Source organism: Delphinapterus leucas, chromosome X (genome assembly GCF_059928025.1).
Source record: "Delphinapterus leucas isolate spDelLeu-1000000601 "Yukka" chromosome X, BTC_Dleu_Yukka2, whole genome shotgun sequence".
Classification (NCBI taxonomy): domain Eukaryota; kingdom Metazoa; phylum Chordata; class Mammalia; order Artiodactyla; family Monodontidae; genus Delphinapterus; species Delphinapterus leucas.
The window spans coordinates 29,331,644-29,394,740 of record NC_143150.1 but is presented as its reverse complement, the minus strand read 5'-3'; the positions used below and the strand labels follow the sequence as shown (position 1 = coordinate 29,394,740).

Below are 63,097 nucleotides of genomic sequence, written 5' to 3'. Positions count from 1 at the left end.
CTGTTTCTGTTTTGTATATAGATTCATCTGTATTATTTTTAGATTCCATATATAAGTGATATCATATAGTATTTGTCTTTGATTTATTTCACTAAGCATAATACTCTCTAGGTCCATCCATGTTGCTGCAAATGGCAATATTTCCTTCTTTTTTATGGTTGAGTAATAATATTCCATTGTATATATATACCACATCTCTAAGCCAATCATCTGTTGATGGGCACTTGGATTGTTTCCATGTCTTGGCTTTTGTAAATAGTGCTGCTATGAACATTGGGGTGCGTGTATCTTTTTGAATTAGAGTTTTTGTTTTTTTACTGATATATACCCAGGAATGGAATTGCTGGATCACATAGTAGTTCTAATTTTAGTTTTTTAAGGAACCTCCATACTGTTTTCCATAGTGGCTGCATCAATTTACGTTGTCACCAACAGTGTACAAGGATTCCCTTTTCTCCACACCTTCTCCAGCATTTATTATTTGTAGACTTTTTGATGACAGCCATCCTGACTGGTGTGAGGTGTTATCTCATTGTGGTTTTGATTTGCATTTCTCTAATAATTAGTGATGTTGAGCATCTTTTTTTGTGCCTATTGGCCATCTGTATGTCTTCTTTGGAAAAATGTCTATTTAGGTGTTCTGCCCATGTTTTTGATTGGGTTGTTTGTTTTTTGGATATTGAGTTGTATGAGTTGTTTTTATATTTTGGATATTAACTCCTTGTCAGTTGCATTGTTTGAAAATATTTTCTCCCATTCTTTTAGTTTTGTTGATGGTTTCCTTTGCTGTGCATAAGCTTTTAAGTTTGATTAGGTCCCATTTGTTTATTTTTGCTTTTATTTCTTTTGCCTTGGGAGACTGAGCTAAGAAAATATTGCTACGATTTATGTCAAAGAATGTTTCACCTATGTACCTTTCTAGGAGTTTTATGGTGTCATGTCTTACATTTAGGTTTTTAAACCATTTTGAGTTTGTTTTTGTATATGGTGTGAGGGAGTGTTCTAATTTCACTGATTTACATGTAGCTGTCCAGCTTTCCCAACACCACTTGTTGAAGAGACTGTCCTTTCTCCATTGTGTATTCTTGCCTCTTTTGTCATAGATTAATTGACCTTAGGTGCATGGGTTATAGGTAGCTTTTAAATTTTAGCTTAATTTTTGCTGAGTTAGGGGCTGAGCGACATGGACAGAAGGGAAGAGACAGTTTCCTGCACTTCGAAGTAATAGGCCTTCATCATACCTCAGTTGTGGCTCCACACTTTTAAAGCCCTTTCAGGAAAGGGACAAAGGGAAGGCAATTCTGTTGGGGGCCTTGGTGTTGTTGGTGCTGGTGCAAAAGAAAACGTATTGCATCTTACAATTTACTGAGAGGTAACCAACACACATTTGATATCAAGAGTGGCAGCTACTGCCACTGTGATCTGTATTTCAAAGAAATGTCTCATTTTAGTTTTAGTCAACTAAGCTACTGAAAGATAAATAGATCCTAAACTTTCAAAATGTACTTCGTCTTATTTCCTAATTTTTTTTTTCTGCTGCTAAATTTTGGGGGAGGATGACTCAGAAAAATGGTCATTAATCTGCTAACTAGTTTTGTTAAGTGCTCAGTTACAAGGAAAATACTACCATCTGTCTTCGTTTCTTTTACAACAGCACACTCCTATTTTCCATGAAATGTTTTTATATTAAACAATAAAACTTTCATAATTTTAAGGCATAATCAAAAACTAATAATGCAGTAATTCCCACATAGATTGTTTTCCCACAATACCAAACCTTGGAGAAACGCCTAAGGAATTTCATTTGGATTTCTTATCTCCATGTGAAAATACAGCTGTATTACACTACTTTGATGTTATGCTATGTGGCTTTACTTTATTGAGGAGAATGTAGAATAGATGAGAGATCGATAAATGATGACATCTTTGTCTGATTTTATCTTGAAGAAAATTAGAGATAGTTAGTAGCCTGGTGGACATTCCAACTGAATGGTAAATAAGTGCCAATTCAAGTTTTTGGAAACTGATGCAATATTATCCTATACATATTTTTTAAAAGAAAATGAAGGTAGTGAATGGCTGTAATTGTTGAAGAAAATGCTGCTATTTTATTCTTTAGTTGAATGTGATCAATAACCAGCCTGAAGGGAAATATTTTGCTCTCCAAACACCCATCCCATTGCTCCATTCATCGTGGTACTCAGTCGGAAGTGTATTGCCAGAAGAGTTTTTAAAATTAGCACAACTCATTCATATATTCATTCACTAAACAATTAATGAACACCTACCATGTGTCAGACAGTAAAGCCCTCTGAGGAGGAAATGCTATGTAAATAAGAATAATAAATTAACAATGCAAGTGTTAATATTATTTATCTTTCAAGATGCAGCTCAAATTCAGTTTACTACTCCTTTCTCTGTGTTCTGTACCTTACAAATATTTTGTCGATGTTTGAGTACCTATCTACTGAGCTCTTTGAAAAGGTAGAGACCTTGGTTTATTCATTTTTGTATTCCACAGAACCTAACATAAGATTTGGTACAGATCAAACAGGTGGTCAGAAAACGATAGTTGAAATGAAGGAATTAACATAGTGTTGCATCATTTAGTATTCAGTTAAGAAGATAGTACTTGTCCAAAAACTGAATTTATTTCTTCAAAGTATATATTATAATGAAGTTGTCATCGTGTTATCCTAGAACTTGGATTATCATAAATCATAATGAGTCGATACATTGTTTGATTATATTTATTCTGATTATATTTCAAGGTGGTTTATCATCTAACAGGCTATTAAATAGAGCAGTTTCAAACTTTCAAAAGAAATGAAACCCGTCTAGTCTCTCAGTTTTTACTCCCTAGAAGCTTACACGGAACGTAGATGAAAGCGACTACCTTCCCTCGCATCCCAACCGTTTGTGACCGCATTACCCCATCTTTCCTTTTTCCCACCCTTTCGCCCTCCGGAAGGGGCCGAGCTCTCCCGGTACTTCCCAGTCTTCCTCCGCCCCTTGCGGAAGGAGCCGAAGGCGGAGTGGGGCGCCGAAGCGGCGCGGCCTAACGCTCGGGCCCCTCCGGGAAGAGCCGAACCGCACTCGGAAGAGGAGGGCGCCTTTGCCTTTGGCGCCTCGCCCCCGCGCGGTGCCCTCTGTCGGCGGCTTGGGGCAGCTGTGGCAGTGGTGGCGGCGGGAGGCGGTAGCCGCGTCGACGTCGACCAAGACTGGAGCGACGTTTAAAGAAGGAGCCGAGTCGCCGCGGAGTCCGGCTTCTGGTTGTTGGAGGACTCCCACCCTTCCGCGCGGCCCGACGACGAGAAGCTGCAGCGCCGGGAAGCAGGTGAGGAGCCGGCCGCGACCCGGGAGGGGGCGAGGGATCGCGCCTGCTTCCTCCGTCCCTGGGCCGCGCCTGCCTTCGCTTTCTCCTCACTTGAACCAGGAAGCGGCGGAGACGGAGGCTCCGCTCCTCCGGCCCTTTCTTTGTGTGGGCCCGGGAGCGAAGGAGGGGACGAACCGGGAGGGCCGCGGCGCGGTCCTCTCCGCCGTCAGGGGCCGAGGGTCTGCCGTCGCCCGGGGTAGGCCCGGAGCGTGGGGAGCCCACCGCGGAGAACCGCTCGGCGTTTTCCTCGCCCCTCTGCCTGCCTTTTTTGCGCCTCTTTTCCCCTCCTAGCCCTTTGATTTAGAGCTTTTCGGCCTGGCCCATCCTCCCCTTCCGTCCCCTTCCCAGGGCATAACAATGCCGCCTGCTTGGCCTCATCCCCTCCCAACACCCCACCCTCCGGTTCGCCACCTTCTACTTTCCCCGGCTCGCCTCGCCTTACTACCCCCGCCCTGACTGTGCTGGCTGGACCTCCATCTGTATTTGCGAGAAGCTGCTTTTCCGCGTGAATGGGGGTTAAAAACCTCGGTTGCAGCCGGCCGGGTGCGAATGGGAAGAGGGGGTGGAAGGAGGAAGATGGGGTTCAGCTGCCGCAGGGAGCCGCGTGTCGGTTGTTTCAGTCTCGCGGGTGGTGTTTCTCTTTCCCACCTTCACCTGCCTTCGGTCAAGGATTTGTCTCACAGGAATGAGGAACGGCTTTTCCACAGTCGGGTCGCAAATCTTGGTTGGGGTGGGTTCAGACCGATTTGTGCTGTTCCTGGGTCCACCTTAACAGGGAAGAGGAGGTAACCTAAACAACAAAATGAAACCAAGTCCCGGTGTCACCTGGACACGTACATTTAAATCATTCCCCCATTGGGAACACCCATGTGCAAACGACAAAAATAGTGGGACCGTATTCAGAAAACCTATCTATCCACTGAAAAGGGACTTGTGTCGAAATCCCCATATTTCGGTAGCCCAGGTTGCTGGCTCGCTGTCCAAAGGTCACCCTTTCTGATGAATGCCTTTATGGTAACCTGGAATTCCTTGGTACCGTTAACAAGCAATGCCTTATAACATGATGTTTTAAATCCTTGATTTCTAGACTTTTCTCCTATTTTTTGTTTTTAAGCTATTATTTTGAAAAATTTAGAAGATATTTGAGACGCCCTGTCTTCCACGTGTATATAACTTAAGAACTGTGACAGTGGTACTACTTTGGTAACTCTAAAGAGAAAGAATATTAGCAATAAAAAGTGTTTCTTTACCAAAAGTACTTATCAACTAATTTTCCCCCGCTTATCTATTTTATTTTATTTTATTATTTTTAAACATCTTTATTGGAGTATAATTGCTTTACAATGTTTAGTTTCTGCTGTACAGCAAAGTGAATCAGCTATACATATACATATATCCCCATATCTCCTCCCTTTTGCATCTCCCTCCCACCCTCCCTATCGCACCCCTCTAGGTGGTCACAAAGCACCGAGCTGATCTCCCTGTGCTATGTGGCTGCTTCCCACTAGCTATCTATTTTACATTTGGTAGTGTGTATATGTCCATGCCACTCTCTCACTTCATCCCAGCTTAACCTTCCCTCTCCCCGTGTCCTCAAGTCCATTCTCTACGTCTGTGTCTTTATTCCTGTCCTGCCCCTAGGTTCATCAGAACCATTTTTTTTTAAGATTCCATATATATGTGTTAGCATACAGTATTTGTTTTTCCCGTTCTGACTTACTTCACTCTGTATGACAGACTCTAGGTCCATCCACCTCATTACAAATAGCTCAATTTGTTTCTTTTTATGGCTGAGTAATATTCCATTGTATATATGTGCCACATCTTCTTAATCCATTCATCTGTCGATGGACACTTAGGTTGCTTCCACGTCCTGGCTATTGTAAATAGAGCTGCAGTGAACATTGTGGTACATGACTCTTTTTGAATTATGGTTTTCTCAGGTCAACTAATTTTTAATTATATATACATGTATTTATTTATCTATTTATTTATTTAAATTCCGTGTCATTGTTATTGGATATATCTTCTGCAAAGTGCCAAAAATTGTTTTGGGGGTGGTACACAGCAATACTATTTATTGACAGTCCCCCTCCCCTTTTTTTCTAGAGTGATGTCTGCTCTGTTCCAGTAAGTTTATATCTTAATTTTCACTAGTTCATTTGGTGTGAAGAAAGTTCTCATATCAATGCTCATAATTCTTTACCAACAAAATTCAATGTTTTGTGTTTTCATGCAAATGAGCTTTAAGAAATGGTAAACTTTTCTTTTCCTTTGTTTTATTTTTTCACAACAGCATCTGTTGACTTCATTTGGCACACTGTTTAACATTCCACCTCTGGAGATTGTAAGGGTAGGCAGGTGAGGGGAAGTGGGAAGTGGCAAGGGGAAGAAGAAAGAGGAGAGGGTAAGAAAGGTGTTTCATAGTTTATCCAGATGAGGCATCCCAATCAAAGTAAGAATAGAAAAATAATAGAGGTAATAATTGCCAGTGTTTATAAATACTGATTTAGTCACTGGCTGCAGGGAATAGCTGTTGAATATGTTCTTAAAGATAAGTTAAAATTTAGGAAGACTACATATTTTGGACTCAGTGTTGCACACACCAAGCTTTTCTGACATTCAAAACATTCATTTACAGGTGAAATAACTTTTATGTGTTCATGATGAAGATTTTTCTTAAAGTTTTAAGACAGTTAAAAATTAACTCTTAACTCTTCTTGAGAAAATCCAAAATTGGAACTAAGAAAATTAATTTTAGTCTTTAAAACTAGCTTAGTGGTGATGCATGAATCCAAGATTCAAAGGAAGAGATTAATGTTCAAATCTGTAGGTCAATTTAAAACTGGCTTGTCTCTTCTCAGGGGAAAGTCATGAGATTTGACATGTGGTCCAAAAACCAGCCTGTAAGAATAATTTATATAAAAACCAAAAAGTTATATCAAACTTTGGGTAAAACTCCAATAAACTAGTTAATGATGCTGTAGCTGAAATTCTGAATGATGAAGTGCTTTTGTCCTTCTTTCCTAATCTCCCATCCTCCCCCTCCCTTTCTCTTACAGGCATGGAGAGTAGAAAACTGATTTCTGCTACAGACATTCAATACTCTGGCAGTCTGCTGAACTCCTTGAATGAGCAACGCGGCCATGGACTCTTCTGTGATGTTACCGTTATTGTGGAAGACCGAAAATTCCGAGCCCACAGGAACATCCTTTCAGCTTCTAGTACTTACTTCCATCAGCTGTTCTCAGTTGCTGGGCAGGTTGTTGAACTGAGCTTTATAAGAGCAGAGATCTTTGCAGAAATTCTCAATTATATCTATAGTTCTAAAATTGTTCGTGTTAGATCAGATTTACTTGATGAGTTAATTAAATCAGGGCAGTTATTAGGAGTTAAATTTATAGCAGAGCTTGGTGTCCCATTGTCACAGGTTAAAAGCATCTCAGGTACAGCTCAGGATGGTAATGCAGAAACCTTACCTCCTGGTTCTAGTGACAAGAACCTTGAAATACAAAAATCAAAAGATGAAGCCCAAGAAAATGGGGCCACTATAATGCCAATTATAACAGAGTCTTTTTCCTTATCTGCTGAAGATTATGAGATGAAAAAGATCATTGTTACCGATTCAGATGATGACGACGATGACGTCATTTTCTGCTCTGAGATTCTGCCTGCAAAGGAGACTTTGCCAAGTACCAATACAGTGGCAGAGGTCCAGCCTAACCCAGGCTCTGTTGCTATTTCAGATGTTGCACCTTGTGCGAGCAATAGCTCTCCCCCTTTAACAAATATCACACCTACTCAGAAACTTCCTACTTCTGTGAATCAGGCAACTCTGAACCAAACACAAGGAAGTGAAAAATTATTGGTATCCTCGGCCCCAACACATCTGACTCCCAACATCATTTTATTAAATCAGACATCACTTACTACACCACCAAATGTCAGTTCTTCACTTCCAAATCATATGTCTCCTTCAATCAATGTACTTGTGCAGAATCAGCAGCCACCAAACAATGCTGTTTTAACAGGAAACAAGGCCAATGAAGAGGAGGAGGAGGAAATTATAGATGATGATGATGACACTATTAGCTCCAGTCCAGACTCGGCGGTCAGTAATACATCTTTGGTCCCACAGGCTGAGATCCCCCCAAATACTGCTTTTGATGGATCATTGATACAGAAGATGCAGATTCCTACGCTTCTGCAAGAGCCACTTTCTAATTCTTTAAAAATTTCAGATATAATTACTAGAAACACTAATGATCCAGGTTTAGGATCAAAACATCTAACGGAGGGTCAGAAGATTATTACTTTAGATACAGCTACTGAAATTGAAGGCTTGTCGACGGGTTGCAAGGTTTATGCAAATATTGGTGAAGATACTTACGATATAGTGATCCCTGTCAAAGATGACCCTGACGAAGGGGAGGCCAGACTTGAGAATGAGATACCAAAAACATCTAGCAGTGAGACGGCAAATAAACGTATGAAGGTAAAACATGATGATCACTATGAGTTAATAGTAGATGGAAGGGTCTATTATATCTGTATTGTATGCAAAAGGTCATATGTCTGTCTGACAAGCTTGCGGAGACATTTTAACATTCATTCTTGGGAGAAGAAGTATCCTTGCCGTTACTGTGAGAAGGTATTTCCTCTTGCAGAATATCGCACAAAGCATGAAATTCATCACACAGGGGAGAGAAGGTATCAGTGTTTGGCCTGTGGCAAGTCTTTCATCAACTATCAGTTTATGTCTTCACACATAAAGTCAGTTCATAGTCAAGATCCTTCTGGAGACTCAAAGCTTTATCGTTTACATCCATGCAGGTCTTTACAGATCAGACAATATGCATACCTTTCTGATAAGTCAGGCACCATGCCTGTCATGAAGGATGATGGTATTGGGTATAAGGTTGATGCTGGGAAAGAACCTCCAGTAGGGACCACATCTACTCCTCAGAACAAGCCAATGACCTGGGAAGATATTTTTATTCAGCAGGAAAATGATTCAATTTTTAAACAGAATGTAACAGATGGCAGTACTGAGTTTGAATTTATAATACCAGAATCTTATTGAACTCCTTTGAAATATCAGAAAGTTTTGGTTTGGATTAAGGGTCAGGGCTTTCAGAAGACCTGTAAAACAAAGGTGAAAACAAGTTGATTTGATCTGCCGTGTCATCTGAAGATAGTCTAGTTGGATTATTTGTTGATAATTTTTTAGAAGCAAATTATTCTGAAAGTTTGAATAGAGATTGAGACGTTTTTCCCCCCAAGTATCCATTTTTATAGTTAGCTTTCAGCACATTTAAAAGAGGCAAAAAGAAAAAAAAAGCTTGGAGAGATAGTTTCCTGAATAGAATTTGAAGCAGTCTGAATGTTCTTTGAAAATAACTGGAGTTATTAGCATACCCTAGTATATCTTGCAACTTTCCCCTTCCGTGTTAGCACTTTACTGATGAATTCTCAATTTTCTTATTATTGAGACTATAAATGTGTCGTGTCTTATATATGGCATAAAAAGTAAACAAGAACTTCTAAAGTTGTCCTGGAAATTTTCAGAATAAATCTCTGCTTGGTTGTGTATTCTGCTAACCCAAATGGATAGCAACCTCCTGCCCCTCATGAAAATGGCCGTGCAGACAAATCTCTCATTTGAACAATGAAGTAGTTTTAGCTAATTAGAATTAAACCTTGCTTTTATTGCCATAGTCTGGAAAAGACCTGTGGCTGGACTACTGTATATATACCTTTGCAGTGTGGTTTCCATGGGCAAAAATACTAAAGGAAAACAAATCTCTGTAGTGCAGACAGGAAGAGGTGAAATGTTCTGTCGCATTTGTTTTGAATTCTGCACTCTTATATGATAGCGACAGAGAATGGAAGTAAATGGAGATTTCCTTTTTGCTTGTTATGGTTAAAAATATTCCCATGACATTTTTCAAATTTTGAATCTGAAAGCCACCAAATTAATCTTTATGTATAAATCTTTATAAATGACAAATTTCACAAATGAGACGCCTATATATTTTGGGCGGGAGGCTACTGGCATATATTTTTAAATGTTCATATTACTTAGAATCTCTAATAGGAAGTTTTTATTTGACATAGTTGAGTCAGTGATCTAGTATTTTCCTTTCAGCAAGACCTTTTAGGTTTTTACTCCTTCTAAAATAAGTTCCATTCCATCTGCAAATTGCTGCAGTATTATAGCATTCAGAAGCTATACGTGGAAGTTAAATAGGCTTGTTGATTCCCATTTATCTTGAGAACAATAAATACCACCTTTCTCCCTTTTAAAATGACACATATTTAAACACTTAGAAAATAAAGTAAAAACTTATTGAAGTGCTAGTACTAAAAGGGAAGAAGGTTGGAACAAATATATAGCCTAGCATTTATAACAGGATTGACTTGTCGAACTTCTGTAAATGAATTTTTGCAAAGGAAAAGAATTAATAGATATTGAAAAAGATTGTTGTGCATAGTTATTAGTCATTTGTAACCTTGCTTAAGTATTTCTTAATTCAACATAGATATTTTCTTTCTCCTTAACCACGTATTTTTGAAAATAGTCTATTTCTTGACTTTGAACTTAAAGCTTTAATCATAATTTCTCATGTATACGTCATTCTTCTTACAGTAATCTAGACTTGAAGATAATGGTTTCAGTGTTTCTTAAGATGGTAGCTGAGGGTATCAGGCATCAGTATTTGCAGTAATATGAGAAGAAAGAAAAATAATATACTCCTTTGCTTTACCAAGGATTAGAATGATGTGCATCTTTCTGTTTTCTGTTCTGTGAGTTGAGACCTTAAGACCATTTTGTAAACTAATCCTGGGAAATTTTTAAATTACCTTACAACTTAAGAGTCTGATCTCTGGAATTGCAATATCTGTTTCCTTTCTTTGTAGGTACTGATAACATTACTCTTTGACTATAGGGTACACTCTGAAATCTTTTCAGTGGAAATTTGTTTGTTTCATTAACGCTGTTTTACCAGTTAGACATAATTCTTCTACAAGTGTGAATGATACTGATATCAGCAGAGCTTCCAGTCCTTTCAGACTAAACTGCTAGGTAAATTAGTTTGTCATAATAAAACTTGGTGGTTTCTACAAGGCCATTATGGCAAACCAGGAGTTAATTCTATAATGGAAAACTATCCATTCTTAATTATCTGGATATAATTATTTGCTGCTGCTGTGCTCTATGTAAATTCTGAGGGTGAAATTTCAACTTTGCCTACTGAAGCTATCTTCTAGAGTTTTTTGGGAGGAGGAAAACTGGAAAAATCACTTTAAATTGTATTTTTGCCAGAAGACTTTTACTTGCATGTATGTCAGGGTCTTCTGTTTTTCTACAAGTCTCTATATACAAAGTTCAGAATTCATGCAGAATACTCCTTTGGGATTAAAACCATTCACCCCCAGTATTTATGGGGTTGGAAATCTGTGGCAAGAGGCTGTTCAAAGCTTGTCATGGGGTGTTCCTATTTTATACTTAGTTTTCTGGCAATTGAACTTCCCTTTTTTTCCTTTCAAGTTGGCTTCAGATTTGCTCCTATGCTAAATTACCTATAAATATTCTGGATAGGAACTTTGAAATAGCAATTTGTTAAAAGAGATGACAAAATCAAAGTGCTCAAACTAAGCAAAGATTTTTTTTTTGTTTTTTTTGCGGTACGCGGGCCTCTCACTGTTGTGGCCTCTCCCGTTGGGGAGCAACAGGCTCCGGACGCGCAGGCTTAGCGGCCATGGCTCACGGGCCCAGCCGCTCCGCGGCATGTGGGATCTTCCCGGACCAGGGCACGAACCCGTGTCCCCTGCCTCGGCAGGCGGACTCTCAACCACTGCGCCACCAGGGAAGCCCCTAAGCAAAGATTTTTTAAATGTTGTAGCAATCTTGCAAGATTCACTTTAGAATAAATCTTAAATGATTATCATTTTGGTGGTAATGATCCCACACACACAACCGCTATGAGGAATTGATGCTGGGTTTTTCCCGTTGTACCAAAAAGATAAAACAAATGGTAAAAATGATGAAGGTATTTTGTATTGTCAAGGCGTGCATATTCTAAAGAATTAAATACTAATTCAGCAGCACTGGCTTTCTCATCTCTGTCAATCATATGAAACCTTGTTCATTTCCATCCAATACTGTAATGTTCATACTTGTTCACTCTTCTCTGTCATGACTTTAAGTTCTACTTTTCATTAACCGTTACCTGATATTAGTTCGTAGAGCTTCTTATGGCAAAAATAAAATGTTTTAATTCTGATTTTTAGTGCATTTTTTACAAGATGTTCTTTCAGAAATTATATAGCTTATGTTCTGTTTTTCAGTTTTTGTAGCAGGAGACTGGAACTGTATTTCTGATGACAGCATGACAGAATTTCTCATTAGGTTTTATATGTTGGTTAATCACATGCCCATTGTATCTTGAACCATAATAGTCAAAAGTGAGTCAGCTGCTGTCAGTTGCTTTAGAGTGTTTGTGATACTTCTGTTGGTTCCATGAAGACACATGTAAGTTGATAAGGAGGAGGATAGTTTTATTAATTTGAAACATCACAAAAGCAGTCTGGGTTTCCAACATGGCAGTGATACAGATTTTAAGCAACATCCAGTTATACAGGTTCTGGATTAATATTTTAATGTTTCATGCCCAGTTCAATACTTTAAAGCAGAATTAGGAATAAAGCAGTAAATATTACAAAATGCAGTCAAGGTACATTTTGGAAATATACAAATTCCTTCATTACAGCAAATGTTTTTGCAAAAGAGTAAAGCAGCAAATATTAACTTTTCTAAGGTAACATGCACTTTTTATAGTGCAATGTGATAAAAAAAAGAAGCTGCTCAAATAAGTGTTACAAAATCTATACTGTTTCAAGTTACTTTGTAAAGTAAGAAAAATACATAGAAATGAGTCATAGAATCTTAACACTTTAAGAAACGTGATAAATGTAGGATATACTATGTAATGGTGCCTTTAAAAAAATTAAATACCCATACACGTTCACTAAAGCAAAATGTAAAGTGTAAACAGCAAGAAATTTCACTGAGTATTACAAGTTGATATTTGTATAGTAAGTCAATTGGTTATTAGTCCCTTTTTGAAATCCAATAGAATTTTAATATGCTCAGAACTGTAGAAAATAATAGTAACTTTATATAACGCAAAAGGATTATAGTTGTTCAGATTTGAAATCCAGATGAGACATCAGTCGTGATGCCGAAAGTTAAACTGAATGTTTTGCAAACATTTACTGTGAACAATGAGCACACTGGTTGTACCTTGGTAACTCTTGATGGCTGGGTGTCTACAAGGTAGATGGGAGCACCAGCATTTGCCTGCTACCTCTAATCCATGAAGTTGGGAGGTAGCGAAATTGGCTGGAAATTTTTCCTGTATGTGTTCTGTGTTTGCAGAACTGTCTAATTAGGTACCCTCCTGTAGCCCTGTATTTTTATGTTGTACAAGTGTAGGATTATCAATCTTCCTTTAAATCAATCGATTCTCAGGTTAACGTAAGATCACAATGAAAGTGTTCATTCTGAAATGAAGGCATGGTGCCGAAGTGTTAAATTCATCAGATTGAGGTTTAAAGCTATGTATAATTAAAAGAACTGTACAAACACCTACCACAATGTGCCAGATGGATTTTAAATCTACGATAACACTTAAGAATTTGTCAAGTTGGCTACATTTGAGGTATTGCAGACAAAGCGGCATTGTAACACTTTCATAACCTTGAACGCTGTCATGATTGGTCTCAACAGAAAAAAGGACCAATAGAGCAGTGGCATTAAAATTCAGATGATTCTTTTGGGGTGGGGTGCAGGATACGTGCGGTTTGCTGGGATTGAAGCACAATATTTGAAGATAAACAGTCCCAAAGATTAGTAACAATCATAACACAACCCAAGAACCTAATCTAGCATTTTTGAACTCAATTTTAACCGTAAGATTTGTATCTCCTGCAGCAAATGCAACATGTAGTAGAACCGCTGTCTCCTAAGTTACCCGATGTATAACTGAGATCCACTTAAAACATCTCACATGTTCTGTGTATTTCAGTGCTTCTTGAACAATCAATCCTGTTCCCCACTACTCAAAGGACTATTGCACTTTTCCCTTTGGGAGGTACCAATCACAAAAGCTGAGCTGAATGATCACAATAGCCATTTTTACAATACAGAGAAGAAAGGAGTAAGAGACATGGGCAGCTTTTTTCAGCATCCAGACACAAGCAAACAAAATCTTAGAACTCTGCATTGGAACTACCGTGTAGCCCCATCATCTGGGAAATTTTCCTTAGGGACTGAGTTTAGTGGTAGGGAAAGACAGGGCCTATAAGCCAGGCGCTTCAACCAAGGTGCTAGGGTGGCGATCTGCCAACGGCCGGAGGACAACACTCCATTTACACAAAGTGAAGCAGATGGCAACCACACTTCTGCTGCACACAGAGGCGGGGCCATAGGGTAATGCAGGTCCAAACAAGACAAGCTGCTTGCTGGGATGGCTCTCCAGCCTTGCGCTGCCCTTCTTGGAAGTGCTGGGCTCAGTCTAGCCACCCCTGCTCTGCACTGATAACAAATAAGCTTCTTCCCTATCTTTCCTTAGCCTGGCAGGCCATTGCAAAACTTTATGCATAAGAATCACACTTTAAAGTTTGTACCCTACACACTTCCACTAAAGCAGAAATATAAAAGCCACAATAATCTCAATAGCCAGCAGACATTCCTCTTCAGGGGCTGTAAGGGGGTGGCTTTTCAAAAGGCGGATAGTAGGGTGGAGAGTATCGGGGTGGAGCACTCGAGGACCACATGTAGCTGGGCGAAGGAGAGGCAGACTGGGGCTCATCAGAAAGTCCAGAGGGTGGGGAGGATGGAAAGACACTGGAATGCTGTGTAATCAAAATAGAACAACATCAGTTTAGGCAGTGAGGTTGCGTTTCTCCAATGTCAGTCATTATTTTAAAATGAATATGGACCCAGTGTGTTTCTGTCTGGAACAACCAAGAGTTCCTAAACCTCGCAGGGTTAATGAGGGGCATGAAACTGAGCTGGTCCCACCTTCTCTCAGTCACTCAGGCTGCAGAGCTCACGCAGAGAGGCCTTGGAATCCTCCCCCACCCCTCCCTTTGGACCCCTCATTCAGTCAGTTACCGAACCCTGTTGCTCCTACTTCTGTGTCGTCTCTGGAATCCATCACTCCCTTTACCACGTTTATAACTCAAGCCTCCAACAACTACCCCCTGAGCCATGGCAACAGCATCCCAACTAGTCTTCAAAAAGGTAGTTTGGGCCTTAAGAATATTTGAGGTTAAGCCATTAATACCTGGGAAAGTCTTTGCTACAAAAATATATCATCACAGAGCCCATTTCACAGACCAAAACAAAACAAAACCAAAAAACTAAGGTCAGAGAGGTTAAATGGCTTTCTTGGATCTGGGGTCTTCTAACTTGAAGTCCAACAATTTCTATTTATTTCATCTTAACTGTGGCCCACCACCCCAAAGTGCAGGGTATGTTGGAGGGCAAAGAGGAACAAAGGCGTGGAGGTAAGAATCACAAAGATAAGAGTGAGGAGTGATCTACCAGGTTGCAGGGACACTGAGGACTCTTACTTTGTGCTGTCTAACTTTTGTAGTCTTTGGGAAGGGAGCAAGATATGGGTTAAAAAAAAATACCCAGTGAACTGGCGTGTTAGGAGTCATCTGCCACTTCTCTTTCCCTGGCCCATGTATACACCCTTGACCCTAATGATTTTCCTGCTCAAGGAGAGTTGGCCTGTTTTGTTCACTGCTCTCTCCCCCAGAACTCAGAACAGTGCTTGGCAAGTAGGAGGTACTCTAACTTCAGGAGCACAGAAGATGAACTTGGTATGATTTTCAAAAAAATAAAATCTATTTTCAAAGACTACGGTCACATCTTGTGGGTACTGTTGCCTTGCTCCAGTGGTGGAGCATGGCTGAGGCCTGAAGGCTGGAGGGGTCTATAGGGATGGCAAGAGGCAGGAGGCCAGTTTTAGGCTCTCAGGAAGAGCAAACGTAAGCCAACGGACGGGGCTGCAGAACTGCAATTTTCTGTTGTGCCTTAGCTCTAGGAGGAACTGCTATATTAAAAAAAAAAAAAAGACCCACTTAAATCAAAAAATTTCTCAAGAGTTCAAGTGCTGTCTGGGGAGGTCAATGCCTTTTCTTTGTTCAGCTGGCCGGAGTCTAAGTAGATCACGTCATTTTCAGGCCTAGAGCAATCTAGAGTCAGCCTTGCCATGAGGTATCTGGAGCCTGAGACCAGTTGGCTGATTCTCCTTATCACCAGTCCTGACCTCTGCACTCCTTAGAAAGCGTTGTCCTGCTTTCTAGGTCTTGCTTGAGACACTGAAATCTCCATCTCCCACCACATAATGTCAGGACTGAGAAGAGGCCGTAGCGGCCAACATCCCCTCCTTCCCCATCACATCCATCCTTTTGATCTGAGAGAAGGAATGACAGGGTCATAGAAAGCCTTTAAAGACAAAAGAACTTGAGGCAGTGGACTCGAGACAAGCCAGATTCCTTCCAAAAATCTCAAAATTTCTCCTCCCTCCAGGAGGAGATATGCTTTCTAAGACACTGGAATCGTGATTTCCTAGTTTTCCACTCCGCACTGCACAACTCTCTCCTCTCTCTCCCTCCTCTTCTGTTGCTTTCCTCAACTAAGAACGCTGTCCTCTTAAACCAGAGAGGAGAGCAAAAACCCACCAGGGACAAGATCTCTGTGGCCGGGGATGTGCCACTCTGCCCTTCTAAATCCCGTTCCAGGATAGTGAGAGCCAGGAGGCCAGTTCTCTGTGGCCCAGCCACAGAAGGGAGGGGCAAGTTTCTGAAGGTGGAGCTAAAGGCCATTCCGTCCTGAGAGGCAGTAAAAGGCTGCCGTGGGTAGCAGCTGCCGTGGGTGGCAGTTGTACACTTTGATAATAAGAGGGGGTGGTACAACGGCCTTGGGTTTTCACTTCTCAGTTTCATGTTTGGGAAAGTATTAAGGGGGAAGGGGGTGGGATGCTTCTCACTTCCCTTTGAGGATGCTGGGAGTCTTAGGGATAAACTCAAAGGGCTCCTGGCAGAGCTAGGGAGCTAACTGGCTGCAGTCCACACACACCCTTGGGATTTGTTGCGGGCGGGGGGGGGGGCGGGGGGCGGGTCGCCCACCGTACCAGTGCATAGTTTCCTAGCAACAGGCAGGCACCTTGGGAAAGATCTGGCTTTGTTGCAGCTGGAGAGCTGGCCCGGCGCATGGTTCCTGCCTAAGAGTCGACTTGACTAGGGACAGGCAGCTCAGAAGAACAGAGCTTTGAATCCTTTCGCACCACAAAGCATGAAAAGCATGAAAAGCATCTAAATAGCCTACTGCTGGGCCTGGTCAGCTAGAGCTTCCCGAGCTGCGGCTTAGAGGCTGGGGTGGCCTAGGGCGGTGGAGCTACAGAGGAGGGAGCGGGCTCTCTCTCCCGCCTTAGCCTGCCCCTCCCTGCCCCATGCAGACCCACACTCCGCAAGACCCTTGTGTGTTTCTGTCACGTGTGCTTCTCTCTTCAGAAGCACTGGGAGGCAGTGACTCCAAAAAGAGCCCCGGAACTGGCCGGGTGATAAAGGGTACCAGCAAAAGATGCTGTGTCCCAAGGGTGAAATCCAGGGTCTCTTGGTTCTTTGCATTCCCCCTCTGCTTCTGACCCAGAAAGCAAAGCCAGGGGAGACGGAGAGAAGAGTAGAGAAAAGGAAGAGGAAGAAAAAGGGAGGGATCAGAAACAAGAGAAAGGAGGAGAGGCAAGGAGAACCTCAGCAGGAAAGGGGAAATAAAAAGTTGAGTGGCGGCAGCAGCGGCGGCCTCCTAAGGCTCTCAGCAACCTACGCCATCTACCGCCTCCCCCCGGACTAGCGCGACTCTCTCATTCAAGGGGCCCGATTTATAATGGGTCCTGTTCAGTGGCTACGACGAAACCTAGAGTACCTTCATGTTATTTAATAAAGAGCATAAACAGAGGTGCTCGCATTTTGCAGAGGCTTTTGTTTTAAGCTAAACTTGGCGATTCACCAAATGGCTAGAGTGAAATAGCGGGTCTGGCCCAGTAGGCCAGACTGGGGAGTATGGCTGGAAGCCTTAAGGGATTTACCCCAAAGCTACACTGGGTTGAATTTCCCAGAAGTAGAAATGGATGCTTTATACCCTACAGGATATGGACTGCTTGGCCATAGAGAAATGAGTGCAAGGGGCAAGAGAAGTGAGCGCTGGGGAGGTGAGCAAGGAGGCACCAGCAGTCTTGGCTTCTAAGCTTGGACGCCTTGGAGTCCAACAATTGCAAGAGTCACAACATCCTCAGGGCCGCTGACCAGACCCACGTCCTCGCTCCCGTCTGACCACAAGAAATGTTTCCCAAGCTTCCTGACTGGACAGCTACCCAATAAGAGCATGACTTTGAGGGGTGAAAACAAAACCCTATAAATCTCCTCTTCCTTCTATCAGCCTTGGGATAAAAAGGAAAGAGAAGTCTTCAAAGGCAAAGTGACATAAATAGTCCTATTTGGAAATGAGCAGAATGGGGAAGTCATTCAGGAGAAAGTCTAGAAAGGTCAGTTTTCCTGCTATGATTTGGGCCCTTTTACAATCTGAGATGAGACTAAGGGAGCTCTGGCTTTTTTTTTTTTTTTGGGTAGGTCTGTGCTTCTGGTGGTTTTATTGTCAGAGGTGGTGTGCGTTTTGCTGACTACTTTCTATTTATCTGGGAACATAACAGATGTTCCTTCATCCTCTTGGCTTTCTTGGGGAAAGACTGGTATTTCCTCCTATGAAACAATAAGGGAATGGAACTTGGTGAACAAAAGAAAGCTCCACTCAAATACTAAAGTGAAATACTTTGTAAGTTCTAGAAGGAAACAAATCACTTAAAAACATACACCTTAAAACCCATAAATTTATAAAATCTCCAAAAAGGAAATACAAAAGACGGCTTGAACCTACAGAAAGAACCAGGAGAGGTATAAGAAGTGTCCCAGAAGTCCTTGGAGTGGGGAGCAATTTAATAACATAATAAGAGAAAGTAAAGGGAATTCCCTGGCGGTCCAGTGGTTAGGACTCTGCGCTTTCACTGCCAAGGGTACGGGTTCAATCCCTGGTCAGGGAACTAAGATTCCACAAGCCGCATGGCACAGCCAAATGGAAAAAAGAGAGAGAGGGAGAGTAAAGAGACCCTTTCTGAGTCATGATTAGGAAGCCCATAATTTAAACCAGTAGAATGTGTAAATATCCTAAAATTAACTGGGGAAAAGATCAGTGCTATACTCAGACTTATACCTTCTCCAAAGAATCCCTCAAGCCAGTCTCTGGCATCAGACAGACCTGGATACATATTCTTGTCCTCCACTTACCATCTCTGTGACTGTGGAGAGGTTACTTACTTCCTCCATGACTCAGTCATCTCAACTTAAAAATGGCAATGACAAGAGTTATTTCCCTCAAACGACAAAAATGAGATGATATCTGTAAAGCACTTAGCACAATGCTTGGTACATAGTAGGTGCTCATTGAATAGGAGCTGTCATTAAAAAGCAGAGGCTTCCACAAATCCCTGAAGTGCCTGCTTTGAGCCCACAGTGTAGGGTTGGGTTAGGTGGCTAGATTTGGATCCCTTCTCTGAGTTAGGTACCCTGTGTCTGGGTTTCCATAGCACTCTGGGTAATAGTCTACTTACTGTTTTGTCCCCACTGCTGTCCCCTAACCAGTCCCCTTCAGGTCCCTAGACTGGTCTCTTAATGCAGGGCCTATGTCTCATTCAATCTCTACACCCATAGCTCCTGGCACAGTTCCTGGCACATGGGAACACAGAGTCAACATTGACTGAACTGAAACCAACAGCCTGGGCCACCACTAGCGTTGGCAATCTTGTTTTCATGCCTGGGGTAGTGTTTGAATGAGGAATGATGGACAGAGAGATGGCTCCATCCCCTAAACAGGGGCTTCCTATCTCAGAGTTTGCAGCAGGCATCACCAAGGAGGTTATTGTTACTACTTCAGGGGTTCGTTATAAAGTGAAAAGTCCTTAAATCAATATAGTCAATATAATTTACTTCGATATAAAAAAATGGAAGCAGCCTCTTGGGAGCCATGCATGGCCCCTCTGTCCCAGGATGAGTTTTTATTATGGGCGTCCCCAAAGAATGGTGACCCTCTTGTGCTAGGTTCAACATCCCTGCATTCTTTTAAAGGATTCCTTTGCCTCTGTCACTACTACAATTATCTATGCCCTTTTAGAACATATTTGTGTTTTCCGGTCTATATTGCCTATTTGGGGAACAAGTTCCCTGAGTTGTCTACCTGTGAATACAGTAGGCTTTAAAACAAGTTCTAACATCTTTTCCCAAGCTTTAATGGATGCCTCCTTGTGCTGGTGCTATATTTTATGACAGCAAACAAATCCATCTTCACACTATAGATACGTATTCCTATTGCCATATAGAGTCCTAGACCTCCCTGTACAGTATGTAAACCAAACCAAAATACACTTTATTCAACTAAACAGGGGGTTTTTCAGTTTCAATTATTTTGTTAATCTGAAGTGGAAATTAGGTTGCCCAAGGGCTCTGTTTTTCTAAACTGGCTGGTTAATTGGGACCACCCCCAAACAGTCATGCTTTTATGTCCCCTTGGAGCATTCAGGGCTCTTGGTCAATAGAAGTAAATTCATTATGCGCTTCCCTCCTTTCAAAGGCATTTCCTTGGTCCCCAAATTTTGAATTAACCAGATTCGAGTGTAATCGCATCCTTCTGTGGTCCACGGTTTAGGGTCACTGTAAATGCCTAAAAGACTGTTTCGTTTGTTTTCCTGAAGTGTCTAGTTCAGTGCTCTGCATACAATGAATTCCTTTTAATTAAGTGCCTTTTGGGTTCTGTTCTTCTGTGCTTAGTCTTAGCTCAAAAGGAAAATGGTAAAGGGCAAATTTGGTAACACTTATTTCTGACCCACGTGATAACAAGGCAAAAAAAGGGGAGGAGGGTGTTATAAAAAATATTTTCTCTGTAGAGTCCCAGTTAGGAAGTCTAGAGAAAAAGAAGGGACTTCTTCCTCATTACAGATTTGATTCAAACCCGTGTGTGGCTCAGAATGCCCTTGTGCTAAGGAGGCAGGCCTCTCCCAGTGGCAGAGAAATGGAAAAGGCCACTGTTGGACAGGGGTCCGTGGTGACATACTCATGAGTACCTCGGTGTAGGTCAAGGCAACTTGGGACACCTGGATCCTATCTCCTCTCCCCTTTTCTTCCCTCATTCTGTTTCTTCTCCTCTTGTGTCTTTCCCACCCTCCCCATCTCTCCCATCATTGCCTGCCTATGCAGTCCTTAAGCTAGTCACTGGTACCCACAGGCTGCTAAAGGCCCTCAGGGATAGAGAGCCTGGCTATGTCATATATATTAGGAAGGGTCCATAATTAGGGAGAGAACGAGACAGCATGAGCGAGAGCAAGGGTAATGGAGAGTTCTTTTTCTCTCAAAACATACCTGAAAGTCATAAGCAGAATAAGGTGGCAGATGAGGAGGGCTATGGTAGTAGGTATTATAGGATGCCACTTGAGGACGAGCGTAGTAAGAAACAGTCGGATGGGCATTTTCAACAGAACAGTTCAGTGCTGGGAGAGCTGGGTTCTGCAGAAAAACATAAATTGGAAACAACATAAACGTTCATCACTAGGAGAATGGTTAAATAAACCATGGTACATTCGTACTACAGAATACTATGGAGCTACTGATAAACAATGATGTGCACCTATATTTAGTGACAGGGAAGTTGTCCAGGATATATTGTTAAATTAAAACAACAAAAACAAGCCATTGGCAAAACTATGGAGACAATAAAAAGATTAGTGGTTGCCAGGGGTTGGGGTTGGGGAGAGGAATGAATAGGCAGAGCCCAGAGTATTTTTAGGACAGTGAAAATACTGTTTGCCACCATAATGATGGATACATGTCATTATACATTTGTCCAAACCCATAGAATTACAACAGCAAGAGTGAACCCTGGGGCTTCCCTGGTGGCGCAGTGGTTAAGAATCCGCCTGTCAATGCAGGGGACACGGGTTCGAGCCCTGGTCTGGGAAGATGCCACATGCCACGGAGCAACTAAGCCCGTGCGCCACAACTACTGAGCCTGCGCTCTAGAGCCCTCGAGCCACAACTACTGAAGCCCACACGCCTAGAGCCCGTGCTCCACAACAAGAGAAGCCACCGCAATGAGAAGCCCACGCACCGCAATGAAGAGTAGCCCCCGCTTGCCGCAACTAGAGAAAGCCTGTGCGCAGCAACGAAGACCCAAGGCAGCCAAAAATAAATAAATAAATTTATTTATTTTTTAAAAAAAGAGTGAACCCTAAGGTAAACTATGAACTTTGGGTGATTCTGATGTGGCGATATAGCTTCATCCTTGGTAACAAATGCACCCCTCTGGTGGGGGCTGTGGGTAATGGGGGAGGCCATGCACGTGTGGGGAAGGGGTACATGGGAAATCTCTCTATCTTCCTCTCAATTTTGCTGTGAACCTAAAACTGCTCTAAAAAATAAAATCTTTTAAAAAAGCCACCATGTTACATTAATGTAGCATAATCCCAGTTTATGTAAAAAATAAAGACTCAATTATACACATGTGTGTTTGTCAATGAAATTAATCTGGAAAGATTCACAACAGACTGTTAACTATGGTTATCTCTGGGGAGGGCAGCAGTACTAGGAAGTAAATGGGGACTCTTCACTTTCAATTATATAGCCAAGGTTTTCACAATTAATATGTATTACTTGTGTCATTCCCCCACAACTTATTTTGAAAAATTCAAACCTGTTGAAATCATTTGTATGATTTTCAAAAACAAAAAAGAAAAAGAAGAAATTGAGACCCCAAATACAAAATGCCAAACGGACAAGGCTATTGCTATTGCTGTGACAGAAATGTGATCAATCACAAAGGGTTTATAAAAGTTGTAAGGATTCTTGCAGATTCCACCCCCACTTTTTGGGAAAACAAAGCAATGCAGAAAGAATTTAATACCATTTTTATAACATGGTGACATGTGTAGCCCTTCAAGGGTTAAAGCTAATCTTATCCAGGATGGGGCTGCAGATTTCAACAAGGCCAAAACACTGCTCAAGGAAGCCACCACCGCTCATTAGTTCCCAAGCAGGACTGTGCGCTGTACCTTATGAGTGCCACATGGGTCAAGGTGTGGGTAAATGTTCTTTCCATCATCCATGTCATTGACACCCCCTCCATTCATGTGGATAATCGACAGCTGTCTGTAAAATCTACATGTCTTGTTTCTGGTACGTATCTACTTTGCACTAACGGAGAGCAGAAGCTTCCTCTCAAGTGATGAAAATGTGTGGGCAGGCTTTGGCAATGTCACAGGCAACCATGGTGGGATGTTGGCAGAGGAAACTCCCTTATAGCAAGTTTCAACACAGTCTGTTGCTCTCTTCCTTGGAGTGGGTTACTGTTTACATCTCTAGGAGGTTTGAAGAGCTACAAGCCTCAGTCATTATGATGCTGCTCACAGACAACCAGAGAAATGTTTCTCAGCCTCTCTCTTGTGTGGGAGAGAACTTAGATCTTGACCATTCCAAGGGCTGGCTCGCGTTACAGAAGAGTGCTCAGAAATGCCCTTACCTCTCCACAAGGATTCCAAAAAGAAATGTCATCCCTGAGGAAGTCTGAGAAACCATGTTCCGTTGGCCTTGTGTCAGTTAAAAACACACCCTCCAGCTCTTGCAAAACGAAACCATTTCTTCTATGCAAATAAACTAAGCCTAACCATAGAGAAGCAATCATGCAATGTAAACTCTGTCTAGAAAAGGTTTTGTGCGTGCAGCGAGGCTGGGGGTCCAGGATAATCTTTGAAAGGAAGTTGATTATTATAGAGAAAGAAACACAGGCGGAAGATTAAATAAGCACAAGAAAGCCACAGAAGAGAAGTGTAGAGGACATAGAGAAAATGGACAGGGCACCAAGAGAGGTTGAGGGAGTGAAGGGGGGTGAAGTCAGGAGTCAGGCAGGGGAGAAGCAAAAGGGATGGCCCCAAATAATGGTCTGGTTATGGTTGTTTTTTTTTTTAATATTTACTTATTTTGGCTGCTCCTGGTCTTAGCTGCGGCATGCAGGATCCTTTGTTGCGGCATGCGGGATCTTTACTTGCGGCAAGTGGGCTTCTTAGTTGCAGCATGCATGTGGGATCTAGTTCCCTGACCAGGGATCGAACCCGGGCCCCCTGTATTGGGAGCATGGAGTCTTACCCACTAGACCACCAGGGAAGTCCCATGGTCTGGTTATGTTTTAAATCATTAATTCTGATTTTCCAATAAATCTGGGCTCCATCTCTACTTGTGTGTGCATATAGGAGTGTGTGTATTTCTGTACCAATAATTCTGGGGCTTAAGTTATGAGAGCCCCTTTTTTGACCAGTAGCATTCTGAGCTCCAGTGAAACAAACAGTTACTAGGTAGCACAGGAAATGGTCAAAGCTGTCTCTCCTGGACAACACTGAGTCTCTTCTGAGACAACAATTGCGGACTTTGGAGAGAAGGCCGCTTTGACTTCTCCTCACTTTACTCTAAACCAGAGACATCAAGTAGGAGAAAATGGCAAGATATCATCACCTTTTAAAGATTCACCTCAAATTCTTATATCTTTGGGCAGCAAGCACTTTGGTCATCAAACATTTGTTCAAGACCCTTTTCACCAAGCCCCTCTGGTCAGGGAAAGAAGACGTCTTTTTTCCTTTCAGGTTCCCACAACTCTGGAAACGATGCTCTGAGCTGATCTCTTTGAAGGCTGCCAGCTCACAGCTTTGGGCTCCTGGCCTCCCTCCTCAGGAATGCCCTTCATCAGCCAGCACCCTTGGGCCTCCCTGCAGCCCCCAAGGCATTCTACTCAAGGCGGAGGCAAGCCAAGAGTCACCAAGCACATTTGGACCCAGGCCGAGGATTTTATGTAGGCCTACCTGGTTGATGTTCCAGGATTTTCCACACCATGCCTCATTTTAATAAAGTGATCGAAACAATGGTTCCTCCTTGGTGCTCCCATCTTATAACTCCCGCTTGTTCTCTCCCGTCATGAATCAAATCTCCTGCCCCTGCTCTTTGCCTTATCTTTCGTTTTCCCCACTGGCCCTTGATTGGGTTCCCAGGCCTGGCATTTGATGACGCTCAGGTCTTCCCTCGCTCTCCTCCTTTCCTCTCCGAGAAGCTCCCAACAGGTGGAAACAACTTGCTTTTAATTTTTTTAATGAAAGCAACTAAACAAAGGAGGTAATATCTGTTAAAACACTTGTAAAACCAGAAAGGGTTCCACTCCCAGCTCTGCTATTTAGCCCTGGGCAGGTAACTTGACCTCTGTTGGCCTGTTTCCTCATCTGTTAATGGGGGGAATAATATTTACTTCACGAGGTACTAGTGGTGGTGAGAAGCGGAGAAAGAGGAGAGTAAGGGGAACATTACTGGCACCTCTCAGGACAGACTGTCAACAAACCCCTATTCCCCTAGAGATCAAGGTCACAGTGAAATTAACAGTGCAGACTGTACACCTGAAACTAATACGCTATTGTAAGTCAACTATACTTCAACAATTAAAAAGAGTTCAGAAATAAACCTAAACATCAATGGTCACCTGAGTTTTGACAAGAGTCCTTGCAGGAGCCCCACAGAGCCTACCAAGTGGCCGCCAGCCACTCCATTTGTACATCAGGGCGCTTGGCTGCCCATGTCCGAGAGCTCGAGGGATAATTCAGAAGCCTTATCACTCACCCTGATGTCCCATCTCAACTCGCCAACCCCAACCAGAAGCTTCGTTTCCAGCCAGAGCGGCTCAGATTCTACACAAAGCCTCTGCTTTCACCTGCCCCCTGGGGAAAGTCTCCAAGAACAAAGGGCATTCTTTTCTCCAAAGAAGCTCCAACCCAGAAACAGCTTTTCTGAAGCTTTCTCACCCCAATGCTCCATCAGGCCTGAACTTACAGGACAGCCTTCTCCCTCCAAGGGGCCCCCCTACCTTGAGGCTTCCCCCGAGCTTGGGCTTTCCCGAGTGGGAGGAGGGGCCCGGGAATGAGAAATGCGCGTATGAGAGAGGGAGGGGAAAAAAGAGAAGGACAGTCGGGGCTGGGCAGGAGCAGGGTCACCAGCGGGAACACTCAATACTTCCAGTTAGCCCGGTTCTACTGGGGACTTGGTGCCCAAGACTGCAGTTTTTTCTCTTCCCTGGTCCTACCGCACCTTTCACTTTCCATTACTCATCCTTTTGACAGTCCAGGGCCAAACTACAAACTGTCTTTCAGCTTCCTGTTCCTCAGTGACCCCCCAAATGGGACAGAAACAGCCAAAGCCCTAGGGGTTATCTGCCTCATTTCTGGGGTCAAAGGAAAACCCTTTTTAGGCACAAAATGATTTCCTAGACATGGGTGGGACATTTCTTTAAAGCAGCCATACTCAACCATGGCCACAGTTGGAGTCACCTGGGGGGCTTTTAAAAAAGTATTGATGCCTGGGCTTCAATTTAGACCAATCAAATTGGCATCTCTGGAGGAGCAGTCCCGGCAGTCTGAATTTTTAGAGCACCTCAGGTATTTCCATTCTAATCTGAAGCCAGGTTGAGAACCATAGCTCTAAAGCTATTATCTCCATTATTAGAGATCAAGGTTTATTAAATAAGCAAATAAATGCTTTGAAATGCTTTAAAAGCAAAAGAAGGAAGGACCCCACTATTATGGAGCACCTACTGGGCGCTGAGTCCTGGGGTGCCTTTTCAGACATACACACGAATATGGAAAAGAGTTGAAAGGGAGCACAGGGGACCCAGGGAGACTGAGTGAGGTTAAGGTTGAGGACAAGAACTGACCAGCAGTTTAGCCTAGGGCTGGGCCTTCACATGCAGAAAGAGTCCGGAGGCTCTTTCTGGAGAAACTCCAGGAGGAAATTCCTGGGGAGGGGGAGACGAGCAGTACTCTTACCTGTAGCTAAAAACGTCTCTGCTTCCAGCTCTCCCAAAGTCTGTTAATGGAAATACCACCCAAAAAGGTTTCTACTAAAAGTGTGTGTGTGTGTGGAGGGAGTGGGGGGCGGTAATTAAAGGCTATGTTTACATAACTAGCATGAGCTCCACCCGCCCCCAGAATGTGCCTCAAAAACACAGGCAGGGCTTCCCTGGTGGTGCAGTGGTTGAGAGTCCGCCTGCCGATGCAGGAAACACGGGTTCGTGCCCGGTCCGGGAGGATCCCACATGCCGCGGAGCGGCTGGGCCCGTGAGCCATGGCTGCTGAGCCTGCGCATCCGGAGCCTGTGCTCCACGACAGGAGAGGCCACAGCAGTGAGAGGCCCGCGTACCACACACAAAAATAAAACAAACAAACAAACAAACAAAAACACAGGCAACTCATGTTAACAAGAAATGTCTGCAGGCTGATGGCATCACCTGGCTCCTTCGACCTGAGCTGTTTGAAACCAGCTACATTTTTTTTTTTTGGCCCCACTGCATGGCATGTGGGACCTTAGCTCCCCGCCCAGGGATCGAACCCGGGCCCCCTGCAGTGGACACACAGAGTCCTAACCACTGGACCGCCAGGGAAGTCCCAAAGGCAGCTACATTCTTGAACCAACGGTTTCTGTTCCTCCCTTCAAAGCGTGGGTCCCCATTGCCCCCAACCGTCTTGCCTCGCCCCAGCCCTGACAGGAGGAGGGGCCTCTGTGGGATGGGAAGTCACTTCCTTCCTTACCATGTCCTTAAAGCCCCCCAGGACAGCGGCAGTGATGATGCCCAGGAAGAGGCCGACGATGTTGAGGATGGTGGCGGACCAGAGCAGGTGGTAGAGGTGGATGATATCCTGGCAGCTGCTGACGTCAATGTACTCATAGTAGCCACCGGTGATCTCCACCCGGCTGGACGGGGAGAAGCACATCCAGTCAGTCTCCAGGGAGCAGGCTGTCCCTCTAGGGCTTTGGCTACCATGCGGCTCAGTGAAAAGACAGATGGGCAGGTGGGGAGCTATCGTAAGGGACATCGTAGCCAACAATGCACTCGGGGAGCAAGATACGATAATCAATCAAAGTGTGACTACCGTTTATCCCCAAAACCCTCCTACCTGCCAGAGAAACACTTGTTACCATCAGCTAAGGCTAATCCTAGATGGCAATTATTGACACCTGCTATGTGCCCGGCAAGGGGCTAAGCATTTTACAGACATGAATTCATTACATCTGTGCCAATATGGCGGCTTCTAGTCAACAGGTGACTATTAAAATTAAGTAAAAAATTCAGTTCTTCAGTCTCACCAGGCACATGTTAAGTGCTCAGCAGCCACAATTTTAAGGGCCACACTAGTGGCTGGTTACTGTACTGGACAGAGCAGATTACAGCATTTCCATCATCACAGAAAGTTCTATTAGGCTGCGCTGCAAATCCTTACAATATTGTGTGAGGTAAGTACTACCACCATTCCCGTTTCACAGATGAAGAAACTGAAGCACAGAGAGGTTAGGAATTTCCTCAAGTCGTAAGCGGTAGAGCTGGGATCTGAATTCAGGCTTCAAAGATTTCAGTGTTTCCTCTCCCAAAACAAAACACCAACAAACAAAAAACAACATCCCAATAAAGTACTAAAGCTGAGTTCCTGCACAAAATCTGAATATCACCTCCTCAGAGAGGCCTTCCCTGACCACTCTGTCCAAAGACATCCCCACCCCCACCCAGCCTGGTCACTCTCTAGCCCACTACTTGCCATGAACTGAATTGTGTTCCCTTCCAAAATTCATATATTGAAGCCCTAACTCCCAAGGTGACTGTATTTGGAGAAGGGCTCTTAGGAGGTAATTAAGGTTAGATGAGATCGTAAGGGTGGGGCCCTAATCTGATAGGATTGGTGGCTTTACAAAAAGAGGAAGAGAGAACTCTCCACAGGCATGCACACACTGAGGAAAGACCACGTGAGGACACAACAAGAAGGTGGCCATCAGCAAGCCAGGAAGAGAGCCCTCACCAGAACCTGACAATGCTGGTGCCTGATCTCGGACTTCCAGCCTCCAGAATTATGAGAAAATAAAGATTTGTTGTTTAAGCCAACCAGTCTATGGTATTTTGTTATGGCAGCCCAAGCTAATTTCCCTTCCCTAAATCCTCTGCAGCACTTACTCCTTACTAATGTGTGTGCTTCATTACTGTCTGTCTCCCTAACTTGAATGTGAGCTCCATGAGGGTAGGGACTTGGTTTGTTTTGTTCATTGCTGTGCTGGACACATAGTTGCTGCTACATAAATACTGGTTAAATTAATTAAATGGAAGCTCCTGTCTTCCTGGATGTTGCAAACTAGTTTACAACTTGGCCACTGGAATCAATAATGAATCTTAAACACTGTGATTCTTACAATTAAACTTAGAACCAAACCCCCTGGCATCAGGATAGTTATGTGTGACACCCCTGCTATAAGAATATAGAAAATGAAAAAGAAAAAAAAATTAAACGTTAACCTCCAAAATGAATCAGGGAGAGATTATTCACAGAAGACTTTTAAACTTTACAGATGAATTATCTTAGAATTCTTTAAAACCAGTGCTTCTTTAAGGAATTGAAATCAGTGTGGTTACAGGACAGCCTGCGTCAAAATCTGTGTTTGTGTGTCTATGTGCCTGCCTATGTCACTGTGTTATTTGTGTGTGCCTGTGGGAGTCTCTGTGTGTCTGTGTGTGTGTGCATGCATCTTTGAGAAAGAGATGGTTAAACATGCAGATTCTGAGGCCCAGCCACAGTCCTACTAAATCTGGCAGAATCTCTTGGGGTGAGGCTCTGGAATCTGTGTTAATGAGCTCATTGATATTTGAGACCCGCTGTTTTAAATAGTAAGCTTCCATAGTGAAATTTTAATGGTGTTTCAATTCATCAGAATTTGAGCTAGATTTCAGGTTTTTCGGGAACATAGCTGGACACCACCTGGAAGCATACATTGAGTGTCTCCTATTAGCTGGCATGGTACTCGAGCCTGGGGACGGGGCAGGGAGGATACACAGATTACTTACTGCTCAAAAAGGCACCGCTGTACAAGGACTCTCCCCTGAAAAAGGCAGGCCTGTGTATAAGGGCGAGTGTGGGGTTGTAGGGGTGCAGGGGAGGCTTGAGAATCAGCTTCTGACTTCTCCCCAGGTATCTTTGCTTATGTCCTAAAACACTGAGGGTGGGCTGGTAGCACATACAGATGGGTGGTACAGCAGAGCAGACTCTGGAATCAGACTGCATTTGAACCCTGGCTCTGTCACTTATTTGCTGTCTGACCTTGAGCAACTTTCTTAACTTCTCTGAGACCAGGGGATTTCATGAGCGAATGCACGGAAGCAGTACTCTAGCACATTGTAAGGGCCCCCCCCCAAAACATGTAGCTGTGTTTTTTCCCTTTTAAGAGCCAGCCTCTGGCAAAATGACTCAAACCTTTGAATCGTGTTCTTAAAGGCAGCGACGCTTTAAAAGCACAGACCACAACATGGGGCTAGGTTAGTAGTTCATTTAAAAGTATCCACTAATTGTGGAGAATATATGTTTGGTTTCAGATTGAGTGGGTTCAGCAGCTACTAAAATGATTTTTAAACTGAACCGTGAAGCAAAAGAACATTAATACTAGATCGGATTCAGGGTTTAGCTAATTAATGTGGTTTGTTTCTGTTAGAGATTCACGATTCCATTTGGTTCAGTCTCTGGGCAGAGCTTTGCCTGATATTCCATCGTTTGGATTCTCACTTGTCCCACCCTCAAGCCTCCATGACTGCAGCGCCCTCCTGCCGGACCCCATCACTGCCTGGTTCAGCTTCCTAACACATTTGTAAAACTAAGTCATTCATTTAATCAAAAGCCTTCCCTGGCTCCCCATTACCTTCAGGAAAAAGTATCCCAATTCCTCAGTCTGCCATAATCCAACTCCAAAATGGAATCCACATTCCAGCCAGGCTGGAATCCTCAGAAGCACCAAACTGGCCATGCTGGGTACTTATTCCAGACCTTTGCTCAGGTTTCTCCCCCTGCGTGGGAGGTACTGCCCTCTGTTCTCTGCCTGTCCTGATCTCTCCCGCTGCGCAAAGCTTCAACACACACTTCTCATTCTTCAAGGACTCCAGCACCTATTCATTAGCTTTGTACCTGGACTCCCACAGCCTCAGTCTGTTCTTCTCAGTTTGGCACGTTGCATATGTCAATAATTCAGCTATTCATTTCATCTGATATTTACCGAGAGCCTACCCAGTGCTGAGTACCGTGCTGGGTGCTAAAACTACAACCAAGGCCAAGGTGGACACGATGGCTCCGTCTAAATTCTAACCTCTGGAGGGCAAGGTCATCTCTTACACTTCTTTTGTGTCTCCCTCACTGCCTCCTAGCTGGGTGGTAGAAATGTTATGGGTCATCAATAGATACTTGGTGAATGAGTCACTGAGTTCAAAGACGGATCATTGCATTGATCATAAGATTGATTACCCAGTGCGGGCTTTTACCCCCTTGCTCCCAACTTGCTGGGTGTGACTGGAGAAACAGATAACCTCTCTGTGTTTCAGTCCCCATTCAACAGAGTAGGAGGCAACAGATCTTGGATAAAGCCAAAGGGCATCCTTCTGCTCTTCGATAAGGGCCTGGAACTATTCACCAACTGTTGGTGGACAGGCAGCGGCTATGGGCAGCCTCTGTGCATCTTTCTCTCACTGCGTGTATTCTGTGTATCAGTCTAAATTCCCCTCCCCATAATCCCCCTGGTAAATTGAGTTCCTTAAGGGCAAAATGTTATTTTAAGGATATCTATCCTTCTAGAACAGTCCCTGGCACACAGTAGGAGCTCAGTAAAAGTTTGGCAAAGGGAGGAATGGATGAAAGTGAGCTATCATCTTTCATTTTATTCATCGTCAGCTGCGGCAGTTCACAAACCACGCCCATTTCCTTTCGCGTCCTTTAGGTTACACACCGAAAACCAGTGATATTGACTTGACCTCTCCAAAGCTGAGTGAAGGCTGAAAGGCAGCTGCTGCAGAGCTGCGTCCTAGAGAAACCACCTTCCTGCACAGGGTGAAATGGAATCGTCTATGTTTGGTATTAAAACCTCGCTGCCCCTGACGTCAAAGAAGGTCTGTGGCTTCGAGGGGACAGCAGAAGCTCTGTTTCCGTAGTGCTGGACAAATGACTGCCTGATGTTTTTGTTCCCACTTGTTTTTTTCTTGGCCTCCTTTCCAGGAAATGGACTAGAGGAGCTGGTAATTGATTAAAAATAGGCTTCGTGTGAGGAAAAAAAAATACGCATTCGGCAAAATTAAAGTCTCGGAGCCTCAGAATGCTTGCAGCTAGCTATATTTAGGCCTGGAGATTAGGTCTCCTTCGAGCTGGCTGGAAAAAGTCTCAGGTCAAAGAAAATCTTTTCCTTCTATTGTAGGATCATCACCTCTTAAGTCTCGCGCCTTGCTTTCTGACCGCATGGGACTGTTTCCTGATGAAAAGCTCAGTAAGTGCTTTTCTAGTGGCTTTGCCCTTGGAATCTCAACGCTACAGACCTGGGCAAGGCCTCGATCGCCGCCTGAGGCTGGTCCCCAGGCATCAGGTAGGTGAACAGCGTTTCCAGCTCAAAGGTCGTTAGGGGCAGTGTCCCCATGAACCCTCTTAGTTGTCTGGTCCAATAGTTTATTTTCCTGGGGAAAAGGGTGTTCCTTTTTGATCCTTTTTAACACATGTCACTCCCTTGTCATCAGGTTTTTCATTCAAGCCTGATCCTGTGCCGGGGCCTGAGGATAAAGATAAGATGAAGTTGTGTTTGCTGCCTTTAGGGAGCCCAGAGTTTAGCAGAGCTCCTCATAAAATTCCTTTAGGGCCTTGAAGACGATCCTGGCACGACTTGCTATAAGAAAGTCAGTTATTATGAAGTTCAGATTGACAGGAAGATAAATTGGGCTTGAGTCTCCACTTAAAAAAAATTCACCTAAGGGCTCAGCTAAATGGAATTTAAGGTAGGATTTAGTTTATTCAGACCTTTTTCAGAAACACACCTAATTGTGGAGAGAAAGGTGTGCCCATAAGGAATCACTTCTCAGCCCTCTCAGCGGGCCTCCTCTCTCCTCCTGGGATCTCAGAACGGAAAGGGAAAGGAGACGAGAGAGGAGAGCTGGCCAGAGGACAGGGTGTCAAAAGGAGGGAGGGGGTAAAAACAGAGGGGAGGACTGAGCAGGGGGAGGGGGATGGACAAGGGGAGGCAAGAGGAAAGATAGCAAACTAACCCCAATTCCCCTAGGACCTATTTTACATTCCTTTGATCATTTTTGGAAGGATGGGCTCAGGAAGTACAATTATAGCCAGCTCTCCATCACCGCTAAGGAGGGAAGTCCTTTACAAGTGTTAGTTATTATTACAACATGAATAATTGAATCTCCCAGATAATCCCCAAACCTCATTTGAGTCTTTAAGTTTCTCCTCCCCCACCGCCAAACCTTTTAACAAAATGAGACCGAAATGAGACCGGTGCTAGCAAAGAAAGTAAAAGGGCTGGCGAGAGTCCCCCTTCTCCTCCCACCGCTCCACTGCCTCTGGTCTGTCAGGTCTTTAATCCTCAAACCAGAGACACTGGCCCCCCAAAACCATGAGTACGGAGTGTGAGTGAGGAGGGGCGCATCCAGCTGACCTCTTTGGACCTAGCTCCATCCGGGCCCCTTCTGCCAACTCCTCCCTCCCTTCCACCCTCCCCCTCCTCAGCACCCCTGCACCGATAGCTGAAAGAAAATACGTGCATGGCAGGCACTGGCTGACACACCCCACGTACAGGGCCATTTACTTATGTTCTGCATCACCTGCTCACGCATTCCTGTCTATTCCACCTTCTAAATTGCTCTTAAAAGTACTCCTTGCTTTCCACCATCCCCAAACCAACTTAATCTAGACTCCGTTCCCTTTGGCCTGGACTCTTGCAGTGGCCCCCTAGTAGCCTCCAATCTCTAACCACTCAAATCCATCTTGCACGCTATACCCTTCAATGGCTCCCAGTTGCTCACAGGGTCAAGTCCAGAGGCATTCCTATGGCCAGTGAGCCCTCCATGATCTGATCTGTGACCAGCGCTCTGCCCTCACCTCCCCCACAACTTCTGGGAAGACCCTCCTCACCTCCACCCCACTTGGGTTTGTTTCCTAACTCCCTCCTTATCCTTTAAATCTCAGCTCCCACATACCCTCCTCCTTGACACGCCCCCCTTTGCCCCCAGTGACTCTGACTTCCAGTCATTTGCATAGAGAGGGTCTCCAGTACATCCCCAGATCCGCACTGCACTTCTCACACTAGACTGCAATCAATGGCTCACAGGTCGGTCATCCCTGCTAGTCTGCGAGTTTCTCCGCAGGACTCTCTGTATTCCTGGCACCTAAATATGTCTTGAAAGAGAATAAATGATGTTTTAACAATTGAAGGGCAGAGCGCCAGAGTGGTTGTAGCAGAACTAGCACCAAAATCTAAGTTCTGTGGGGGCAAGGAATTTTGTTTTGTTTGCTGCTGAATCTCTAGCGTCTGGAACAGAGTCAGGCTATTTGTTGAATGTTGTTGAACTTGGACTTAGACAGAACTGCGTGTGAACCCTACCTCTACCATTTTCGAACTCTGTGTCACCTTGAACTAGCTGTCTGTTTCCTCTGAGCCTCAGTCTTATCATCTGTAAAATGGGGATAATAATTCTACATACATCATAGGTAAGAATTAAATGAGATCAGATACTTGACAGCACCTAGCATAATGCCTGGCACAGAGAAGGCAGGTAATGCATGTCAGCTGAAATCCTTTGAAGACCAATGTCTTCTACTTCTCTGATCCCTACCGTGTGCCCTTCCCCCACCCTAGCCCTGCTCGTGCCCACTGTGGTCAAACCATCAGGGGCTCGGCACTCACTTGCCGCAGTTGTAGAGGTCACAGCAGAAGCAGGTGTTGCCCCGGATGCGAGGTGTGCAGAATCCACGGCTGAGGTGAGGGCAGTTCACCTGGGGACACACCACAGTGAGTAGGTGAGCTGGCACTGGATGGGAGGTGGGACCCTCTGGGATTGGTGCTGTGAGTTAGTGACGGATGGCTGTGAAATGAATACACCAATGCACGGGCAGGATGGGGCTGGGCAGGTGGCTGGCTGAACTCGTGTGTGAGGCAAGTCACTGTGGAGCTGGGCTCACGTGCAGCCTCAGCCACAGCCCTCAGGGCCCCATCCCTGAAGGGTGGAGATGGAGAGGAGGAAGGACGGATGGAAGGACGGACAGAAGAACAAATGGATGGTAGGAAGTGAGGATACAAGGGGTGGGAATTCAGGGTATGGGGGAAAGGGGACCAGATGGGAAGGAAGACAGAGGGGCCATCACATGCACTTTGAAGTACAGTAGTACCTCTCGAGCTGCCTGGGTAAGGTTCCTCATAACCCTCGCAGAAGGAGAATTTTTGGTTGAGGAACTTATGACCTTATATAGGAAAAATAGGGTTAGGGGGGCCAGGGTTACAAGTGAACCTATGGAAGTCATTATTAACATTTTTACAGTCACCAAGTTAACACAAGAATGAGAACACGATGAAATCCAGAGAATAGCAATGACATTTTACACATCTCGTGTTTGCAAAAAAAATGTAAAAATTAACTTCCATTTATCATCTCTTATTTGTGAGAAATCTTCCAGGCTCTCCCCCGCCCCATATGGATGCAATGAAGTGCTTGTAAATTTGTTTCACTGTGTTATAGAGAATATTGGTGGTAAACGCGCACTTTTTTCTATATTGGGTCCTTCATCCAAAAGCTCATGCCTTTCTGATAAGCTGTTGGCACATACATCTTTCTACTCCTTTCTAACCCGAGAATAGTTAGAAAAATGGTAAACTGGTGATTGGGGAAGGAAAGTGGGGCAAGTGGATGGCACTGTTCACACGGTGTGTTAAGGAAAACAGCTTCCCCTGAAGTCATGCAACGCAGTCACCATTCCATATCCACTTGCCACCTTTCTCTAACCTGAAGTTATGCAACGCAGTCACCATTCTATATCCACTTGCCACCTTTCTCTAACCTGAAGTTATGCAACGCAGTCACCATTCCATATCCACTTGCCACCTTTCTCTAACCTGAAGTTATGCAACGCAGTCACCATTCCATATCCACTTGCCACCTTTCTCTAACCTGAAGTCATGCAACGCAGTCACCATTCCATATCCACTTGCCACCTTTCTCTAACCTGAAGTGATGCAACGCAGTCACCATTCTATATCCACTTGCCACCTTTCTCTAACCTGAAGTGATGCAACGCAGTCACCATTCTATATCCACTTGCCACCTTTCTCTAACCTGAAGTTATGCAACGCAGTCACCATTCTATATCCACTTGCCACCTTTCTCTAACCTGAAGTTATGCAACGCAGTCACCATTCTATATCCACTTGCCACCTTTCTCTAACCTGAAGTTATGCAACGCAGTCACCATTCTATATCCACTTGCCACCTTTCTCTAACCTGAAGTCATGCAACGCAGTCACCATTCCATATCCACTTGCCACCTTTCTCTAACCTGAAGTCATGCAACGCAGTCACCATTCTATATCCACTTGCCACCTTTCTCTAACCTGAAGTCATGCAACGCAGTCACCATTCCATATCCACTTGCCACCTTTCTCTAACCTGAAGTTATGCAACGCAGTCACCATTCCATATCCACTTGCCACCTTTCTCTAACCTGAAGTTATGCAACGCAGTCACCATTCCATATCCACTTGCCACCTTTCTCTAACCTGAAGTCATGCAACGCAGTCACCGTTCCATATCCACTTGCCACCTTTCTCTAACCTGAAGTGATGCAACGCAGTCACCATTCTATATCCACTTGCCACCTTTCTCTAACCTGAAGTCATGCAACGCAGTCACCATTCTATATCCACTTGCCACCTTTTTCTAACAGTCACAAGTTTACCATTTTTCTAACTATTCTCAGGGGCGGGGGGGGGCATTGACTTTCAATTTGAAGTTAATAGAGAACCAAATGGTCGAGGTTGCTAGAAGCACATGGTAGAGTTTTATATTAAAGGGCTCTCTGGATTGGAGAGAGGTGAATGTGAGCTGAAATGAAAGTTCTCCAAAAATGACCTGGAGCCGAGCTTCACCTCACCACCCACTGCCTCTGCTTCTGTGTGAGGCAACAAGGAACCCAAGGAGAGCCATGCGGGGCAGGAGAGACACACCCTCACGTGTCCACTCAAGCAGCAACAGACTGGCCTCCGGGCATGTCGTGACAGGGGCCAGGCCGCCAGCCCAGGCCTCCCCAGAGCCTCAAAGTGGACAAGGCTTCTCAGTGACCCTCATTTGGCTTCCTGACCCCTCCCATATGTGGGACTCAGACTCTGCCTCCCCGGTCCAGGCCTGCTGCCTTGGTGGGGCTCCCACTTTTCTTCCAGCTGGACATCAAGTCCAGGCAGCTGAACCATCATCCACGGACATGGGGGAGGGACCTACCCTGTGGCCTCTGTACTCTTCATCTGTCCCTCTCGGGATCAAAGCCACACACTGAGAGGCTGCCTGCTGGGGTCAGAGGGGCAGCCTGTGGCCACAGAACAAAGTAAATCTGATTAGGCCTCATGAGGCTCTAACCTATGACCATGGCCCCATTAGCACTGTGCTCTGACCCACTGAACAAATCAACTAAACATACCTTGTAGCAAGCTGTAGGCCTGGGAAAAAGAGTAAAAGAAAGGGGGTTCCAGGCAGAACAGGAGCCTTTCCCCAAAGGTAAGGCGTGCAGCCTCCTTCTGGCTCTTACCTCCTCAGCTTCCTTCTGGGATGTCTTGGGCACATAGTGGCACCGGTTAGCATAGAGTGGCTTCAGATCCTGGAAGCGGAAACACCAAACCAAATGGGTTTTGGCTTTGGAAAATAGAGCAGCAAGTGCTCTGATTGGTAATAAAAGATTTGAATACACACACACACACACACACACACACACACACACCCCAGAGCAGGTAGTGGGTTGGGTTGATTTCTGAAAGCTGCCCATCTAGCGAGCCTGAGAATGTGAGGATCAGATAAAAATGTTCTAATAACTGCTTTCTATTGGGCCACTTGGTTAATGAGAAATTAGGAAATTGACTGAGAAGTGGGTTTCTTGAAATTTCCACTCTGGTTTTCTTTTATTGCTAGTCTTTGTCTCTTTGCAAAGAGTCCCCAGGGAACAAAAGTCAAAACTCCAAGTTATTGCAACATCACACTCCCAATCGGAGGGAGGCCAGCTCCAACAATGAGGATTCATTATCACCTGGGGACAGGACCAGGGCTGGCTGACACGTACACTCTGCTGTCATTGCCACAGCTTTTTCAGAAGGAAGAGCTCAGGAAGCAAGCCCCAGGGGGATGGGTAGCCATGGAGCCTGCTGTAGATTTTAACTCAACTGAACGATGAGCCATTTTCACTCAATTACACAGATTAAAGACAGTGAACTCCAAAAATACCACTGAAGCCCAGAAGACTAACATGGGGCTCAAGGACAGTTGACTAACCCTGCTGGCTTGGGCAGCTTCCTGGTGAGGGAGCTCTCAGACACAGGGGCTGGGGTGGAACAGATAGATGCAATCCAGTGCTACCTGGAAACTGTCAGTCAGGGGATGCTGCCCACTTTCCGGGGGACACTAAACATCCCCTGACTGGTAGGGGGCTTCGACCAAAAGCAGGTTAGCACAGGACAAGCAGTTTATGCAAACTGACCTTTGGAACTCGGCCAAAAGCACCTTGGCAGAGGGAGTTTATCTATTGCCCCTCCTTCCCCCTAAACCCACTTCTCTCACCATTTTCAATAATCCTGGTGGCTGCTTTTCCCCACACATGTGATTGAGCATCTCCTGCACCTGACACCCAAGTGCCTCCTTGCCTCCCTGCCTGCTGCCCCGTCAAGGACCTAGGACCTTCCATCAACTGCTTCCACATGAATGTCCTGACCGCTCCGTGTTCTGAAAGTACACTGCCCTGTGGGCTCAGCCTGGCGTCAGGCTGGAAAGGAATGAGGGTTCTTATGGTCACTGCCAGCAGGGTTTATTTTCCGACTTTGGGCAATGGCAGAAGTCATCATCATCCTGCCAAAGGGGAGGCTTGATGTGCTGGTCGTAGCCCTCCTGACCTCCTGGTTCTCCAAAGAGCATTCAGCCACCAACTGCCTAAATGAAGACAGATGTGTGTGTGTGATGGTCGCCCATATGCTGCCTCTGGGTGCTCTTGTGCACTGAGGCCCCAGGGGAGGAACAAGCCCATGTGACCGGCCGGTAAGAAAAGGCCACTTAGCCGCGCAGCCTTTTCCATCCGAAGGGCTAGCAACTCCGGAGTGGAGGGCTGGCCACGAGACTGCTTTCTGCTGAGTGTCAGTGTGCTCTGGGCGAGGCCCTCTTAGGGCGCGTTCACACCCATTATTTCATACCGTCCTCATGTTAACCCTGAGAGGCAACCAGGTTGCTATCACATCCACGTGGAAGAGGAGAGACTGGGCATGAGGAGGGAAAGGGATTTTCCCAGCTAGTTAATTGCTATATTCAGGGAGGGGAAAGGAAGGAAACTGGAGACGAGAGAGAAGGAGTGAGACACATTTAGAGGGGGGTCAGGAGGTAGGTCTTAAGGGGAAGTGCATATGTCCCCAAGCCAAAGGACAGGGCACCAGGAGGTTAAATGGCTCCAACAACAGGAAAGGCTGGCTCTAACCCACCCGAGTGGTGCTGGGGTCCAAATGTGCCTTTCATTTAAACTGGCCAACAGACATCACCATAGATTAATAAAGCCTTCTCCCTCAAAACTGTCTGGGTACCAGTGAGGACTGGCAGATGTCTTAGGACAGGTACAGTGTAGGCAAAAAGGTGTTCTCAAAGACTCATCCAGCCTTACCCCAACCTCCCGAATCAAATGCTCTACTGCAAGCCACTAACGGCAGGAGGTACAGAGGGCCTAGACTCAGAAGCTGGAAGAAACTTCCAGTAAATATAATTTGGATTTTTCTCCCATTGCCTTTGGCTGAGGCCAGTGATCAAAACCTTTAGGATTTTAGGAGTCAGGGAAATGCAAATCAAAACCACAATGAGAAACCACTTCATACCTACTAGGATGGCTAGAATTTAAAAGTCGGATAATTACGGGAGTTGGCAAGGATGTGCAGAGACTGGCACACTCAGATACTTCCAGTGCGAATGTAAAACAGTGCAGCCACTTTGGAAAATTGGCAGTTCATCGAAAGGTTAAACGTAGTTACCATATGACCCAGTACTTCCAATCATAGGTATATACTCAAAGGAAATGAAAACATATGTCCACGTAGAAATTTGAACACAAATGTTTATAGCAGCATTATTGATAACAGCCAAGAGGTGGAAACAACCCAAATGTCCATCAACTTGTGAATGGATAACCAAAATGTGGTATATCAATACAATGGAATATTATTAGACCATAAAAAGAAAGGAAGCAATGATACATGCTACAATATGGATAAATCTGGAAAATATTATACTAAGTAAAAAAAGTCAGGTTACAAAAGACTACATGTTATATGATGCCATTAACAGGAAATGTTAATTAATATAGGGAAATCTATAGAGAAAGTAGTGGTTGCCTAGGACTTGGGGGAGCAGGGGGAATAGGGAAGTGATAGCTAAAGGGTATGGGGTTGTTTGGGGGATGATAAAAATCTTCTAGAATTGACGTGATAGTTTGCACATACCTGTGAATGTACTAAAAGCCACTGAATTATATACTTCAGATGGGTAGATTATATGGGACGTGAACTATATCTCAATAAAGATGTTTAAAAAAAGAAACATTAGGAGTGGGAGGAGGAGGGAAAAGGAGGAAGCCATTTTAGCTCATGATGCCATGAAAATCTACTGCAGGCTTCTTGGCCACTAGGCCTATGTTGCCATGGAGACTGCCTCAGAGTGAAGCGTGCTTGTCAAATGGGGATAATAACACCTGCCCTACATATCTCACAGGATTGCTGTGGGTCTCAAATGAGATAATAGATGTTAAGGCACATTGAAACACTAAATTCACTATACAAAAACAAGGAATTATTGTTATTAAGATGGCGCCTGTTGAAACAAAATAGCACACGTACTGTGATTGTCTATAAGCATGCTACAAAAATAGGTATATACTCAGAGGGTAATATGCAAAAATTGCATATGCAATAGAATTGCTATGTTAGGGTGGTAGGATAGTGGATGTTACAAGTTCCTGTTGTGTCACTTGCCTTTTCAAAAAGAAAAAGATGAAGAAAAAGATGGCTCTCTCAGCTAAACTCAAAAGGGATGAGTCTGATATAGGGGCTGACATATTCCTGACCCCAAAAGAAAACTGGGCTAAAAGCTTCTCTCTTCCATCCCATACTTTTCCCCCTGCCCAGTAATTATCTCCTGACATGCCAGCACTGACCATAGGAATTCCACTAATCTTGGCAAATGAGGGACTGACTCTTATGTCCAGGAGGAGAGTCCAAGAGCAAGTTGGGATTGAAATAATAATGTTGCAAATCATCCTTTCCCAGATCCATCCATACCCAGGACACTCCCTCAGGATGACCTGCACTATTAGCCGACGATTGAAACGGAATAAAATATGATGGATCCACACAATATACTGATAATACAATTTTTCTCTAATTCAATTGTTTTAGAAAACATATAATTCCAACTAGTTCATAGGATGTTTTCATTTTCAATGTTGGTTCACTTGGGGGAAAAAATGAGTATCTGAGGTTTTTGTGGGAGCTCAGGAAGCTGCTTGGTTTGCTCTCGATTTGGGTTTGTGGGCCAGATCAGGGCTATACTATGACCTCCCTGGGACTTCTGCCTTTTGTGGACAGCTTCCTCCATTAAAAATTGTTGAAAATGATATTTCATTTATTTTGATTATATCTTATGACTGCATTGGTATAAAGACAAATTTCTATTATGTGTGAAAACATTTTTTTTGGCCTAAAAGTTCATCATTTTTCTTCCGATTGGAAAAGAAACGATCATATTTTTCTGGGACCCTGAAAGTCCGTGGGTCACAGGCACTGTTGTCTGCTGAGCCCAACGGAGAAGGCGGCCCTAGGCCAGATATCTGGAATCGTAAGAGATGGAAAGCGCCGACCGAGGGGTGAGGGCTCCTGCAGGGAGCCCTGTGGGAAGGACCCGAATCCCAGGCTTCTCCAAGAAGGAGCACAGGTTTGGGTTTCAGGAGTAAAGTAGCCTTAGTCGAGGCACAGCTTCTCCAGAACAGGAAGCATTTGGCGCCTCTACTCCAGGACTGGGCTCGTTTTGGAGACTTCCAGCTCTGGGGCTTCCTCCGGATCCCAATCACGTCACTCCTCTCCAACCATGAAAACAGCGAAGTTCAGGTATCCTAGAAAAGGTGTCTGTCCTCATGGGCTGCTCTTGTCACTGTTGGAGGTGGGGGAGGTCAGCTATTGCCACCTCCAAGGCTCTCAGGAAGTCATGTGGCTTCCTGCGGCTCTCTCCCTGCCTGCTCACTCCCAACACCAATTCCAAGCCAGTCCCCTGGCCCTTGTCTCTGACTTTTCCAAATGTCACCCACGTGTCAACAAAGGCTTAGCTCCAACCCCTCCACCATGGGGAAGCCTGCTCTGATCCAAGGTAAACCACTTGGGCACTTAGAGTTTATATGCCCAGCTTAGACCAATTTCTCTAGATGCCCATGTGTGTCCAGGGATGTCCTCATTTTGACATCACCTCCTTGAGGCCGGTGATGTCACCTCCCTCTCCTGTACCCCTCACAGCCCTTAGCACACACCCAGCACACACACACTCGATGAAGCCTTGTTGTATTGCCCATTTACTTTAACCCAGGACTAAAAATACTCACAATGTGTCTGGCAGCGAAGACCCCGTCGACTATGGCACAACAAAAGGCTGCAATCACACCAAAGCTGATAAAGACGATGGAAGCCACCAGCTGTGGGAGTAGGGGTGGGGGACAAAGCAAAAGTGTCTGTTAGTCTTCCACTATCGCTGCTTCTGGAGACAAGGCGATCCCCAAGACACCGCCAGCCACAGCAGAACTCTGGCCTGCCAGCCCGTGTGAAGCGTGAATGCCCTTTTCAGTCACGCAGCACGAGTGGGAGCGGGGGAGGGCGACGCGGAGAAGGGGCCATTGAAGCACTTCTTACACTTTCAGGGCAAGCTAAGAAATTCACTCCAGGAGTCTATGAGTGCCCAAGGAAGAGAAGGCTGAGGAACTAGACTGCACGGCTCTTCCATTCTCAGACTCAGAAAAATGTTGGACCTTTGACATCATGAAGTCCCACCCCCTATTTTATTTATTGTGGAATTGGAGGCTCAGAGAGGGGAAGTGGTGTGTCCAAGGTCACTATCCAGTCTATGGAAGAGCCTGTGCCCACCAACTCCTAGTCTAGTGTTCTTCCCAACCCCTCATGGTGGGCAATGATGAAGAAGGGATGATTCTGAGGCCCTGCACAACCCTACATGGCCCTGCATCACTGAAGAAAGAGAACCCTCAACTTATTATGGCTTAGGTGTCAAAGACATTTTACAAGGTTTGAAGTCTCTGAAATTGATCAACTCTGTGTGGTACATACGAAAAAATTCAAGTAAGAGAAATGTTTGCTGGAAGCAGACTGCCCTATTCTCTGATCGTGTTAGATAACAGAAATTTTCCTAGTAATTTGTCTTCCATTACAAGGGCGATACCACAACCCAACGTGGGGGTAGGTGTTTCAAGGCGTAACCAGGGGCAGGGATAGGTACTGCCTAAGCCCACCATCTGCCTGTGTTGACCCTCAAAACACCCTCTTTGAGGTGTTTGGGGGGTAAAGTAGAGAAATAGCATGGCATTAAGCTGCTCCCCAGGGAGAAGGAGGAAATCACAGTCAAGGCCACCCTAAGGTCCTCCCATCTCACAGGCTAGAAGGTAATACTGATCTCCTTTGGGAGTTGTTCAGAAACCTCGCCCCATAAATCTCACTTCACAGCACTACAGAGAGTTGGTAAATAATGGATGAAAGATGTCATGAAGTTGGCATTATCAGCTATGCTATGATCAGCTCGACAATTAGAACTCCCCTGCCATTTTGAATAATTTAAACCCAGAGTGCAAACACAACTGGCAGCGGAGAGCCCAGGTGAAATGGAAGAAGAGAACTATTAGAACCCCCCTGAGGGTGATTCCCTACATTGCTGGGGGGAGAACACACGGTTAGAGTTCCCTGTCCCTGGAGCTGTTACGTTATCTGATTAAACTTGCTGTTAAATAGACCCTAGCATCAGTCTAGCTGCCACTAGACTTGTACGGGGAAGCCTAATGAGTCCACCATCTGACAACTCACCAGGCATCTTGATTTACAAGCCCATAAAACTGCAATATGCTTGCAATTCGGTCTGTACCGTCTTCTCTTGCCGTCTAGGAAGCCTTCTCAGGCTGAAGCAAGAAAATACAACAGTCTGCCCTTGCGGGCCCCCATTCGGACATAGAACTTTGTGAGTTTTACCTCCTGTTATATGCGTACCCTTCCTCTCAACGTTACACATACTTAGCTTTGAACTATGTATGGGTAATGGGAATACTTGAGGTTGGCTTCGTAATTTCATTTCGTCTTCTTGCGCCCTAAATATATTTGTTCTGTTAATTAAAGTCCCCTAGATTGGAATCTCCTAAAAGGCAGGAACCCTCTGCGAAAACTCCTCTCCAAGATTATGCATCAGAGAGGAAGGTGTGAGGGTCGCCAGTGAGCCAGGGCTGCAGCAGCAGGAGTCGAAGAAGCAAAGGCATCCGATGCGAGGACAACTGGCCTGACTGGATAGGCTGGCGCACTCCTTTGCGAAGGAGGAGAAAAGCAAAAGGCAAGATCCAGATTATTCCATCCCTGTGACTTAAGGAGACTAGCTGGGCCACTGAGGGGACATCAGGCAGGGTGAGAACAAGTCCCATACCACAGGGTCACTTTAAAACAAGTTCCCCGGAGGCTTAGGAGAAAAGTAAAGTAGCTGTTTCTTTTGTGGCCCAATTTGGGCAATCTTAAGAAATGTGTCACTTATCCACAGAAATGTTGAGCTTTTTCAGGTGAAGAATTTGATTCTATAACGATGAAAACTTACCATCTGCCGTTTGTTCTCCACGAGGTTTGATCCGATGATTCCAAGGAATGATCCAAAGCCGAGCTGCAAAGCAACATGGCACAGATAGCACGTGGGAAGATGGTTAGCCTGACCTCACAGTCGTTCCACCCCTGGGATACAATTCAGGATAACAGAAAATACCCGGGGTACAGATGCTAAACCCGTGCAGCTGTTACACAAATACAGTATGAGTAAGAAAAGTATTTCTCCCACCATTTGCCAATTTTTCCTCGTAGATATGAATCACACCTAAAAAGAAACTCGTGTGCCCAGAAGCTGAAAGTAAAAGTCAATCATAGCTTTTCAGAGGCTGCTTATTTCAATTTCAGTATCCATTACCTAGCATGTGACTGGTGAGTCAGTAAGAGACGGATAATGGTGAAAAGCACGCATTATATTCTGATCTTTATCTTTTCTTTGAAAGAGACCTTCTATCCTGATGCACAAATTACAAAATAAAGGTTTGAAATAGCGATTTTTGATGCATCAGACACGCTAATCAAACGCAGGAAGTACTTTAGAAATCAGCAAGCACCTTAACCTAGACTTAAAAAAAAAAAAAGAACTATTTTTTTTGAAAGCCTGTATTTGTGGTTGACCCACTGCCTTTTATGTTAGCACTTATTCACCTCTTCTTCCATCTCTGCTTCATTTATGGACAGAAAGCATTCATTAAAGGGTGAATAGAAATGGCGGTGTAAAACCCTGAAAAACAATTTCCCTGCCTAAGCGGCTGGGATGATGGCTCGGGGTAGCAGGTTCCACTTTGCTCTCAGTTCTGCCATTAGTGGATTGAGTCTGCCATTCTCAGCTGAAAATGATCCCTAACCGATGGCTGCTGTCAGGGGTGAAAGTGGAAGAAGTAAAGAGTGGTGGGAATGGACCAATAAATCCTAACACAAGTCCAGCAATGTAGTTACATTTCTCTTGACCCTCACTAAGGATCTGGCCTTCCATCTGCCGCCTTACCTTGGCTCACAGGGACATCTCTTTCAGCCTGAGGCCCCCAAGCCTTACACCAAGTCTTGGAAATCTAATGGACCCAAGGGCTGGGCAGGAGCCTGGTGGGGCAGTGTAGGGGGACTGGGTGCTTGCCTCAGAAACCCAAGCATGAAAGAAGAGAATGAATGGAAGAACGAATACAAATTTCCAAGGACTCATTCTGCAGGGCCACTCAGCCAGCAACCCCTCTTGAGAAATAGAAGCTGAAGAGAATAAAGGTGTAACCCATGCCGTCCAAGACTCTACTGAGAACATCCTCACTCAATGGTTAAACTATACCTGTCTCCTGCCTGGTCTTATTTGAAATGTAATTAAAATGTGTTGTGATGAAGTATAGTGATTAAAACCTGGTCATCAGACTAGCCTGGCTTCTAACCCCAGCTCTTCCACTTGTGGCTGTGCGACTTGAACAAACTGACTGACCTCTCTAAACCTCAGTTTCCTTATCTGGAAAATGGGGACCATAGTAGTAGCTGTCTTATAGGATTTTTGTAAGGATTATCCAGGACAATACAGTCAAAGAACTTTGCACAGGGCCTGGCACACAGTAAGTTCTCAGTAAATACGAGTTATTGTTCTAGTGATTATTATTACTATTTTTAAAGACACCTAACTTTGGGGCAGCTCTAACCTGATTTGAGCTGGCAAATCCTATCATTATTTGCTCTATTTCATAAGAGTTTCGTATTCTGTCTTATCTCCCCTCCCAACATGTTGCACAGCTTTTATTTTTCAGGAAGAATTCCATGAATAGCCTGGGCCATTTGTGGAGACTGAAAGAAAGTCAGAGGGCAGTTTCTTACATGGAAAATAAGTCCTTTCACCGAGCAGTTCATCAGTTTCCACAGATATTCACTGAATGTTCTTCTGAGCCTCAACAGCAGTCTTTGCCTTAAGACGGGAAGCAAAGACACTCGCTCTTCCTGACACTCTCAAATAACTCTCTGATGGCAGTGACCGGAAGAGGTGGCCTGAAGCCTCATGGAATTGGCTGGAAAGACAAGGTGCTCTGGGACTGGAAATCCCAGGCCAACCAGTTAATTCATCCAGTTCCCTCCCCTTTCCTTCCATTCTATTTCTATTCCACTCCAACTCATTCCATTTTCTAACACTCACTGAGTACTTTTGGGAGATAAATAAGATGACATGGCCCCTACCCTGCAGGAGTGCATAGTCTAGTGAGGGAGAGACAGACTGTGGCTTAAGGACCACAGGCGAGGTAGAAACAAAGTGCTGAAGGAGCAGAGAATAATTCATTTTGTATTATATCCTTGGTTCTGCTAATTATAAACTGTGTGACCTTGGGCTAGTTCTTTAGCCACTCTGTGCTCATTCCTCATCTATTAAATGGGAATCATAATGGTCATGACCACACAGGACTGCTGTGAGGATTAAATGAGATAAGGTATGTACGTAGCATGACCTGCATAAGGTAGGCTGCTAAATACATATACATGGTCGTTCTCAGATCTCACAGAGGGGATAAATGGGGTCAAAGACAGGTAGAGTTCACCAGGTGGGGAACTAATATCAATTGAGTCCTGGCTGGAAGAATTCATTCATCTGGATGACAGGTTTATGAACTAACTCACCAGTATCACTAAAACTACCTTACATTTGAAGAGCATTTGAATTTAAAGAAGCGCTTGCCCTCCACCTTGGTCACAGTCATGTTAGGGAGTTCGGTGGAGCTCATATCATTCCCATTTGATAGATAGCAAAACGGAGGCCTAGAGAATTGTATGGGCTCATTCCCTCTTACAGCAAGCTCACGGCAGGGACAGGACGAGCCCTCAAGAACACCCTAACAGCTGGTGTTCTTCCAGCCACACTTTGCTGTATTTGTGGCCAGTGTTAGCAGAATAGTGACCTTCACCTCTGCCCCCCAGGGAAGAAGTTCCCTGTAAGGATGGAGTGAGAAGTCCTATTTGAGGAAGAGCTGAGGGGGTGAAAGTAAAGAAGGAAAAATCAACAGAATTTCCTGAAAATGGGCAGCTGCTTCTAATCCGCTGTTTGCTCTCCTGAGGCCTCCGAAAGGTAAGCTCTGTGGTCCTTGCTCGAGAACTGCCCGGAATCATGGAATGTTCAGACCTTTGGAACTCCATCTTGACTCCCCATTACCTGAACAAATAACCAGTTTGCTTTGTTTTGGCTGCCCTCCACTTGTAGAAGAAAAAAAGGCAAATCATTAGAGCTCAGTTTCAAGAGCTCTTTTTAGGCTGCACCCTATAATCTATGCCTATTCCCATCCACTGGGACTGAGGTGCAAATGGATTAATCATTCAACAAGTATTAATTGGACATCTACTCTGTGGCAGGTACTGTGCTACACCTGTGATCTGGAGGCCAGGAAGCGGGGTGGGGTATGATACCAAGACCAACAAGACTCAGCCTGGAGGAGCTGTAATTAGATAATGGGTCCACAATCCCTTTCTGTAATACTGAAATCAACAAAGCTCTTAAAACCAAAAGGGTTTTTGGTAACTAACTTGGTGGCAAAATCTGACCTTGAACTGACGTGAGGTTATTTTATAATGTTTATCTACTTAGTGTAAAAATTCACAGTTTATTGTAGAAAGATGAAGGTGCTTGATTATGGGGTATATCTCAAGACCCCACTGGGATGTTAGATAATATATGATATATGCAGTCTATTATCTTTCTGAAATTAAAAACAAAACACAACAGTCTAAATTTGCAAACACATCTCACCCAAGGGTTCAGATAAGGGATTGTGGACCTGTATAAACAAAGCTAAATGAGAATATAGCCCAACATCCCACAAAGCAGAATGTGACTATTTCCCAAGAGCTATGAGTGGAAGGAATCTACGGTAGGGAGTTCAAAGATGGTAGACACCACTGTGGATCCCAGTAGCTGAGAAATGTCCCAGCTGTGTCTTTAAGTTGGAATAGGACAGAGCATTTGGATTGCTCAGTAGCTATCCAAAGTGGATCCCAGTAGCTGAGAAATGTCCCAGCTGTGTCTTTAAGTTGGAATAGGACAGAGCATTTGGATAAACAGAGAGCGAGAGCACAGGGAGGACGTTCCAGCCCAAGTCATGTTCAGGGGACTGTGAATTGACAATTTTGGTAAAAGAAAGGTATGGGAGACCAGGCCAAGGGCATCTTCAGAGAGCTTTGAATGACAATGCTAAGGAGGCAACAGGAAGCCAATGAAGGTTAGTCTTATCTAGTAAATCAAGGCTCAAGTGTCATCTCTGAAATGTACTTACTAAGCTAGGAACTTTATCTTAGAATGATCTTATATTTTAGAAACATTTTCAACAAGAGGTAGAAAAAATTTCTGCCTAATTCACAATAAGCCACAAAATCCCACTATCCAGACCTCCTTCTATTTCCTGAACATTCAAGTTAGTCAAAACTTCGTTGGATTTATCAAGAGTCTTCACATGTGAAGCTGAAGCCACGCTGGCCTAGAGAAGGTTTCTGGCCTATTGACTATTTTGAATGATCCCTGTTGTCTCTGCCTCCTACTACCCCATGGCAACTCTGATATAATTTTCAATTAACTGGACACCCCCCCTTCCCCCGCCTGGGAGAGGGGACAGAAGCTCCTGGTTTCTTTCCTAAAAGAAAACCCAGGCTGGTGTGGGCCCTAGCAGTATAACAGCTGGTGGAGAAGGTTCTAGAGTGAAAGGCTTTCAGCACTGATCAGGTGGCCAACTCCATCTTGTGGGTTGCATGGGAAACACATGTAGAGGCCTTGTTCTCCTGGATGTAAGGTTAGAGAGCTATAGAGAAGGAGCTGGCTCTCTCCCCTGCATTTTCCATCTTCATACAACCGAGGCTCTTGGTTTTCTTTAGGCCTCCAGAGTAGAAAGCTCACTGGAACGCTTCTGGAACGGACTATGTCTTGAACATTCGAGGACAGTAAAAATCCTAAGCCAGTTTGTCTTTCTGTGTTGGTTTTAATTTTTTTTTAATTTTACATTTTAGCCTGTACAGATGAGCACATCTGTAAAGATGCCTGCTGCATACATGTCTTAGGATGAGGATACCACATTCTAGCTCAGGTAGAGTAGCTAACACCCTATCATAATGCACCTCACTGTACAAGGGCATCTCGTTTGGCAAAATAAAGATGGCTCAGAAACGTTTTGCATGACTTAGAGTTACGCAAACACGATTATATTTCTCAATGCCTGAGATCTCAATATTTAAATGAATTGTATGGTAAGTAGTCTTTAAGTCGTCTTTAAATCTAGTAACTGCTCCCTAATTTGTTTGTTTTAAAATCTCATGTACACATTTAACCAGAGTCCTAAAACAGCAGAGCTCCAAATAACCTGACATTTTCCCACAAATCTATACAATGATCTTTATATTCAAACTGACCAATTTGATAGTGTGGAATCTGAAAATGACACATTTTGCTCATTCTGGTTTTATTGCAAGCATACTTTGTTTATTGTGGGGTTTTTTTTTTACATCTTTATTGGAGTATAATTGCTTTACAATGGTGTGCTAGTTTCTGCTTTATAACAAAGTGAATCAGTTATACATATACATATGTTCCCATCTCTCTTCCCTCTTGCGTCTCCCTCCCTCCCACCCTCCCTATCCCACCCCTCTAGTTGGTCACAAAGCACCGAGCTGATCTCCCTGTGCTATGCGGCTGCTTCCCACTAGCTAGCTATTTTACGTTTGGTAGTGTATATATGTCCATGCCACTCTCTCACTTCGTCCCAGCTTACCCTTCTCCTTTCCCATGTCCTCAAGTCCATTCTCAACGTCTGTGTCTTTATTCCTCTCCTGCCCCTAGGTTCTTCAGAAACATTTTTTTTTAAGATTCCATACAGATGTGTTTGCATACGGTATTTGTCTTTCTCTTTCTGACTTACTTCACTCTGTATGACAGACTCTAGGTCCATCCACCTCATTACAAATAACTCAATTTCGTTTCTTTTTATGGCTGAGTAATATTCCATTGTATATATGTGCCACATCTTCTTTATCCATTTTGTTTATTGTGTTTTAGTTCTCCAGGTGGTTGCCGATCCACCTGAATTAGACTCCCCTGGGGTGTTTATTAAAATACACAGCAAGGTGGGGAAACCACTGGCTTAGAGTTTATATAATACCTCTCTAATAACCAAACTATTCAATTAGTGAAAGCACCCCAGTCCCGGATAAATCTGGATTCTCAGGCACTTATTGTTTCAGAGGTATGAGTTGTTTATTGTATTTGTTATAACATGATCTGACCTAACAACTCAAATGGATTTTTCTGCTCTTCAATCTGCAGTCTTCCCCCCTTCACTTCCTATAACTAAAACCCATTTTAAAGAAACAATCTACAGGAACTATAAAAGCAAAAAAAATTAAGGTTAGACCATAGGGCACACTGCTAGGGCTGGCTCTCCTATTAACATTTCCATATTAGCTCTTAGCCAGACACACACACGCACAGACACACGCCCCCACTGCTTCAACTTCCAGTGCTAGCTGAACGTCAGGTACTCCAATAACAACAATCACGCGCCCTCCTTCCTTTGTTAATGTATTCCAACCCAGCCACCCACAGGCAGATATTCTACCGAGAAGGTTCAGAAGCACCGTTCATGAATAGTAGTTGCTACTCTTAAATGACACGGAAAATACCTTCCTCTCACCCAGGGAGAGTCTGAATCTTGGCTTGAGCATTTGCTCATCAGTCAGAAACCTTTTACTAAATGCAGCTACCTGAAGCCCACGAAGTCACGCAGACCCTATAAATTGCTTTCCCAAGCCACCAAAATGCAATCTTAGCCCCCCCTTCCTCTGTCCCCCGCCCCTCTTGTGTTTAAAAATAAAACCCAATTCTGCTGATGACTGGTTTTCTTGCCTCACCACAGGAAGTGGACCGGGTGAGTTCTCACATCACATGCTTAGCAGAGGGCACCAGACGGTGTCTGTGGGACACCTGCCCTCGTCTCGGCTCAAGAGCTGCGAAGGAACTTCCCGGGAAGGGCGGGCGGCCTTCAGCAGCTGGGCCCCAGTGTCAGGCCCCGGCTCCGCTAGGGCTATTGAGAAGGCTGACTGCGGAATCGGTGACCTAGGCAACAGGCGGCAGGCTTGGTCACTCCCGGCGCTGGTTTCTCAAAAGCATCCATCTTTAATCCCTTCCCCTTTCTTTGCTTCTCTTTCCAACACCCCCCACTCCAAAAAAAAGAGTAAAAAAGAAAAGAAACAAAACAACAGCAACAAAGCCGTCTGCCCTCCCTGATAACCTAAAATGTAAACAACAACAACAAAAACCCACCCTAACCTTCCTTTCCGCTCTCTAGCAGTTACAATTGGGAAGTCATTTAGTTGATATTCAAAATACGGTCCAACCTCTAGAGTTAGGTTTTAGGGTTCAATAGCAGTGTGTGTAGATCCAAATGAGGTTTTGGTTTGGTTTTCTTTTTCTTTTCTTTTTTCCTCAATTATATTGAGGTATAATTGGCAAATAAAATGGTACATATTTCATTTCATTTCATATACAACATGATGATTTGATATAAAATGAGGTTTTGTATGCAAAGAGTTCAGCGCTTTCCAGAGTGGATTGCATGCAGCCCGGGGATCGGTAAAACAATCCACTGAAGTATGGAAAGAAACGATTTGACTCTTGTTTCCTATTTTTTGTTTATCTAAAAGAATAAGAAAGAAATTACACGTTACAAATATTCAGTGAACAGACTGTCACTGGCGCCCTCCCTCGGTGTGAATGTCAGGTGACAAGGCGAGAGCTATCGTTCTGGAGGAGGGCAGGTTCCAAGCAGCAAAGGGTTGGTGGTGGGGCAGCCACCACGTGTGCCCGGATAGTCTTATCTAGTCTTCACTAAACTAGTCCCAAGAAAATGGACAAGGAGTTTGGAAAGACTCCTGTTGATAAACCATGAGTTGAAGATGACCCTGATAATGTAACACAGCGAGAAAATGACAGAGCTGACCCTTGGAACTCTCAGGGTGAGCTCTTTGTCAGCCACACTGTGAGATCACATTAAGAAAAACAATGATGCTCATGACAATCTGTTCATATCTGAGAAGAAAGCACAAAATATTCAAAATTATCTAGTAAGCTATTTGAAATAACGACTTAACAGCCACTATCTTTAATGAGATTTCATGCGAAGTGCATACCATTCCTTGAAATTTTAGCTAGTGTTAGTATGAAGATATTAAAAATTAAAGTGTATTTCATTTTCATCTAATTTTTGAACTTCCATTTTTGTATGTTTTATGAATATGCATATAATTTGTAAATGAATAAATACACATATTTGAGGAGTAAGCATCCCACATATTTTTCCTGAGAGGAGGGCAGGATGACTGTGGAGATCAGTGCTGTGCGTCACAGACTGTCAAGCCGCAAGGGTCCTCAGATTTCAGGTAAGGTCAGGTGACCCCTATTATATATCTAGGAAAGCAGATGCCCAGAGAGGAAAGGACCTCAGCCTAAGGTCAACACTGCTAATTAGTAACATGTCCTAGACCAGAAAACCGAGGTCCTAAAGAGTGAGATGACCTGCTCAGGATCACACTGCTAGTTAGGGATGGTGCTGGGATTCTTCTGAGTCTTAGTTCAGTGCTCTTCTAAACCAGCCCAGAGGAAATCTGAGCAAACACAGAAACTCAAACAGAATTGAAAACCATCAGAGTAGAACCAAATGTCTGTAGCCAGCAAGCTACTGAGACCTACCTATGCCTTTGATACTCACAATAACTCCCGGGTAGTAACCTCCAACAGTCACATTCTGGGTCCTGGTGGTTGCGGCGAGGCCCACCGTGAGAATTAATACGGACACGATAAGCAAAGTCACGGTGACATAGATGGAGTTTCGTTTCCTCCGATTAAAGGCTCCTGAAAGCACACAGAGAAACTGAAATTGCTCATTTCGGCTGGAGAAGGGATGGACTTACACAAAAAAATCACTAGGAAGGTTTTCCTTTCCTACTTCAACTGGTAACTGGGGTTATCTCTGGGGAGTGGGATTATGGGGAAGAGATGGAGCTTTAGTTTTTTGCAGTCATCAGGTGTTACGTTTACAATAATATATATATGTTTCCAGTTTGAAAATAAACAACAGAAGAAATTGTACCAGTTACATAAAAACAAAAGTAAACGCGTTCGATAAAAGATGTATCATACCCACTTAGTGAAGTGTTTCTTTTTTAAGCCAAATTATAAGGTACACGATAGATGGAAAGTGTACTGTGGAGATATTAAATGAAAATATTTTAAGGCCAGTATGCAACTAAGGAGGGTTTTTTCATAAGCTGGAGATATGAAATTTCATTTTCAGTGTAAATATCAGAACCGAGCCAGGTACTGGGATTTTTTTTTCATTTATTTCTGACATTTGCCACCTCATGTATAAACTTTAAAAATGGTGTGTTGGCAAGATTTGCCACATAACAAATGTGTGTAATAAAGTAAGTGTTTGGAGGCCATTAGTCCACAAAGATATGTATCGGGGGAGGTAGATGGGGAGGATTATAACTTACACCGTTTAGGCTTATGTGAGGGTGACATAAATACAAATGATGAGAAACCCGTTCTTCTACTCAGTGCTTATCGGACATGATAGTGCAAACCAATATTTTTTTTCGAAAACAGGCTTATTAAGTCAGATAGAAAAATGGTATCTAGACTCGCTTTTGAATTTAATTTTTTTTTCTAAGGAATGAAGCACTGCTCAACACTGCGTGCGTTTTTTCTGGAGGGGGTTCTCAACAGGAAATACCAGGGATGAGTTACACCTAGGAGTTCTCATAAAAATAAGCAACTGGGGGACTTGCTGTGAGAGTCCAGTTCTCTAGTGGGGAGCCTTATGACGGGGTTGCCCACTCAGGTGGCTTGGCTGTCATTTATGGGCCTAAAGAGGCCGCTTGGGACTCATCGCAGGACCCCGCCATTCTGGGAGGCCTCGCTGCAGCCTCAGGAAGCAGCTGCCTTTGAAGCCGCCCAGACTGCACCATTGGGAGGGAGGGGAGAGGGGATGAAGGAAGGGGGAGGGAGGCGAGAAAACCAGGGAGACCCAGGAGGCCTGATGGTGCTGAGAGGGAGGCAATGTGGCTGGCTCTGCAGCCCCCAGCAGATGCCCCCTCCTCGAGGGAAGAAGAGCGTCAGAAGTGCCACCCTGGGTGAGCCCCACCATCCGTCTCGTCTCCCCCAGTGCGGTCCCTGCCCAAGGCTCCAAGGGAGGTGGGAGGGGCTGGCGGTCTCTCCCCTGACGTCAGCCTCGAAAGTGAGGGCCGTGACTCATCAGGGTCATTTCTAATACGGTACTATTCCAAGACCATTTTACATCGAAATGTAGAAGTGGCTTGAGCGTTTGGAGGCACCCACAGACTAAAGCGCCATATCGCACCCTGGGAGGAGAGGTAAAGCGAGTTGGGAAACGAGGCTCCTCTCCTGGGGGGCCTGAGTCCAGCCTCCAGGGGGGAAAAACAACGGGACCGCTGGAGACACCTGTGACATCAGGGCCCTTTGTGTGAGAGGGCTATTTGGGATGCAGATGGAGAGCTGACTGCTGGTAAACAGAGGAGCAGAGCGGGGAGACACAGACTGCGAAGGGTGGGGGGGGGAGAAGAGCGGGGATTTATTTCTTCTGTTTATCTGAAGGTTAGTTACCCCTCCTCTAGATTTCGAGGGACCTTAAATGAGCCTCCAAACCAGGATCCCTAAGTCCATTTGATGATAGCCAGTTCTCAGTGAATCTGCCAGTTGGCTCCACAGAGGGGCTCTAAATAACATAAACTTACCAACATCGCCCCCCACCCCTGTCTGCATTTCTACACCATCTTAGCCCTCCCTGACCCCAAACTGGCCAAAGAGAGTGAGGGAACATCTGGAAACAAGGGTATCTTTGTGGCACACAAAAGTGTCTCAACACCTCACAGGGGAAACATGTCACCTTAGAGACTAGATGTGAGGGAGTGTGTGTATACAGTCTTTCTAAATTCGGGGTGTCACTCGCCTGCTCCTTCCCGGCCAACTGGCTTTTGATCTTATTCACAGCTCTTGGGTCTCCTTTGCAAATATCACTCTAACTCTTAAAAGAACAGGAGCCAGGTCAGAAAAGTGACTCAGCAAACCACATAGTGTCATTTGAAAAATCTATTTTTTTTTCCTGCTTTGGAACCTGAATTGAAAATCCAGTCAGTTGAGAAACCCAGGCAGAGATCCTGCAGCTCCACAGGGGCCTTGCCTCCAGACAGGATTAGTTTGCGATAAAATTCCTAAGAAAACTCTCCCATCACTAGGTTGAATATCTATTCTCTGTCCCCTCACATCCTCCCCCAAGTCACCCCTTATTTTACACTATAAGGACTGAAATTGTGTAAAATGAAATTACTTCTAGCTGCACTTGGGGAGTTGACCATTTTAAGGAACCCCAGGGTGAAACCCTTTGAAAAGTGAAGAATCATCCCTTCCATTTATCTTTAGTGTCAATTTGACTGAAAAGTCACATCTACTTAGAGCAAGACGCACCTGTGCTCTAAAGGTGTGGCCCAGGCTCCCAAAAAGCAGCTCTTTGTGTCTACTTAGGACATTTTCCTGGCTGTTGTTCTATTTAAGAAGGGAGAAGTAGAGTTCTGTTCTTATTAGGCTACAATTTGGGGCCTGCCTTAGATGTTCCCGTAAACACAGGAACATCTTATTCTGATTTTGTTTAGTAAATCAACATATAAAAAAACCCTCAGACACCATAAGGTACTTCAATAAAGCAGCAGGTATGTGAAAACAGTGCCCATCACAGTGTCTGATACCTAGTGAGCAGTCAATACTTGTTGAATAAACAGAAGTCAACATCTCAGAATAGCTTCCTTTCTAATCAAAAAGGCTGTAGGGGGGAACTGTGAGAATAAATATGGGCTACGCTCATAGAATTGGTTTTTTAAAATAGGGTACACCCAAGGGCTCCCCAGATCTAAAAGCTTTCTGGCCAACTAGTGTCACAACCCCAGTGGCTCTCACTAGCCTGTCTACTTGGCGCCCAGTATCTCTCTGTTTAGACAAAAACAACCAGCCCTGCAACCAACAGCAGTGGGAGAGTCTGAATCCCATTACTGGCACTGCCTGCCCCCCTCCGCCCCCAGCAGCCTCCCTGCAGAACTACTGCAGCCCTCCCTCTCTGCAGTGCCCCTCCTCCACCCCAGATTCGTGACGACCAGGATGCTCTGCTCTAGAAGTGCCCAATTATTTGCTGTCTCCACCCTTCCCAGTACAGCCAGCTTCTCCCTCCTCCGAGTCCCCTCCCTGGTCAGAGCCCCACCTGCACTGCGGTCTTTGAATCTGAGTCCCTCCCTTCTTCCGAAACCTTCTCAAAATTCACCTCCTCTGAGAAGTTTTTCTTGATCAAGCTCACTCTAATCACTCATTATTTCATGTCCCTGAGTTCCTAGATACGTCACTCAGTAAGTATATTAATTATAACTGCTACAAGTACAGTTGTAATTGTGGGTCTGGTCCGCCACCCATATGATGTCCACCAGTTTCAGGATTACGTATCTGACAGGAACCAAGGTGTGGGTTGCCAGAAGGTAGGATGATTGTCTCTGCTCACTTGTTTTTTCACCTAGTACCTGTTCTTGATTCCACCCCTTGATTATAGGGTGTGTAATCTCCGTCAGAGTGCATCAAGAATGGAGGCCCAGTATCCTGTCCTGTGCACTATGTTGTTGCTGACTGGCTAATTCTTCGGGCTGATCTTTGAACCGATTCGGATTTGCTTACCTGAGTCAGCTTTGCCATACAGGGAGGCTCCCAGAAGTCCCAGCCTTGAGCATCGGTGGAAACAGGTGGCTGCCCACACAAGAGCCTCAAGGCTCTGCCAGTCTCCCAAACATTTCCTTAAAGGTGCTGAAATCCCCCCTTTGGGCAATTCTTTGACCGGAGACATCCAAGGCCACCGGTGAATCACAAATATGTTATTTGCAAGGGAAGGAGAGCCCCGCTGTAGTAGAGGTGCCTTAGCGCCTGGGGGCGGTGTTGCCAAAAGGGAGATGGGGGTAGCTGGGAGGGGATGAAGGGGCGCCGGGGTCAAATTACCAGCCACGCGCCTGCTCCGCCCCAACCAGCCAGCAAGAGTAGAGTGCAGGCACCTTGGTGCAGTGTGTGTCCGTGTGTTTTATATTTTATTGTTTTGGCTGCGGTTGTGTCCTGCCAGTGGAGGGAATCCCCTCAAAAATGCTGCCCTTGGAGGTTGAAACACTAAACCCACCCACCTCCACTTCCCTTCCCCCCCATGCAAGGGAAGGTGGCGTTGCCAGGGCTGAGTTAAGTGGGAGTAGCTCCTAAGTAGCCTAGACGCTGTTTCAGGCCCGGGCTGTGCGGGACCAGCGCCAGGGAACTCCGGGGAGACTCCCCTGTCCAAACTCTGGAAACCCAGGGTTACCACTCGACTGGGGAATTTGCTAGTGCCCTCGGTCTGCGCACTTTACGAAGCGGGCTGCGTGGAGAGGGCTCGCGCGTCCATACGGGATCTCTGATTCTTTCCCCTCAGTGTCGAGTCTCGGCTGGGCGAAACCCACTCATCTTCTTGTTGCGCAGATCTTTCGGGAAACGCATGATTGGCTGAGGGCCCCTGGGAGCCCAAGAAAGAGCTCTCTTCATCTCGTTCCCCAACCCACAGAGCAGGGTGCCAAAGAACAACGCTCTACGCCCGGGGTCCCTAACCTGCCCACTCCCGCACGGGTAGACGGGCGGGCGCGGGCGGCCGGGTTTGCAGGCGGTTGTGGCCCACTGCGGGGATGCGCGCGGCCGAAACCTCGCACTCTTCCACCCAGCCCTCCCTCGCGCACTGGCCTGGCGTCGGGGAGCCAGGGCTGCGTTGGCGCCACAGCTGGCCAAGGTGAGGAGTGCATTCTGTGTGCGTGTGCTTGTGCGCGCGTGTGTGTGTGTGTGTGTGTGTGTGTGTGTGTGTGCGCGTGTGTTGGTGAGAGAGAGCTTGGGGGGGGCTGGTACTGCTGGGTTGTGGATTCGGACCCGAGTCCTTGGCCTCATTTGTACCACGTTGCAAATAACTACGCCCTTAAAAATAAAAAAAGAGCAAATTCTTATACTGAATATGCAAAACCACTGGAAATACGGATCTTTCCACCATCCAGGAGATAACACTTTCTGGGGCCCCTCCGGTGAACGAATTCTGTTGAGACGAGGTCTTTTGCAGGCAGTAGGGAGCTCACGTAGGGGTTTCAGCCCCCTCCCCGCCCCCTCCCCTCGATGTTCCCGCAAATTCTTCGGAGAAGACCTGAGCCGACTGTATGGCAAGAATTCGGGACGGAGGGATTTTGCAGAATGTAAAGTATGTTGGAAAGAGAGAGTTCGATTTGGTTAAAGTGTATCCGAGGCGAATTTTAAGGTTAGGTGGGATCACGGTTTGACAATCCCCTCCCGCTCTCCTGGGTTCCAAATTAATTTCTCCGCCCAGTGAAATCGTAGTACTTGGGAAGGTGCCTAACCGCTGAGTGGGACTGGGGTTTTTGTTTGTTTGTAACTACCAAAAAGCAGCTTCTAGGGGCAGCCGGGTTGGTGCCTGGAGGCAGCTGTCCCCCACTTTTCATGAGGAAAGGTGTTGAACCAAATCAGGCTAGTGGGTTTCCCCCCCTCCCTCTCCCTTCCACCCTGAGAGGAAAAGCGCGACTTCAGAAGACACGCGGGCTCGCGCTCGCTTTCTTTCTCGCGCTCTCACTCGTCGTCCCCCCTCTTTTTTCACACTCACGCACAATTCCGGGCATTTGGAGCAAAATAGGAATCGAATTCAAGGAATGTTGATCCTGCCGCTGCAGACGGCAGGGCTGGGCGGTCTTGAGTGATTCCTCAGGAATTCCCCTCCTGCCAGCCCCCCTTTTCTTCTCCCCACCCTCCGCCGCCCATCCCCCAGGGTTGCGCAAACCCCCCCATCAGCGAGGTGCAAGTCAGGCCTCCCCCCACCGCAGCTCTGAATTTCAGGGCAGCTTCGACAGAGTTGGGAGGGGGCGAGGACCCTGCTTCTTCTAATTCTCGTTAGTCGTGAGCTTTTAGAAGTGACGGGGACTTTGCAAAGAGGGAGCGTCTAATGGAAAGCGAAGGCGCAGGTTGCAGGGAAGTGTTTTGATCCCCAGACAGCTGGGATTTACCACCGGCTGCAAGACTGTCGGCACACGCACACAAACACGCACACACCCGCACTCCGGGGCAGGGATACTCCGACGCAAGCTGGGCGCTCGCATCTCCGCGCGTCGTCCCCGCCCCCGCCGGGCCGCTCCCCTGGGGCTCGGGTCCGGGACCCCGACGCTGGGGCGCGCGGACCCCCCTCCCTCGCCCCGCTTCCCGCTCCCTGGCTCTCGGGGCGGCCGGGGCGCTCGCAGTCCAGGGGGCAGCCCACTCACCCCTTGCCGCCGCCGCCCCTAGGCAGGGCGGCTAGACTTACCCATGGAATCCGGCAGGGACATGTCGCTGGACCGCTGCTGAGTCAGGGACTGATGCATGGTGAAAGCTGCCCTGTGGCCCCGGCCCCCGAAGCTGCTTCACGCGCCCCAGGCTCAGGGCGCCCCGCAGAGCATCCTACTCCGCGGCTGCGCTCCCCGTCCCTCCCAAGAGCTGAGAGAGACTGCCTCTGGTTGCGAGCTGCAGCCCAAGTGCCGCCTCCCCCTCCCTTCCCCTCTTCTCCCTCCCTCCTCTCCTGCCTCCCTCTGCTCCGGGAGGCAGCAGCATTGGCGGTCCGAGCAGCGACGTGCGCTTGCGCAAGACCCCCCTCCTCCCTCCCCCTCGGCCCCCCCATCCTAGTTATCCACCTCCCAGCCTCCCAAGCCAGACAGGGAGCCGTTTTAGCCCCTCGGGGCCAGGACTGCGTAGAGAAAGAGGGGGAGGCTACAACCTGGGGCCGACCGGTCTTCTCTGTAGTTTGGAGAGAGGGTCTTGGGCAAGCACCCTGTTCTAGGATTTATAATTGGGGAGGGGGCAGAGTAAGAGGTTCAGAGCTGAGAACACACACACAGACACACACACATTTGTGCAGGTTTGGTCTTAGTGCTTCCAGAATGACATAATGGAGCTGGAGATGATCCAGAGAAGGGCCACTCTATAATCAAGAGGATGGGGGAGGGTGGAGGGGGCTGCCATATGAAGATAGATTAAACAAATGCAGACTCTTTAGTCTAGAAAGATGAAGGCTGGGAAGGGATGTGACTAGAGTGTATAAAATTATGCAGAGATGGAGCAAGGGAACACAGCCTTATTCACCAGATCTGAGAATTCTAGAACCAATAGCCCCCTAAGAGCTAGAAGGAGATTCAGCTAAAGCAAATATGACTCTGCATCATCACCCGAGTTTGTGCTTTTGTTCAAGGTGCTTTTATGTTAAGGATCTCATTTTCTCGTCACAGCAGCCATGCAAGGCAGGAAAAAGAGGTATCGATAACCCCATTTTACAGTTGAAGAAACTGAGTCTCAGAGAAGGGATGAAAATTTCCTGTACTCACTCAGCTAGTACGTGACAGAGGTGGGGTTTGAACCTAGATCTGTTGGCCTCCCAGCTCAGCGCTCTTCCTGCTACGGCAGCTAGTAGAGAAACGCTACTCTATCTAGTATATTGAAAACCTGAGGAAGTCATTAGCCCCAAGAGGTGAAATAGGATGAAAACACAAGTAGCCTTGGAAAGAGTGAGAAAGTCATGGCTGACAGACCCACTGTGCATTGCTAAGGGAAACTGGGGATGTGGTAGGAATGTTCCTGATCTTGGAGAACAACCAAGTCTTTCCCAGACCCCATTAGGATATTGGGCTGGAATCACTAAGTTGTTGGCCTAGAGGGTGGTTCTGATGTCCCCAAAAGGGCTGAACAGGATGAGGCCTCCTTGGAGTGCCCCAAGATATCTGGCTGGTGGCCAAGGGAGGAGGAAGGTGAGGAAGGGGAGAGCAGTGGGCTCCAGCTCCTTCTGGAAACTCAACCCTGCGGGCCTGGCATTGCAGGGAATTCACCTGTTTGAAGGCACTCATTCTGCCCCAGTGAGAGGTCCCAGGTTCTGCTTGCCAGGTCTCCTTCCAACCACCTCCCCCTGATGACTGCTGCAACCCTCTCTCCATGTGCACCCTCAAAACATCCCCAAATCAAGTATAAAACACTCCTGAGAGTCGATGGGATGAAGGAGAGTACTTGGTTCTTTCCAGCTCTGGCTTGCTAATCTACTGCGAAGCTTCGTTTCCTTATCCAGGAAATGGAACCGAGGGCCCTTGCCCTTTCCCATCTTCCAAAGGAAGAAAAGAAGCTTCCTGAAGGTTGAAAAGGAAGCCCTTTGTAAAGAACTCAGGGCACCCCAGGGGCCACGCTGAAGGCCATGTCAGGTATTATTAGCAGCTGTACACTATAGATGCAGTTTAGAAATCTGTGATACATGCCCTAAATAGAGACAAGATGCCCACTATTGTAGGGGTGTGTGTCTTAAGCATGTTTGGCTTATGTATCAGAGTCTCCATAAACTCCACAAAGGCAGAGAGAAACCCCATATGTACACTCTTGCCATGTGTGTCTCCAGTTCTGTTTACTAGTCTCTTCCTTCCCCCACCCTAAATATCTCATATATTTAATGCGAAGAACTCCTGCAACCAGCACTGATTTCTCAGGAGTACTTCATAATTAACTGATTTTGTTTCTGTGAAAGTAGCCTTGAAGAGGTTTTTATACAGGCTGGAAAAGACAGCTTCACACCTTCTTCGGGGATTTGGGCCCCCCAGTAGCAACGAGACAGCTAGAGATCCCTAAAGAAGCCAAATAGAAACTTGTTACTATGCTGGTTTTGATGCGTAGAATGAGGACTTTTCACTTTAGAGAGAAGCACGTTACGGGACAATTGACACAGAAAGCGTATGTAATCTGACCTTTATAATCAAAGCCGTAAACTGGGGAGGTGCCCTTAATGGAGGTGAGCCTTGCTTTTTGCAACATCCGTATTCCTGAATCTGGCGTGAAAATGAAACGCTATTTTAAAAAATACTAGAGGAGCTAGCTATTTCAAAGAACTGCATACTGTATATTTCCTTCTTACTGTCTCTCGGGGTACCGTATGGGACTTGGAACACAGCAGGCTCTCAGTCAAGTTAAAAATGACTTTGAGACCAGTAGCAGTGACAATAGCAGCAGCTGTGGCAGCTTAGAGAGTAGTAGCAGTCTTCTCCCCAGCGATGCTGTGCTTGTTTGGTCAGAGGATCTGGGATAAGGGGAGGAACTAGAAGGGGAACTTGGGGATAAAAAACCACAGCACATTTCAACTGAGCCTGGCACAGAGACCCCCCTTCCTCCAAAAGAAAGTTTATTTTAACTCTGAATGAGATGGACAATTAAAACGCAAGAGGCGAATTTTCATGGGCTCTATTCTGATTTCCTTCATGTCAGAACACTTGTGGGTTTTATACATAAATCAGCTCATAGTAAAATTTACCAATAGTCAAGCCACCTAGATGAAGAAACGGGTCTTTCATGCTAATGAAGGCTACTATAAAACTGCTTGGTTAGCTTCTGATAAAAAAGAAATTATTAAAATGGCTTAAAATAAATCCTTTTCATTGCAA

General features: G+C 45.3%; 2 protein-coding genes across 5 annotated transcripts; one reads left to right on the top strand and one right to left on the bottom strand.

Annotated features, from left to right (window-relative positions):
• Nucleotides 1–3,245: 3,245 nt before the first annotated feature.
• On the top strand, nt 3,246–11,664 carry ZBTB33 (zinc finger and BTB domain containing 33). Of its 2 annotated transcripts, XM_089904130.1 has the most exons (3): nt 3,271–3,337; nt 5,486–5,506; nt 6,439–11,664. In XM_089904130.1, exon 3 carries the CDS (start codon nt 6,441–6,443, stop codon nt 8,457–8,459), a length of 2,019 nt encoding a protein of 672 aa, XP_089760256.1. In that variant the 5' UTR covers nt 3,271–3,337; nt 5,486–5,506; nt 6,439–6,440; the 3' UTR covers nt 8,460–11,664. The 2 variants fall into 2 exon arrangements, with proteins under 2 accessions (XP_022417558.2, XP_089760256.1); XM_022561850.3 differs by lacking the exon at nt 5,486–5,506 and having other exon boundaries at nt 3,246–3,337.
• A 2,336-nt stretch (nt 11,665–14,000) lies between these two features.
• Nucleotides 14,001–60,019, bottom strand: TMEM255A (transmembrane protein 255A). Of its 3 annotated transcripts, XM_022561859.2 has the most exons (10): nt 59,962–60,019; nt 53,263–53,405; nt 44,532–44,594; nt 42,283–42,372; nt 37,210–37,278; nt 34,807–34,878; nt 34,325–34,413; nt 27,166–27,328; nt 20,921–21,064; nt 14,001–14,296 (listed from the first exon to the last, which is right to left on the bottom strand). In XM_022561859.2, the coding sequence occupies exons 1-10, from the start codon at nt 60,017–60,019 to the stop codon at nt 14,138–14,140; spliced, it is 1,050 nt and encodes a 349-aa protein (XP_022417567.1). In that variant the 3' UTR covers nt 14,001–14,137. The 3 variants fall into 3 exon arrangements, with proteins under 3 accessions (XP_022417567.1, XP_022417568.1, XP_089760257.1); XM_022561860.3 differs by lacking the exon at nt 34,807–34,878; XM_089904131.1 differs by lacking the exons at nt 27,166–27,328; nt 34,325–34,413; nt 34,807–34,878.
• Nucleotides 60,020–63,097: the final 3,078 nt, after the last annotated feature.

Coding starts and splice junctions, on each gene's coding strand:
- ZBTB33 (XM_022561850.3), top strand. CDS start 6,441: ATGGAGAGTAGAAAACTGATTTCTGCTACAGACATTCAATACTCTGGC.
- TMEM255A (XM_022561859.2), bottom strand. CDS start 60,019: ATGCATCAGTCCCTGACTCAGCAGCGGTCCAGCGACATGTCCCTGCCG. Junction 44,595..53,262: donor GTTACTACCCGGGAGTTATT/GTGAGTATCAAA, acceptor GTTGCTTTGCAG/CTCGGCTTTGGATCATTCCT. Junction 21,065..27,165: donor TGGGGGGCTTTAAGGACATG/GTAAGGAAGGAA, acceptor GTTTTTCTGCAG/AACCCAGCTCTCCCAGCACT.